The sequence below is a fragment of the Strongylocentrotus purpuratus genome, unplaced genomic scaffold (assembly GCF_000002235.5).
Source record: "Strongylocentrotus purpuratus isolate Spur 01 unplaced genomic scaffold, Spur_5.0 spur5_scaffold_6, whole genome shotgun sequence".
Classification (NCBI taxonomy): domain Eukaryota; kingdom Metazoa; phylum Echinodermata; class Echinoidea; order Camarodonta; family Strongylocentrotidae; genus Strongylocentrotus; species Strongylocentrotus purpuratus.
Genome location: NW_022145612.1, coordinates 57,028,512 through 57,100,600, shown reverse-complemented (window position 1 = coordinate 57,100,600; position 72,089 = coordinate 57,028,512). Strand labels below are relative to the sequence as shown.

Here is a 72,089-nt window from a genome sequence, read left to right as displayed (position 1 = left end):
AAGTTCATTAAGTAATATGCTTTTGTATTGAACCAATTCCCCTTCTGGCTTACAACAGATTATTTTGCCTTTAAAATCTGTCTTAGAGTGTGTGGTATACACAATGTATTCACCTGTATATAGACATGCAATTGAAGCATCTTGAGAATTGTATGTTTCACCCTAACCACTATTTCTAATCTAAACATCCTTTTCTATTCATTAATTGCTCAATATATTTTGAGATAATCATTGTGATTTCATGGCTTTTCTCCCTTCTTCCTACCTTCTTTCTCTTCCCCTGTGCCAGTCTTATTCTTTATCCATTTTACATGCATCTATTTCTCTCCCTCCTTCCCCTCATTAACCTCTCTCAGTCTCACACTAATTGTTTTCTCTCCCCTCTCTGCCCCCCCCCCCCCCCCACTCTTCCTCTCCCTTTCTCTCTCTCTCTCTCTCTCTCTCTCTCTCTCTCTCTCTCTCTCTCTCTCCTCTCTACCTATCTGTATGCAATTCATACACAATGAACATGGATTAGATGTTGTTACCCTATGTAAAAAAAAATGTAATTATTATGTTTTTGTTTGTAATGTGAATTACGAAACAAAAGCATTCTTTCTTAACAAAAAATATACATATTGAAATTGAAACATTCATTAAGGAATTAATAGCTACAGTAACTGTGATTTGAACTCATTAGTATTACAGTGAGGAATGTACCATCAATTTTCTTTTACAAATCTTTTGATGACTTATGATTATTTCGAATGTCACCATTATCTTTCAAGGGATGTGAGGGTTTTTTATTTATTCTATTCAGATGAAACTTGTTGGATTCTATAACCCTTGTTTTCATTTAAGTGTAACCATTGTCTTTTTTCTGTATTTATTTTCAGCTTACTACCCCTCGGTTTCCTGTCGTCATCAAGATAGGCCATGCACACGCAGGAATGGGAAAGGTATTTTACTTGCTTTGTATTACAATTGGAGTTCTGATAATAATCAAAAGTAAATTCTAACACAATTATCACCTACTGATTAAATGTATAACATTTAGATCTTGTCAAATTATTTTGAAAGAAAATGTATGATTGTTGAGTATAGTGACCATTGAAGGTGGGTCTATGTCCTGACCATCTTCAGTAGATGTGCATTCCCAGTTAAGTAAGTTAGAGAGAGAGGGGAGAGGGGGAGGGGTGGTATAGGGACTAGAAAGTGAAAGAGAAAATAATTGAAGATTGAATGGAGAGCAGGTAAAAGACAGAAAGAGAGATAGTGTTTTTAGAGATGTTTTCAAATAGATTGGATCTACTTTGGGGCTTGTTATTAGATAACTTCAACATGTTGGGCTCCCAGGATTATTATCAATAGATGGAAAGAGAGAGGGGAGAGACAGACAGAGAGAGAGAGAGAGAGAGAAAGAAAGAGAGAGAGAGATAAAGAAAGAAAGAGAGGGAGAGAGAGAGAGAAAGAGAGAGAGAGAGAGAGAGAGAGAGAGAGAGAGGGTGCAATGGAGGCTGAGGGGAGAAAGCAGAACAATAAGAACAAGAACAGGAATGAAGATAAAGAAATAAAGAGAAGAGAGATGATAATAATAATGATATTGGTTCTTGTATAGCGCATATCACATTTAAACGTTTCTATGTGCTTCCTAATTTGGTAAAATACTCCGGCTTTAGCCTAGCTGCTATTGCTGCATTCTAGCATTTCAAGGAATTAATTCCTGCCAGGTACCCATTTAACTCACCTAGGTTGAGTGTGGCACATGTAGATTAATATCTTACCAAAGGACATTAGTGCTGCGTCAGGACTTGAACTGCGGACGTTGTGATCCACAGTCAGGTGACATATCCACTTGACCACGACACTTCTAGGGAGGGAGAAGGCAAAAGAAAATGATTTTGAGAGAGGGAGAGAGAGAGAGAGAGAGAGAGAGAGATGGGCTCAGTCTTCCGCAGAGGGTGGTTTTGAGATCAGTAGAGGCTTCCTTTGGGTGACTCTGAAGGATTGATATTGTCACATCTCATTCCCATAAAGGATTAAGTGGGGTTTTGAAGATAACAAATATATAGATATATATGTTTGTTCTTAGTACAATAAAACAGACTTTTCACCTATATGGGTGTTCTTATAACGTGTATGAAGGAAGAAGCAGTACTTTAATAGGATGACATACATTTTTAGCACAGTCTTCCTATTTGTAAATTAGATTCCTGTAATTAGTAAAAATGATACTCTGAATTCAAATTTCATACGTCTATTTCTATTTCTATTATGTGAGGAAATTTTTGACATGTTTTAGCTGTACTCTGCCCTAATTTCCCAATCATTTTCAGCTCTAAAGACTACTCATGACTACACATGAAACCATAAATGTTGCAGCCACACTCTGTGCCTCATCTTACTGACTAAGAATAACTTCATGATACTGAGTTGTGAAACTCGAATGTCAAACTGTTACCATGGAAACTCCCCACAGTACCAAATCCATGATAAATTCTGGTCAGATCCAATTTCCTGGATGGGTTTGAAGCAGCTATTGAAAGTGACATAGTAACAGCAGCATCTTCAACTCAGGATGATCAGTTTGAACAAAATATCTGCAGAATGATCATTGTCCCATGATTATGGCCCACTTTCTTTGAGGGGCTTTCCTCAGACATCATACTTTAAAACATCGCAGAGACTCTGGAAGATATAAGTTGCGGTACAGCCAGCCAGTACCACCTCCTCCCATTTTGAACCCATTATTTTGAATCTGTTATTATTTAAAGTGTATAGGGGGGTGTTGTTGGGATTTATATGTTCAGAGTTGTGCCCCCCTCTCTCTCTTTCTTTACAAAATCTTTGATATAAAGAAAGCTACTTGAAACACGTCTAACTTTATATCTCTTTGGCCTTCTCAATCACAATGATGAGTAGAAGAAACAAGTAGACATAAGGAACATAGTTATCATTATAAGTGATATGTCATTGGCCTTGTAGAGAAAAATTCAATGGGTTTCAGAGAACGCCACTAAAACTTTCTCATAAGTAAGAGGTGGAGTTGGGAGTTATTGGGCTAAGGTTTTCTTTTAACCTCTTGATAGATAGATCCTTACACTGTTATATAATTCTCTAAGTGTCTGCACCTTGTGGTTATTATTATTATTGTCATTATTGTTTGAAATATAGCAATGTGTGAAAAACAGATATTTAACTTTGATGACATTAATGTTTATGAATTGTGTCTTATGATTTCCTTCTTGGCTTCAGGTTAAGGTAGATAATCATCAAGACTTCCAAGACATTGGCAGTGTCATCGCCATCACCAACTGTTACGCCACTACAGAATCATTCCTGGACGCCCAATATGACATCAGAGTGCAGAAAATTGGCAACACCTACAAGGCTTTCAAGTAAGTCTGGTCTGCTAATTAGATTGATTATCTTCTCTTCTGACTATTGTGTTTGTCATGTATTCATAAGAGGTGAACGTATAGTCACACGGGCATGTACCCCATCATTAAAGAGGGTGGGGGCCATGGAAGGATGCCCTTCCCACATCCCCCCTAATATGTAACCTTGTACATTTTTATTTCATCCATAGAATAAAAAAGATGCCACCCTCCCCTTCACAATGCCAGCACCTCCTCTATGATTTGATCAACCCACACTTTGCCAATGCTGCTATGAATTCCTTCTTAACTATCTCTATTTGGTATATGATATTATATCAACAATTATATTGCTTTCAATAAAACTATCTCTGGTTCTAGGCAGAAAAGGATTATTCTTATATATTTTTTTGTTTTTTTGAGGGGGGGGGGGAGAAATTATAGAAACTACACTTATTTCAGATCATCCCTTCAGCCATGTTGGGAAGTTACCCTAACTGGCAATCTGAACAGAATAAAATTATACAAAATATTATGAAAGGGTTTTAATAATATAGTGGATCATTTTGATGCGAGAAGCCAAATTCGAAACAGGAGAATGTGACAAATAGATGAGGTAGTGTTTCATCCCACCATCCATATTATACATTATGTGGTATTTGATATTATAAAATGGGTTCAAGAATGTAGCCAATGAGAAGCGTCAAATAAATCGGGTAAGCGTGCATTATTTTTACTATATGCACGGTACCATCTGCATGGGGTGCATTTTGGCGATAACAACCATAGATGAAGGTAGCTGGAGACATCTTATTATATGGCCTTGCTACGTAAGATTGTTGACCCATTTTATAGAACAAATAATACACGGGTTATCGCTCGTGAGGTTATGGCGATGCAGTGCTATTCGGGTATTCATAATGGCACAAAATACACTCGGCTATGCCTCATGAGTATCATTGCACCATAGTGAATACCCTCATGCGCTGCATCGACCATGACGCACTCACATTTGTGTTTTATTTGTATATCAATAACTTCATTTTAATTCAAGAAACCTATATAAATCATTGACACTAGCGCTAGTGGTTTTTTTAATGCAAATTTTCTATATAATTTGACATTTTCAACAAATGAAAATCAAATTAACAACAGAATATTGAAGATGCAAATTACACTCATTTTTTAAAGTAGAAACTAAAATTCAATAACCAAGAAAGGCATAGTGTTGCCTTTATCTTGTGTGTAATCAGCATTCTTGTCTTGTTAAAGAGATGTTAGTATTTCAAACACATTTGTTAAAAACTTTAGATCTGTAACCCCCTGGCTCCAATAGTTAAAAGAAAACTTTGCCCAAGGCCTCATTTGTAATTAAGCACACAATACGTGACACCCCCAGAATGCTTAAACAAGATGTGACAAGGTATTTAGATCGTTGATGAAAACAAATTTGAGGCAATTAGACTTTCCTGTGCATCGTTTAAAAACTCTTCTAATGGACATGATTTCTGGAAAAGCTAGGGATGGTTAACAAGATGTTCAGAATAAACAAGGTCATCCTTAGGTTAAGAATGTCCGATCTTGTAATTTTGGGATAAACCACTTTCCTGTTCTTCATACAAATACTTCCAAGGTTTCTGCTAATCCAAATTAAGGATTGTCCATCTTGCCAACAACACTTTCCTCTTTAGAAATGCATATTTTATTTTGGTATGACATCTTGCCACAATTTGTATCTATTGCAATCTGATCTTGATAACAATTTGTTAGGGGTTATCACTTAATCTTAGAAAAGAAGGTTTACATTTTGAGTAGGTGGTAAGTGTCGGGATGCATTTATCCAAAGCTAATTTGTAACAAATTGACTGTCTGATTGATATTATCCAGTTATGGCTTTATAATGGTTAGCCAGAGTTGGAGAAGAAAGTGCAAGATGTTTATGTTAAGCATTAAAGGAAGTTTTCCGATTCAATTTACCATCTCTGTGATAAATCTGTTGATTTTACAATGCTCTCATTTGAAGGAAATCATATCAAATCTTTACTTTCTACTTCCACTGTTCTTTTGGGATATAATAACACATTACACATCCTTCAGGTCAAAGTTTAATTGATTTATGGAAGGTGACATGTTTAAAGATAAACTCCAGTACTGGTAAAAAAATAAAAAATAATTCTCACATAATCAAACGAAACTTACACTGAATGTTCAAGATTACAAATAAATGACATGTGCCAAACAATTTTGGAAGAAAATGTATACTGGCTGAGTAATGAGCATAGAAAGGCAAGGAAATCAAGGTAGTACTCGCCCCGACACCATGTGTGTTGTCCCATATATAGCTTTCTATGTGAGTACTTGTTACTTTACCAAGACTTGGTCAAATTTATTATGATTTTGATGACTCCAGAACCTTGCAGTGCACACCAATACTTACATGCTACATGATCAACTGTTTCTGATCCTTTCCACACCTTTTCTTTCACAATGCAATCGCATTACCAGTACTAAAGTTTATCTTTAATAGTGCTACGTTGATATATATATATATATATGATGGAAAATGACTAGTGAATTAGTGATTTAGTGCCCATACTTCACCTGCATGATACTATATGTACGTATATCACATATAGCACAAACTACACGATTATCTTCCTGAAATCTCTCCACCCCTCTGCCAACCCCCAACCCCTCCCCCACCCCCTCCTCCCACCCATGCGGGGATAAGAGTACAGCCTGGATTGCGTGCTGGGAACAAATCGACGATAAGCAAACAGGAAAGAGAGTTAAGAGATTGACCAAATGAAGGATGACACTGTTTGTATCTACTCACTAAATTTGATTTGCTCTTGAGCTATGTGTCATCTGAATGTCCGAGGAAAAGGGTGATGATAACCTCACGGGACTGGTCTGCAAAAAGAGTTGTTATGTTCCTTTACTTCTCATTGGTTATGATGGCTCTTAACACCATACATATGTGGACATTTGAACCTCATTTAACCTATAGGTGATCTCACCTATATCTCATTTTGTAAAAGAATGCCATATCAATACAATCACAAAAAATGCTATGAAATCATGCTAAGGACAACTTTAGTACCTTAACTTATTGCCTATAGCTATTATAATTGGATATGTAACATTTCATTGTCATTTTCACACATTTCAATAGTGATGCACAAGGCGATCAGAATTGCATTAGGTTTATTTTGTGAAAGTTTTTGCGATCATATTCTTATCAAGTTGTTTTGATTGGTGATGTGAAGTAGAAGGAATAAGGATATAAGATTATGCAATGTTGTAATAATTAAGGACAGTGTGAAAACCTTTTGGATGTCAATGTCTAGAAATTGATTATTCAAAGACTGGTACATTTTGGGGTTATAATTTGATATATGTAAAGGTCCACTTTGGTCCAAGTCACAGACAGCAAATCATTGTTTATTCAGATTACCTCTGTAACAAACAGCATTATTTAGTTTAATGATTAGCAGTATATAATATATTAAAGCAAGATAAGGAATAAATTATGTTTTTTATAAATTGGAAAGTAAAAGTGTTTAATTCATTCTACAATTGAAATGGAACAAATATGACATGTGCTTTGGTTAGTCTGCTGCCAGTTATAGAATTGAACACATTGTAATTATGAAAATATAGCACATTTTTCGGAAAAGAAGAGAATATTATGACAATTTGTGTTCTTCTTTTAGCCATCAGAGACTTTTTGTTAAGGTAATTTAACCAAGACAGCTAACAAAATTAACAATAGGTGCTAATATGCTTAAATTTTTGCATTTTAACACGACTTCAAAGTCTCAATTCAGAATTTAAAGAAGTGCAATTTTTTTAATTGCTTTCATGCAAGAGGCCCCTTCTCTAAAATATATGTGAATGTCATTCAAGACAAGTCATGGGTCTTATTTGATAGACTAATTTCCTCTTTGAGTTTTCTCCCCAAGAAAGAGAGTGAGGGGGGCAGGAGGGGGGAATTTTTGGCAACCCTGGGCGGCCATTGATGCGGTTTAGTAGTAAATTACAGGAACTCTTGGAGGTTCGCGGTCATGATCAGAAGACCAAAATAAGAACGTAGGTTGCGTCTTATGAAAAGTCAGGTGGTTGCCTATCAGGGCACAAAATGAACAACGGTGTGACTCTGTGCTCTCGTAGCAGATGATAACAGTATATGAGCAAACAGTTTTTAATCATAGCAAAATTAACTGTTCTCTGTGCTGCATTTCTTGTTATGGTTGTTTTAATTTTTTTTTCTGAAGAATTGTTTGACCGTAATTATGTTTATGAGCCTATCTTGCAGGATAATATAAAATAAAATGTACATTAAATCATAATCTGAAGTTCTTCTTATAATTTTGTTTAAATCCCATGTTTAAGTAACTTATGAATTCTTGTCAAATGAGAGTAGGCTGTGAGATAATGTTGTTAAATGTTGTGTTTACACATTTCAAAAGGTAATGCATGACTCATGAGGCTACTGAAGTTACCTCAGGTTTATTTTTTGAAAGTTTTTGCAAGTGTCTTCAAAGTAGCTTGTCTTATAGTATCTCTGAACCAAGGTAGCTGTCAGTTACAAAGATTGAGTTAACTTGTTATTAATCTTCTGCAGGATTCATCATTTGATGAATTTTCAAATCCGCAAATTCCGCAAAAAAAGTTATGTTTTCTTCAATGAGCATAGCCCAATGAGAATGTTGCTAATAAACACTGGGGGGGAAAATTGATGGAACAAAAACTGACGACATCTATGACATCTACTGTTAAGGTTTTATGAGTCAAACTTTCTCTGAGAATAGCAGCTGTGATTAATTATGTACCCACCCCCCCCCCCTCCTTCTTCCACCCCTCCTCTCATCCCTGGGGTTTGTCCCAGGCCTGTTCCCCCAAAAACACAAGGATGAGCTAATGACATAGTGACATTGTGCTCTAGTCTAGAATCAGGACGTTTTTGTATCATCTTCTTCTAATAATTTAATGATTAGATAAGTGACATATATTTGTGGTAACACATTTTCCTAAATTATCAAGAAATGTAACCTAAATTTAAAGTAGTCGGTGTTTATTCCAATTTCTTATTTTCAGGACTATCATTATTTTGTAGTTTCCTCCATCTGATGAAATTTTATGACTTTTTTTAGAAACCAGAAATCAATTATGCTCTTGAAGGAGACTAGCAGTCAAAGATCTGATAGCTCTTCTTTTCCCAGGGGCCAAAAGAGTTGTTTCTCTCTGGAAAGTTTGATTCCTTGTAATGTTTTGAAGAAAAAGAAGATTTAAAAGCTTAAAAGGGAAATTTTATGCATTGTGTGTCATTGGAAAAGGGGTGGTTTTGGTACTGCCCTGGAAGTAGCCCTTGTCATATATTTTTTCCTGAAAATTATTATTTGAAGTTTTTGTTCTGTCAGGTTTGAATTAGGTCTCATTGTCACATGATATGGCAGTGATATCTAACCTCTATAATCAGACCTTTTGCAGCTTTGTGCACAAGATCAAAACTGGAACTTGCGGTGATACCAGTAGATTTGGTCATATATGTTACTATGGAGAATTCAATTTAGAATTCCCTTTTGACCAATGATTTAAGAGGCTAAAACCTTACGGAAAGGTTATAATTTTTCATAAACATTTTTGTTTTCCTTACTTTGTAAACTTTATTAATTTTTCTGGCTTCTCTCATGATCTTGTGAAAATGTTAAAAAGTATGTTTAAAGTAGTCTGCACCTACGAACTCATTCCATGCCATATGCTGGAACCCCCCCCCCCCCCTCCCCCAAGTAAACTATTGAAGGCTCATTTAGCTCATTTTATGATTGTTGTTCAAAACTTGTTGGCATAGTTCAGGTTATTATCCATGGATAATTAAAAAAAAACTTTAGCAAAATTGTGTGAAATAAACTCAATATGTTTAGTTTTCAAAGTGAGAAAGAGTCTGTCTCTTCCATGAGATTAGATTAACAAGTCGATAATGCCTAAACATAAAGACTAGATCCTGTTTTGTAGTCAGCTGTAGTTTAGTATCAGGGGGTGTGAGGAGGGGTTCATTGTGGGTCCAATCTCCAGGTCCGTCCCTCCTTAAAACCTTCAACATATCTAAAGGAGCTGAAGATTTAGAAGGGTTAAAACCAGGGCAGGTACAATTCAGCATCTTCAGGTCAAACCGGATTTTTTAATGTTGATGCAATGATAATATCTGGGCCCATCTTTTAAAAATATCATGTGCATGTCTTTTATTGTTGCTCCTGTAGTGCTTGCTTCTCTCTCTCTCTCTCTCTCTCTCTCTCTCTCTCTCTCTCTCTCTCTCTCTCTCTCTCTCTCTCTCTCTTCTCCCTCTAACTTTCTCTTTCTCTATCTCCCCCCCTCTCTCTCTCTCTCTCTCTCTCTCTCTCTCTCTCTCTTTCTCTCTCTTTCCCTGTTAGTCCCTCCTTTCTCTTTTGCTGTCTATTTCACCACCTTTATGTTTTTTATACATCCGTTTTCTCCTCTCCGTCAATCTGATATTGTTTTTATTATTTTGTCTTTGACTCATGCACAGTTTAAACTTAGTACAGTAATTTTTTTTTTCCGACTCTTGCACCACGGGCAAACCTGTCTTTTAAAACCAATGTGGGAATGTAGATTACTTTGTATTTATAAGGAACCATGTGCATATAGCTCCTCACTACCAACATGTTAATATCTACATCAGACAGCGAAGATGAGAACCAAACTCATAGACACACAAAACCTACAAAACAATATGCTCTTATGATTTAAACAGAGCAAAAGAAAAATCACAATTCTGGTTTTACCTGAGTATAGTTTGAGCTACTGAAGAAAAGTTTGTGGGGAGTTTCCCATTTACCTGAGGGACATGTGGGACAATGTGGGCACTAATGGGTGCTGACTGAGACCCATCTACAGGTGTCTAGGGGTACACAGGTACACCCGTTATAATTCAATTAGGAAAGTTCTCTCATCACTTTCTCAAGCTTTTCTCTCTCTCTACCGTTATCTTGAAAAAGTTCTTATCTCTCTGCACTTTGCTCAGTTTATATTCTGGTTGAGGTTTTTTTTTTCTTGCTAGAGTTGAATGATAACTGCAATGTAAACAAACTTATTTTCAAGACATTTTCTGATCTATTCAAAAAAAAATCTGCCCTTTCAGTCCCTTTCTCTATATGCATATTTGTTCTCTCTGCAGTAATAGACTACTATAAATAAGATTATTTGTGTGCAAGAAATTTTCATAGATTTTTGGTCCAGATTTGCAAACATTTTATGTATGCAGTGAACTATTGGAATCTCAACACACAACTTTTGCACTTTGCAATATATAGTATCCTTTATCAATAAATTGAATGAAAAAATAGTACAAAGAGATTTTGTAACACCTGACCATTATTTGTAATGACCATCTTATTGTACTTTGACATGACACGGTCAAGTTAAAGATATATGAACTCATATGGTATTGCAAGACACCAGACAAGTTTTGGTTATGGCAATCTTTTTTTTCTTCTTCATAGTACATTCTGACAGAGACATTGTTACACTGATGTGTACTGAATTTTCCTATTGTTCCTGTGGGCAATGGGTTACATAATATCTACTCTGTTTTTGATTTTTCAAAGAAAGACAGGCTTTTGTGGCCAGAGATAAGATTTGGGGGTGCCTTTTACTTCAAGATTCTCTGACAAGGAAAGGGTAGCACTTGTTTAAGACACCATTGGTGTCTTAATTGCTATGGGGGAGGGGCACATTCAAGGAGCCATTTTTACTGATCTATATGACAGGTTAGCATTTTTGAGGGGTGGGGAGGGGGGAAGGGTCACATGCATCTCATGCCCACCCCTGGATCTCTTACTGAGGTGACTTTGATAGAAATGATGATGTCAATGATCAGCATCTAGAATATTCTGGAATTCCCAGGGCTTTCCAAATTATCTTCTTCTTTTTCTCATCAACTTGGCACCGATCTGGGGTAAAAGCAACCTGTAATCTACCTCAAACGTGGCAAACTTGAAATGTAGTTATGTTGCTGTGGCAACAATAAAAACATCAATTTAGAGAAGTTCACTGGACTTTTTTTTCTTCCCTTTTCTTTCGTTTTACCCAATACTTATCATGTGGCTTTAAATTAGGCCTTTAAAAAAAGGTGTTGTTTTGCCCTTGAGGTGTCAGCATCTGGGTCTGTCAGTCAATTTTTTGTATATTTATATATATATATATATATATATATATATATATATATATATATATATATATATACATACATGCCAACTGTTCAGATTAAAGAGGAACATTCCTCTTTTTGGGAGAAGATAATTATCATTTTAATGCAGGTGTTCCTCTTCCTGTACAAATTTGTCTGTAGTATTGAATAGGAGAGTTAGGATTGTTCCTCTTTTTTTTTTTTAAATAGCATAATTTGTACAGATTTCTGATTTTCAAATGTTGGCATGTATGTGTATATATATATATATATATATATATATATATTTTTTTTTTTTTTTTTTTTTTTTTTCCCCTCTTTGGGCTGATATTTTCAGTTTTGAATGCTCTCATACATATTTTTAATTTATCAAACATTTTTTTCTCTAAAAATCAGTAAAAAGAAAATATTGATAAAAAGCAGACCATAGATGTAAGATTTTGGGGTCGGTCGCAAAGGGCAGTTTTTGAAATTAAGAGCTTAATTTCTTGATTGATTTCTTCTTCTTCTTTTGTTGTTGTTGCATGAAATGATTGGACGTAAAGAACAAATTTTACTACCTTGAGATTTCTTTTCTATTCATTTCCATCCATCAATGCATTTTAATACACATGGATTTTTTTCTTCTCAAAAGTTTACCATTTCAAGAAGACTTTCAAACAGCTTACGTCTAATTGGATTTAGACTTAAAATAAGTTAACTAAAACCTTTGATGAGAGTGAATTTCGACTATCGAATACCAGTTCTGTTACATATTAAAGTTTGTTAAAAAGGGTAAAAAATTTATTGCTTTTTGAGAATAGAGTATTATTCAATGCAAAAAAGTTATATCCAGGTAATAAATGCTAACAAATTTGTATCAAATATTGACTAACAGTCATGGATGTCTGGAAAAGTATCTGCTATTTGTATATTGGCCATTTGAAATTGACTGTAAGCTTACTAGCTTGCCCTGATGTATTATGAGGTTCTAACATTGATGTGACCAGCTGTCTGAGCTAGGCTTGGTTTGCCTCTGGCTAATAATCACCCTTGGGCCATGAAGAACAGAGATCAGATTATAAAAGACCAATTTGTGGGTAGTGAAACTGACAACCTCACTGTCATTTTAAATAATCTTTAATGGGAATGGGGATGGATAAGGGTTAAATAAAATATAGGGGAGAAATTGATTACGTACCTCCTTTTTTCATGATGATAATAAAGATATTCAAGAATATAGTTTTTTTTAATTTTTTTTTAAGGGACTTGGTAACATTGTTCAGATGAGAGAAATGGTTCCAAAGTAGTTACATCAATGCTAGATGTACAATTAATGATAATCTGAAAGTTTGAGTGAAAACAGACCATTATTAATGCTAAAAATTGGGTATTAACTGATCTGATCAATTCCTTATCTCTCCCAACTATATTAATACAATCTAATTACATTTTAGATGAATGTAAATCATCACAAAGCTATGAATTGGCTCTTTATACCATTCCAGCCATTTAAGTGTTGAAAGATTTTTTTAAAGCCTGTCTTATGTCTTCTTTTCAAGGAAAAATGGTTGGGAAAATTCAAAAATGGTTTGGAGAATTTAATGTAAATCACTGTTAAAGGGTGTTGCACAGTGACGCCTTCAAAGAAAACCATAAATATCTTTGTTGTTTGAGAATTTTCTCAGGATTTTTGCCTGTTATAGGGTGATTACAGTAGAAGGAATATAATAAATAGCATTTTATACAAAAATTACACATTTTTGTGATCAACATTCAACAATGTTACCGAGTCACTTTAAGTGTCTCAATTACTTAACCTAGATGCAGTCTTAGAATATATACTGAACCAAGCACTTGATAGGGTGCGAGTCATACAAACTTTTATTTGTTTATGTTGTGGAAAGTATTATAAATATTCAAAGGTGATATTGATATTTTGATATCAGAGTTACCACCCTTTTTCAAATACCTTTAAAATTACATCTCATATTTATCAAGAATCTTTTTTGAAGAGATTTTTCAGTCTTGTAAAAATATTAATTTGTTCTTCTATATTTACAGTTATGCCATTGAAATAGATCACATTTCTGAGGCCATTTCTGATGTTCATAATGAAAACATCAATATGACTTCTATTGTTCTTTACTGCTTTCATCTCTTCAATACATATGATTATGTAAACTTAATATATTACTTTCATATTGTAACATTTCACACAATTACATACATCCCTTCTCAATTTTGAATGATGGAGTTTTTAGTAACAGGATGATAATGAATTATTTTGCTTTTTTACATCTTTTTTTTCAGGAGGACTTCAATTTCTGGGAACTGGAAAGCCAACACAGGGTCTGCTGTAGTGGAGGAGATGCCCATGAACGGCAGGTAAGACTGACCGGGGGTCCCATATTTGCTCTAGCGAGTTTCTTTTCTTTCTTTGATCGCATTTGCTCTGCGCTTATTTCATCAAAGATATAGAGTCAGGGTTATTATTGGACTTTACAGTAGGTTGGTTTAAAGCCCCCCTGCACTACTCGTAGCTTCTTGCACCCTCTTTATAACAAAGAATGCCTAATTGGTGACCATTGGTCCCCATGATCCTCTTTTTCTTATGTTATTTGAGAGCTGAGTTGATGAGATAACCACTTGTCCAGTGACCTTGCAGGGAGGTCTAATCCCTCCTTTACACTAGTACAGATGGCCTTTAAGGTTAAAGTTTAGAATTTAGTTAGCTCAATATGCGATGGACCGGTTTATTAACATATTTCAATTTATGTATGTTTCTCTAATGAACCCCTGCTTACAAACCATTTCTTTCACCAACTCTGCACAATGACATCTCTAAAGATGGAATCCACTTTGCATACTGTAGGTGTTATGTCAGACAACCCTCTGGAAAGCTTTTTAGTTGTCAAGAGGACTTTCATTGAAAGGGTGTGCATTTAAATTTACTGTATTGTAGTATGTATGTGTGGTAGATCTTCCCCTTTCCTTCAGATATGACATAAGATATATATCCAGGGGTTGAAACAATTGGATAGTCTGGGCCCTGAGGGAAATGTTGTTCAGCAAAAAAGTAGGACAGGTAGAATATAGAGTACCGGTAGAGGTCAAGTGTGACTCAGAGGCAGGTGGTGGACAGGGGGGTTACAAAGAGGAGGGGGGTTAATGAAGGGGAGGGGTGGGTGTAGGATTGACCTTCACAGCGAGGCCCTACTTTTTGTTTCATTTGTGTCCAGGTTTCTTTTCACTCGCTAATCTAAAGTTACATGTAGGTCCTATGTCACTGGTTACTAATCCTGATGATACTCACGTTCAATCCCACTGATTTTTTTGGGCCAACCATAAGAATTTAGAATTTAGAATTCTAATTATATAACACCAGCCAAGATGTAACCAGTTTCCTCCATCAAGACAATCTACAGCCAGGATATCCAACCATCATAGTAGACAGATAGCCCATGAGACTCACAAAATCAGTCCAATGAAATGTCGGTCTCCTGAACTTTCAAGTAAGACCGACATTGGTGGCATGGGCTTAATTCAGTCTGAGAGTGACTATCTTGTCAAAAGATAGCCCATAAGACCTGCAAGATCAACATTTTCAGTTTCTTGGTCGATGTTCCTTGGCCCTTCATCTCATAGGCTTTAGCCATTTGCAGCCACCCATGCTCAAAGATGATGGTTGCTAACTCAATAAGAAAAATATGAATTTTTTTTTATAAACATGTCTCATTTAGATACTGTTGACTCGTTCAACTACCCCCTCCATTGTTCTCATAAGCTGCAGTATATTTGGATTATCATTCAACCTCAACCAGAACTAGGTGTATTTGATTTGATCTAATATACATTTTATTAACAATTTTGACGTTGGCATTATATGTATAAATTGTTCCTAGAATAGCTATGGCTTATCTGCCCACCCCATCCTTTCCAAAAATCATAGGTCTGCCAGTCTAATTTATCTAATTTGTATTGCTGAAATGTTTAAGTTTCTCTATTTTTGTGGAGAAAGAAAAAAGAATTGTTCAGGTTATATGCCTGTAACTTACCAGTAAAAGGGGAGGGTGAAAATACAGGTTATTTTTGTTATTGAATAAATATCATGTGAGCTCTAATTTGAGAGGGGATTAGCCAATTTAGCTTACTTTCACAAGCATAACTGTTTTCATTTAAAATCTAGACTGTCTTCCTTCGAACAGTGATCACAATTGTTGTTTATAATTGTCTACGTCTGACATACTAGATGATTTCATTGTGTTGTATCATGATCATATTTCACATGATCAGTGTGTCTTTGAGGGTTTGTTTTTTCACCAATCAAAGCGAGTTGCCCTCCTAAATATAGACCATGGCACTAGACGTCCTAATTTGCACCCTGTTTAGTCATAGATAGGGTTGCTGCAATGCACTGCTTTTTTACCCATAGTTTTTGGGGGCTTTTAATTTGTCATCAACTCTTTTGTCATGATTGTCTTGAGGGACAAGATGGGGGAAAATGGGCAATTTAATGTGCTTTATGAAATGCTTCAGATACCCTCCCCCCCCCCCCCCTCTCCCCTATCTCTTTCCCCTCTCCCTCTCTCTCGCCTCCCCTCTCTCTTTCCCTCTCTCTTTCTCCCTCCCTCTCTCTTTCTCCCCTCTCTCTCCCCTCTCTCTCCCCTTCTATCTCCCCTTCTATCTCTCTTTCTGAAATAAAATGTCTATATTCACACCTTTTTTTTTTCTCTTCCTTACCATTTCCTTCTGTGTATACTTTACTAAATGAAATTTATTCCCTCAAAGGTAATTTAGATCAATGTCATAGTGTCTCTCATCATCTCCCTTTCCAATCCCTTATCCAAGGTGCTATAACAAATATGGTTAGCTTGTGGTCCATGAGGCCTTCTCAAGATCAAAGCAAATGTAACATTCATGAAAATAAAGCATAGCCACCAATACATCATTGAATAGACAAACATTACTCGCTCCATTTAGGCCTTATGTTTTTTTTTAATGAATAATGTTCATTAAGTTGTTTGAATCATAGATTATGTATTGTGCATTTACCATAAGATCAAGACTAGCTACAAATCTACAGAGAGAGAAAGAAAGAGAGAGAGAGGGAGAAAGAGATCGAAGGAAAGAAAGGGAGAAAACGTCCTGCAAAAGACTACTTTCCAGCTTTCTGCTGCCTACTAATGGAAATAGGGCTAATGAGCCCAATTATCTTTCTCCCCTTCCTTCTCTCATTCTATCTGTTTTTCCTTCAATCCCTCCTTCCTTCATTCCCAGGTACTTGTCATCACCTCTTTGGCACAGTGCCAAGGGGGAATCATCCAGGTTCCTTTCAGATTTCCTGAACAGAAAAGAATGATCTAGTGAAAGCAATGTATACAGGCAGTGGAGAGGGCAACATTGGACGTGCCTGGGCATTTTTTGGCAAAACACCAATAGCCACTACTACAACTACTATACACTTTCTTGCATATTGTGGGATCAATTATAAAGTGGTCTCATAATCAGAAATTTTCCTTATAAATTGTCTCTCTCTCTCTCTTTCTCGCTTTTCCCCTCTATAGTCCCATCCATCTGCTACCACTCCGTAAAAATGATGCAATCTATCTATCTATCTAACTGTACGTTCCCCCTGACATCTTTTAACATAACTCAAGGAATAAGTTTGTTCAAATTAATTAATGTATGCATTATTTCCTTATGCATATTTAGGGTGGTTACTCAATGCACACGCAGGTCATAACCATTGTGCAATCATGCATTTCATGTACTAGGGGGACAGGAAAAAAGTTGCAACTTTGTAATCATACACAAACAAGAAGTACACATTGTTTCTGGTTTATTTGAACAATTATTTTTGTTTACACCATGTTCTTACAGTAGTCCAATATAATTTGTTTGAATTGTTCTGTATGACCATTGACCTACTATCAAAGTAGGACAAAAGGGCCTATTGGACTTGTAGACTATGAAGAAGCCCTAGGTCCGACTGTATAGGTCTTGCCACAGAGGGCAGCATAGCAATCAAACATGAATGCAACCAGTACATGCCATGTATAATATTGATCTGCTCAGGAAGTTGGGAGGGTGGGAACATTGTCTCTGATGAGTGCTTATGACTCATGATAAGTATCCATTTAGTTGAGGTTTTATTCATTTCCAAGAAAAGGTTCCGCTTAAAAATCTTGTTAACAGCCAAAGACGATGACGTGAATGCAGACGTGATATGTCAAGAACAGCCTCTCATCAAAATACTTTTGAAACATTTTTTGAACTCTGAAATGTTATCTCATTTCTTACTTCACAGCAGTATACTATGTCTAGGGTATAGCCTCTAAACAAACAAAAGATCTCTTTCTCCCTCTCTCTCTCTCTCTACACACACATTTATATTTCCTTTTTCTGAATAACTGAGATTAATATCATGTTTAATCTCAGTTATTCATATATATATATATATATATATATATATATATATATATATGGTTGCTGAGACCCCAAAGACCATTAACTCATATACTTACAATATGCATATAGTTAATGCCCTTTTGGATCTCAACTTAACTTAATGGGATCATTTTTGTGAAGAAATATCAATTTTATCCAACCAATTTCTTCAGCTTAAATTGACATTTGCTTTCTTTTGTATGTTTTTGATAATGCACCATGGCTTTCATAACTTCAGCATTTTGTTATTAAATGAATCTGCCCCAGTTATTATGCAATCCAACGCGTGCTCTACAGCCATGTAGTACATTTCAGTGAGGTCATAGTAAGACAAAAGATGTTTGTTGGCCAAGCAAACACCAAAGCAACAAGGGCCATGTCGCTCAAGTTTTAAAGCTTTGATATTGAGAGAGATTTGATCTTACCTCTCTATAAGGAGAGTAAAATAGAGCAAAGATAAATGAATTAATATTTGCCATTTTATTTTTTATTTTCAGGTTCAAGTTGTGGATAGACGAGGCTGCAGAGTTGTTTGGAGGAATGGATATTGTCACAGTGGAAGCTATACATACTAAGGATGGCAAGGATTTTATCATTGAGGTGAGGGCGTGAGGATAAGGAGAAGAAGGTCAGGAGGAGGATAGTGATGATGATGAAAATGATGGTGGTGGTGATGATGATTATGATGATAATAGTAAGGATGGTATTATGGTAGTCATGAAGGTGCTGTTAAAAAATTGTAAGGAAGATGATTATGAAAAGGGGGAGTAAGAGAATGTAAGATTGATAATGATGATGAGGTGATGATAATGATTAATAAAGACGCTGATTATGATGCTGATCATGTTGTATAAATGATTATGTAAATATAGCAGGACATAACTGACTGGTTTTTATTGATGTATTTCTTTTGTTTCAGGTGAATGATTCTTCCATGTGTCTAATGGGTGAGAAACAAGAAGATGATAGGAAAGCAATAGCAGAGCTTGTTATTCAGAAGATGCATGCTGTTATCATCAAAAACACCATCAGGTCAGTATCATTCAAGATATGTAGTGTCAGCGTACATGTACATTGAACAATGCATGTAATAATATGTAATAATATTCATTTCTTGTAACATGCAAATTAAAAACATCAATGAAAAACAGCACTCATGCTGATAAGGGTGCTCCAAATTACAAGTGGTAAAATATATAAATAAATGAAATACAGGCATCCACGTACTACACCTGTGACGATTGTGGTAAAGGCAGATTAATGTCTTGCAAAAAGATGTTAGTGCCATGGCAGGAAATGAATCCTGTACAAATTATTATGCTCATGTTGACACTATTTAACCTATTAAGAACACTGAGAGTGGTTCCAGGCAGATTACAAGGCTTCCATACTAAACATGGACAATTATGATATCTTGTTATCTGTCTGAGAGGTGTTGGGTTTCAAATCTCTGCCAATAATTGCAATCATATTGTGAATTTGTATAATAGTAACCCTAATTCTAAAGCCTTGGTAGATCTAAAGGAGAGTTTTTTCTGATGGAGAAGAAGAACAGTAAAAGCTCAGAACTTTCACATGAGATGTTAGCTATGGTAAACATTTCTAGGTATGATTTTGCTGAATACTCTTCATACAATATTCAACAGAAATCAAACTTACAATTATTATCTCTTTACCACCACTTTTTCTCTCTCTCTCTCTCTCTCTCTCTCTTTCTTTCTTTCCACCACCACAGTACAAAAGTAAGTTCCTCCTCATTGCTGAGCACCAGCCCAGCTCCAAGCATCTCTCGTTCTGCACCCCACTCCCCATCTGCTACCTCCCCCCAGACCACTCCCTTCAGGCCCTCCAACAACCACACCCCAAACAGCGTCAGGTCCTTGGGCGCCGCCAGCACAACATCCACATCCAACGCAACAGCTGGAGGGTCTCAGGCGTCATCGTCGGCCAGGGCGACGCCCACAGAAGACGAAGATACCTTTAAGAACCTCAAGAAAACCTTTGCAAGCATCTTTGGTGATTTGTGATTACTTTAATACTATTTCATTTGAACTCCAAGGAATCATTAGGCTAAGTTTGAATTGTCTCTTTTCATTGTATACACATTCTCTGTTCATTTCTTTTTACATGATTTCATCGCTTGAGAGCATAAAGGGCGTTCACTCAAAGACTTTTAATTTCCTTCTGGCTCTTGACAGACAATGTTCCAGTAGTTCAGAGGAAAAGAGTGGCACATTAACAGTTACGTTGTAACAAAACGACCACATCTGGCTAATTGATGATCGTATTTCTTTTGCATTGGATAGCTAGCTATGGTAATGAAGCACCAGAAACAGCAATTATAGAGAGATCATCTGTTCAGAGCTGAAAGGGTGCTATCTCTCTCCGTATACATGACTTAATGCCCTTCTGGCTCTCAACAAATGAAATGTAGATTCTCCAGATGAAATTTTGTTGGTTAAAAAGCTCCAGTTTGGGTAGCACTGTAATTCACTATATACATAGTACTACTTATAAAACAGGATTTTGATTTAGTCAGATTTTAGTTGCAGGAGCAGAGAATGGAAGTATTGACAATTCTGGAAGAAAATTATGAAATGCATACATTTTCTTCCACTTTCTAGAAGACAGTTCATATCAAAGACGCTTGCAATTTGTTTCTTCAGGTTCAAATATATGTTTGTTTGTAATTATGATCTCAAAGGTACTCCTGATATCATTGGTTTAATCTTTTCAATTCAAATAGAATGTTTGTTTATTTGTTGTGTCTTGTCTGAAATAAACTGTATATAAGAAATACATAACCTACTGGTACTTTTAGTTAATTACTGCATTGTGCAATAATAATAATAATCCATTACATCTGTTTCTCTATAGTAAATGAAGTAATTTATTCTCGTTTCAACATGAAATATTTAGAGTACTTTCATATATGTCTGTAAGTATTGATATCTTCTGTCTGACTGACTGACTGTGCCAAATGATACAAGTTGTAATGGGTGTTGGATGTTTGGCCATACGTGAATTGATACATTTCCTTGTGACTTGTTCAAAGATTTTTTTGCTTCTTTTTATTTGTATAAAGGAAAGAACACACAATGTAGGTTTAAGATGCAGGTTCTCTGTTGTTTAGAGGAGAAGGGATTGAGAAAATATTATTGATTAAAGTATAATATGAAAATATCATGTCTTTCTTTTAATTCGACGGACCACTGAGATGATCTTTTTTCTTTCAATAACCATTTCCTCTAAGAAACGTTTTGAATGGTAGTTTACCACTGAACCAGTACCATTTGATTAATGTAGTTGTATTTGATGGGATCTTGAAAATTACAAACAAATCGTCTTCTGATAACCAGAAGCATGACATCATATATTGTAATAAATAGTCAGCAATGGCCTATTTTCTTGAAAGTGACCAAACTTAAACTTGGCTCAACTTTCTCCTCTTTTTTGTGGAAGGCTTACTGTAACCTCTAAATGCCATATAAACTATTGTAAAAATGTTACAGAATAAGGAATCATTTCAATTTTGGTACCCCCCAAAAAGGGAATTTGGAGATTTTGTTGTACTGTCATTGCAGAGTGGTGGTAATTTATACAGGTTAAGAGGTTGACATGTGGTGTTTCCTAAATCAATTGACTAAATCTACACACTTGTGCAGGGTTTTAATATGGCTGTCAGTTAAGGCAGGTTTTTCTAAATTTGAATATGGGCTCTCTGTATTGCTCTCCACAGACAAAATCTTATAAATTAAATGTTTAGATGTGAATTAACAGGTGATTATATAGTGAAAATTAGAAATTGTTGTCTTTAAAAATTACGTTTTTAACTGCTAATTTTTTTGACAGCCAATAATCTTTGGATCTATTTCATGATTCAAAGTCAATGTAAGGGCATTCTTAGAAACAAGAATGTGCATTTATGTAAGATATTTCTCATGTCTTTGTAAAATTTGTACACGGTATACCTTTATATAATAATACATTCCTGAGTCAAATCTTCCATCTTTCATTTTGTCACAAGTCAATATTGTAAATAGGCCCCTCTGCACCTTTCTCTTCCTTACAAAAATATAATAATTTACGAACATTTGCTCAATGTATATCAAAAACCCAGTGCTATAGCTGGTATATATAGCTTCAGTGCATTAAGGTGAACATAGATATACTTATTGCATCATAAAGTGTAAAGTTACCATTTTTGTTGAATACTTCCTTTGTATACATTTCTAGCTAGAGTTCAGATGTAGAGACAATGCAAATATGCAAGGTAAAGATGCTTATCGCAATGTAGCCAATTTGAGGAGGGTATGTTATGACCCTCAGTACACCAAAAGTGAGTTATTAGAATGACCCTTCAATAGAATCCTCAATTGGACTTTTGTTTTTTATCATAAAAGATTCACTTTGATCAAATATGGGACATATCTGTTATTTTTTTTCTTTATTTTTATCATTTTTTTTTTTTATTATTATTATTATTATTATTTTTTTTTTTTGGGGGGGGGGGGGAGGCGTCCTGCTGCAAACTAAGCTTTTTTTCTTACAAGAATTTCTTAACTGTTCACAAGATCCACTTGCAAAATGTTATACATACTATAAATAAGTGTACTATGGACACGTTTCATATTGATCTGTAATGCTGCCATCTTTTCACAAGAATACAAGTATTAACAATATTGCTGTTTCACCAATTGTTCACACATTCAAATGCAATAATCCCATTTGAATAATGTCCATTCATTATGAAATATTCTACGATTCACACTTCTTTTCTCATTATGATAAATCAAATCCGGCAAAGTTTGTGCTTAGAGAATGTTGTTAATATCTCTGTAAATGACTACATGTTATTTTTTTAGACATTAAAATGAGAAATGATATATGTTTGTTAATATTGTATCATAGTAAAGTAATGGTCTACTTTAAAGCTTTAATACCACTTCATGCGGACACACTTTTCTATTTCTAATATCAGGTATAGAATAGTGTATAAGATGTTTACTTATGTTACTCCCTACAAACTAACAGACAACCCTACTCTAATGTAAAAATAAAATCTGACATGTGTCCTTTTTAATATGTTAAATTGACCATGTTGTATCTCTCTCTCTCTCTCTAATGGTAATAATATGTGATTATATATTCTTCGTATAAATTAATTATCTATTATAATGTACTAATACATGTATAAGTGATTAATAAAATGTTTAGAATTGGTATTGTATCAAAAAGTGTATTTTCATTTTTATGATGTCTGTGTCTTGTTCAAATATATTTCATTCAGTATTGAAAGAAGTAATATTTTTCCTTTACCTTCTTCCATGTTACCAAACTGGTGCATCGATCATGAAGATCAGCGTTTTGATTATTTTACATAACACCTTTCTGGTGTACAAGTGCAACTATTTATTTCATTTCATTTCATTTCCCATAAACACAAAGGAGTATAACAATAACTAATAATACAAGAAAACAAGAGAGAAAAGTGTAATCTTACTTAATTTGCTGAGTTATAGGCTTTTAAATTCTTTTCAGTTCCATGCATGTGTAACCAACCAAAAGTTTTTGGATATTTTGATATGTGATGTTGTTCAGAAGAGTGAAATGTTCTTGTAGTTATTTTGATATTTAGACAATTATATTATTTTTAATTCATTTAAGGTATTAATGAGGGTCAAATTAGACAGTCAGTTATTACAAGTCTACAAATAACTGTGAGAGATACATGCAAATTGTACTTATGATCCTTTGGTTTCTTAACTCAAAAACCCCACATTAATAATGGTGACATGTTCATCATTACGATATCCTACACTAAATGTATAGAGAGAGGGCAGCATTCCTTAATGAGAATCAGAGCCATCTATACACAGAGTTTGGCCAACTTAGTTTCACTGGGTCACAACATGGTGTATATTCTTTTGTTTTGTGCTTGCCAACAAAGCAGTAGTCGCCATATTATGTCCAATTTGAACCGGGTTGGCCAAACTCTGTGTATCGATGGCTCTGATGAGGATGTAATCCAAAGTAAATGCATATTTACTAGTCATTGGCCTAGTGCCTATAGTTTTTAGTTTTTAATGGTAATTTTATGTTACAGACTAATTTATTTATTTTTTGATATTTTTATCCACTTAAAAAAAGGAATACATGGCATTTTTCAATGTTAAATTAAAATAATAATCCAGGCAATGTTCTTATAATATTAACATACTGATTTCAAGAAGATTATGTAAATAATCTGCTTTAAATGTTGATGTATTGAAATTATAGAAAGGAATGAGAGCATGTATAATTATATGATCTGAGAAAAGCAGGTGGAAAGACAGATAGTGAAAAAGAATTGAAAGAGAAAAACAGAGGGGAGAAGGGGCTACCTCAAGGAAAGAGAGAGTGAGGAGGGAGAAGAAAGGGGAGGAGGAGAAAAGAAAGAGAAGGGAGGGTAAAGGAAAGGAGAAATAGAGGGTGAAGAGAGAAAGGATGGTAAAGGAAGGGAGAAATGGAGAGTGATGTATCAGAGAAAAGGAGGATGAAAAAGAAAAGAAATGAAATATGGGGGTACTGTTAGAGCTTTGTAAGTTGAATTTTTTGTTTAAACAGATCCTACTTAAAGCTTAAAGGGGAAACCACCCTGATATAAAATTGTTTTTGAATAAAAACAAAATTGAATTAGACATGTCAAAGAAAGTTTGAGGAAAAGCAAATAAATATGAGAAAAGTATTGAAATTAAAAGTTGTAATCCATCAAATGTAAATCCATAACTCCATGATGTATCTTTTGAGCATCTTTGATTTTGCTTTGCACTGAAATTTGATAAATTTCCATTTTCTTGATTGTTCATGAAGGGTTAGATATTTTTGGGGGAAGTGTTTGTTTACAAACATAAAAGTGCAATTATTCTATTTGCATATAATATGTATAAATTTATTTAAAAATTAGAGAAATTGAAAACATATTCTGTTTTAGTAATGAACCAATAAGAGATGTTCTCCAAAGGTACATAATGGAGTGGTCAATTTGTGTTTGGTCAATTACAACTTCTGCTTCTATTAAAATCAACTTAATACCAGGTTTGACTTCTTCTTTAAAAAAATATTATGGTTACGTACACACTTTCAAATAACAATACAAATACCAAAATTAGATTTTTGTTTCTTATTGTAGGGCTTTAAAAGGGCTTTAATCTGATACCAACTAAATGTATTGGGGCAGTTGTGTGATTGCCGTCATGCAATTGATCTGACATAAGCCCAATTCCAAGCAGTTAATGCCTGCCAACTGGAAGGAATGAAAATCCAAAGGTTTTTTAATTGTTCATATATGATTATCCATCACCTCAGTGAAAAATATTGGCCATTTTCAAATCATAACTTTTAACCATGAATACAATTTACACAATACCCACTTTTTTCAAATCAGGCCATAGCCATATGTTAGATGGCCTTCATAGCACAACACAAAAGATAACAGTTTAGGATATGTTTGATTTTGATATTTTTAAATGATTTTACTGCAGATAGCTCTTCTTGTTGATCTATGTTTCGGTGCTGATTCCAGGATTCTCGAGCCAGGGGCTTTACCACGAATAAACTGTGACAAGAAAAAAAAATGACCTTCAGATTTTGTTGGTACATATTTTCAATCAAGAGTCTCTGACAAGCCAAAACAGGATGGGGGGGGGGGGGAGCTGTCAGTTTATCAAGTAACTTTTGTGGGCTTAAATTGTCAGCAGGGTGGGGGCACATTAAAAAAGTAGATACCCCAACCCTATTCCACTGCTTGTTTTATTGAAAATACAACATGGCATATAGTGGGGGCAGTGTGATGAAGAACTCCAATATCAAACATGTTGGTAAAACTTGAAGGGGTTTAACAAAAACGAGACTTCCATGAATTCCATCATAACTTCCACTGACCTGTAGGCATTACAAAATATTGCTTTAGGAGATCCAAGCAGTCATGAGAAGTCCCATGTTTTTTTGCTCTCTCTCTCTCTCTCTCTCTCTATTGCTCTCTTGTCTCTTGCTCTCTCCGTCTCTCTTGCTTTCTCAGTTTCTCTCCTGCTCTCTACATATATCTATCTCTCTCCATCTCTCTTGCTTTCTCTATCTCTCTCCATCTCTCTTGCTTTCTCTATCTCTCTCCATCTCTCTTGCTTTCTCTATCTCTCTCCATCTCTTTTGCTTTATATATCTCTCTCCATCTCTCTTGCTTTCTCTATCTCTCTCCATCTCTCTTGCTTTCTCTATCTCTCTCCATCTCTCTTGCTTTCTCTATCTCTCTCCATCTCTCTTGCTTTCTCTATCTCTCTCCATCTCTCTTGCTTTCTCTATCTCTCTCCATCTCTCTTGCTTTCTCTATCTCTCTCCATCTCTCTTGCTTTCTCTATCTCTCTCCATCTCTCTTGCTTTATATATCTCTCTCCATCTCTCTTGCTTTCTCTATCTCTCTCCATCTCTCTTGCTTTCTCTATCTCTCTCCATCTCTCTTGCTTTCTCTATCTCTCTCCATCTCTCTTGCTTTCTCTATCTCTCTCCATCTCTCTTGCTTTCTCTATCTCTCTCCATCTCTCTTGCTTTCTCTATCTCTCTCCATCTCTCTTGCTTTCTCTATCTCTCTCCATCTCTCTTGCTTTATATATCTCTCTCCATCTCTCTTGCTTTCTCTATCTCTCTCCATCTCTCTTGCTTTCTCTATCTCTCTCCATCTCTCTTGCTTTCTCTATCTCTCTCCATCTCTCTTGCTTTCTCTATCTCTCTCCATCTCTCTTGCTTTCTCTATCTCTCTCCATCTCTCTTGCTTTCTCTATCTCTCTCCATCTCTCTTGCTTTCTCTATCTCTCTCCATCTCTCTTGCTTTATATATCTCTCTCCATCTCTCTTGCTTTCTCTATCTCTCTCCATCTCTCTTGCTTTCTCTATCTCTCTCCATCTCTCTTGCTTTCTCTATCTCTCTCCATCTCTCTTGCTTTCTCTATCTCTCTCCATCTCTCTTGCTTTATATATCTCTCTCCATCTCTCTTGCTTTCTCTATCTCTCTCCATCTCTCTTGCTTTCTCTATCTCTCTCCATCTCTCTTGCTTTCTCTATCTCTCTCCATCTCTCTTGCTTTCTCTATCTCTCTCCATCTCTCTTGCTTTCTCTATCTCTCTCCATCTCTCTTGCTTTCTCTATCTCTCTCCATCTCTCTTGCTTTCTCTATCTCTCTCCATCTCTCTTGCTTTATATATCTCTCTCCATCTCTCTTGCTTTCTCTATCTCTCTCCATCTCTCTTGCTTTATATATCTCTCTCCATCTCTCTTGCTTTATATATCTCTCTCTCTCTCTCTCTCTCTCTCTCTCTCTCTCTCTCTCTCTCTCCTACTCTCTCATGCTCTCTATTTATAATCTGGACATGAAGCTACCCTCCATTTTTTGACCTCCCATCAATAAAAGTTCTTTATAAAAGTGTGCACAGTTACAACTAAACAAATCAAATTCATGTAAAGCATTTTAATAGTTTAAGTACATTTTATCATACTTGACATTTCCCATAGTCCTCTTTACCAGCATTAAATCTACAACATTCAAGTAAAAAATATATAGCAATCAATCATATAGTAGCTTCTTTGAATGTAGTACAAATAAATATACACAACTAAATCATATTGCACATAATACATCAATTAACCATTTCATGTCGCTTAGATAAATATCAAGTCTGGATTAACATAGCGCTCACAAGGAGAAACAAAAAGCAAAGCATAAAGTTCAAAGCCATGCTCATCATTTCCTCTTTATTATTCTTTTTCTTTTCTTTTTCCCTTCTTTGGTGTGTATTACTGAAATTGTCATCTTTATTAATGAAGAACACAACAAAATATCAGTTTAAATTTCTACTTTATGGATAAAAAATAAAGATACATAAGTATGCATACAAAACCATTTTGCATCTTGAACATTTCCAGGTGGTCCAATTTGAATAGAATATTATAATAAACATAAACATAAACATGAGATGCCTGTAAATAACTGTTTTGCGAAACATAGGCTTCCATACAGTATAACGCCGTACTGGGACATAAACATACTTAACCTTCTAAAATATATAAAACAATGTCATACTCACACATTTGTTATAAACCCACACTCACCATTCGTTTATACATAACATGGTTTATATTTTGCATAGGCAATATCTTTTTAAAAGGCAGTTTACATCATCATTTGGATATGTTGAACAGACTGCTCAGAAACATTAGAAACATCAATTATCTAAGTTCATTTCAAATGTAACAAAGTGTGCAGTAGAAATACTTAGAATATGATATAAAATTGTGTGACTCATCACCATCATAATCAATTCAAAGGTTACCAAGAAGTGACATCACAGTGAGGACATAATTGATTAAACATGAACGTCCGATTGTCTATACTAAAACTCAGGGTTCTCTTAAATGTAAGTTAAGGTATTGATAGATTTTACCAGACAGCTTCACTTGAATTTAAGGAAATTGTATTTGCTTCAAACTAACATTTTTAATCCAGTGTATTGGATTAAAGTTGGATTGGTCTGAATGGAACCAGGGCACTCTCTTATAAAACTTCCAATTAAATTCAATACCAACTATCCTTCACAAATCTTGAAACCTGCTGCGACTGATATCGTCTTGCAATCAGTCGCAAATCTCTGTCCTATAAAGATCAAAATCAACTTGCGATCAAGTGTATTTATTGTGCAACACCGATTGAGCCAAATCACGTGGCCGGCGATGCAATTTGTTGTCAGCCCGCATTCCATGTAGTTTGCTAACCCGTTTGCTGTAAACTTGGCGTAGGTTAGTACCTTCTTAAACTTGTCTATATTTTGATAGTGATTTTGTGATGTACTAAAATGGGGATATCTTCAGTGAAAATGTAATGTTGGCATATGATCGACTGAAGTTGAAAGCAGAAAGTGAACTTTTTTTCCTTTGTTTCTTAAATTGTGTATATATATACAGAAAATGTATTGGCATTCGCAGACCTTATACTGTATGAACTCTGTGTCATAACCCAGGAGCTGCGGGGAGCTGCGGGGTGCTGCTAATCTTTTGATAGCTCGCAGAAATATCATGCGCTGATTTGTTGTACTTTTTTCTCATCTTTCTGTGGAGTGCGGAGAGAGCACAGTAAAAAAAAAGAAATGCAAATGTGTATGTCATTCCCCTTCTCACAAACAGCAACACTTGTAAACTTTTCCCCATACCTTTAAGCCCCTAGTTTCACTGTTGTATTCTTGCATTTATCCTTACTAAAGTATTATGTCTCTTTTGTATCCTTGCCTGACTGCACATGAGTGTATTTAACATTGCCTTGTATAAAATGTATTTAGTTGTTGATGAGCCTTCGGGTGAAACAGACTGTACAACACTAACTAATAAAGTTGAACCTTTCCAACCTCTATATCTATATATGTATTAATATCATTCATATTTGGCCTATATAATTCAGAACGTTAAAGCAAAAGGTACCAATTATCTCTTAGATTTCATGAACGACCACCAAAAAGCCACGACCTCCATACTACCATATCTTCAGTCAAGATTGAATGGCTAGTCTCCAAATGGAGAGGAGTGCAAGAGATGGTAGCAAGGAGTAGTGTAAAGAAAGCCAGGGAGCCGTCAGTGGGAATGGAGGCCACAAGCGAAGTCAACACATAGCAAAGATACTGTTAGTTAATAAGTTTGCTATTTACGCTTATCAAACTGGAAAAATGTTGAGAAAATATTTCTGTGAATTGATATGTAAAATGTTCGCATACCCGACAAGGGGATTTTGGCATTTCTACTATCATTGTGTTGTTTTCCCTACCACCTAGCAGGCCAACTAAAACATTAACCACTCTGCGTACTACCCACCAGCACCTCCAATGCCACCTTGGCGATTTGACGTTCCACTCCATCACAAGCCAAACTTTAGAGATGTCATGGGCATGCAGCACCATCTTCATGAGCAAAATCAGCAGCTCTGGCGAAATTCCCAGCCAGGTTCATGCCACAGTTACCACCAGCTCGGTGATGGGAGGGTCCTGATCGGAGCTGAGGGGAACACCTTCACCATGGACCAGCTGGACTATGATGATGTGCATCAGGGATGTTCAAGTCCAAAATCCCTTGCCATCAAGCTCCTCACCAAGGTGTTCACGAGGGAGGAGCTTGCAAGGAGTAGATTGCAAGGAGCATGCGACAGAAGCCAGCATTCCAGGCAATTGTTGCCCAAGTCGGCCTGCTATTTTGAATGCCACTATGGGGAATTATCAATATGGACCGCACGCATGTGCGTGCGTTGGATGGCTTTCCATACTCGATCGCATGTACATGCATGCGCCCCTATATAAGCAGGTTTCATCCCGCCGCCATTGCAGAAAACCAGAGAACAGACACCAAGTATAGAGCTACAGCATCGAAGAATCATCACAGCAAGGAGCATCAACGGACAACCACCAAGGACTCTGGATTCTCCATACAGTGACGGCTATCGGTGAGTAGCACTTTACTTTATTGGCGCTGCGTTACTCTTTCCTGTGCTATTTAATCTACGAATTATCGTTGATATTGGTATTATTGGGTGACTTTATTATTGAATTTGTCTAACTAAGTTTGTAGTTGACAGGTGGTGCAGGCTGTATTTTTATTTGTACAGTGTTATCACGGACAAGTTCGTGGACCCGCCGGGCTAGTAACAGGTTAGTATTATTGCTTGTTATTTCTGCTTTTAATTATTGTAGGTCGTATTTTTAGGTGTTTTTTTTCCGTGGAGTAGTGGTTTAAAGACAGTTTTCTTTCGACTTCTCTGTCCCTTCCCAACAGTGGCCTGACCAGGTGATGATGTTCCTTCGCCTCCTACGTTAGGGCACCCAGGGGAGGGTCCTCATCTTGCACTTACGAGGGGGGGCACACGCAGACACAAACTATGCGGTGCACAGGTTGAGCCGGAGGCTACTCACAAGACAATGCTCCCCCCTTCAGCGGATCAATCTACACTGTTTTAACTCAGATGAAGTTCAGGTGAAAGCCTGGGCCATAGCCTTCCCCCATTGCTATTTTGGCTTTACGGGGTTGACCCAGCATTTCACTGCATCACAGGTCAGGGGGTTACGGGCGGTTGCAGCAGATCGTGTGGTCTTGGAGACCGATTCTCCCTATCTCCCCCCTCATCCAGGAATGGGTGATAATTCACCAGACTTCCTGGGTGATGTGGGGGCGATAGTCGCAGATCTGCGGGGGCTGCTCCTAGCCGACCTGATGAGACAGACTGTAATAAATGGGCAAGCGCTGTATGGCATGTTTGGCTAGGTAAGCTCATTTATTTCCCTTTTTTCCGCAGCTTTTCCTTTCCCACTAGGGGGGATTAGGTTCGAGTATCTCGGATCCCTCTCTAGATTTGGGATTGGGATTGGGATATCTGCGGATAAATGATTTGGGATATAAATGAATAATATAAGTTAGTTAAGTTAAATAAGCAAGTCAGTAAATCCTGAAAAGAGCTATATAAGAACTAGCTATTATTGCTTTATTATTGATTTATATATTAAGTTAGTTATGTTAAAATAAGCAAGTCAGTAAGTCCTGAAGAGAGCTATATAAGAACTAGCTATTATTGCTTAATTATTGATTAATATATCAATACATTATACATGAATACATAATACAAGTAGTATTGAGTAATATTGATACATTAGACATATAGATAATGTAAAAGGTATAATACAAGTATAGTATTGTTTAATTCATGGATCTGAGATGCATGGCCCTACGTGCTATCAAGATCTATGATCTATATTCCTTTTTCCCAACAGACTGTAATGTTACAAAATCAGTTAGGAAAATGAAAAGTGGAATTTTGATTTCCAATCATAAATGTCTGGATAGTTAAATGCAGACAGGCGATCTGTTTGTGAAAGTTATGTGATCTTTTAGTGCTGTAGAGGTTTATGATTGCGTTTTGTTAATGGGACCCTTTAATCTGGAACATGATAAATATATAGTATAATTTAGTCTATTTAGTTGGGAGAAATATGGGGAATTATCAATATGGACCGCACGCATGTGCGTGTGTTGGATGGCTTTCCATACTCGATCGCACGTACATGCGTGCGCCCCTATATAAGCAGGTTTCATCCCGCCGCCATTGCAGAAAACCAGAGAACAGACACCAAGTATAGAGCTACAGCATCGAAGAATCATCACAGCAAGGAGCATCAACGGACAACCACCAAGGACTCTGGATTCTCCATACAGTGACGGCTATCGGTGAGAAGCACTTTACTTTACCACCTTGGCGATCCGATGTTGCACCCATCAGCAGCCGATCTTTGGAGATGTCATGGGCATGCTGCACCATCTTCATCAGCGGCTCTAACATCTCTACCAACAGTATAACCAGCTCGCTTTTCTCTTTAGTTTCCTGCTCCCCAATTCTCCTTTACTTCTTCCTTCCCTTTCTGTGCTTTACTTTTGCCTGGTATTCATTAATTTCTTCTCATATCCACATGTTCCTAATGTTTTTTTATGCAGTACAATACCTTTTGTATGATCTTGAATTATTGTTTGTTAATGGCATGTAGAGAGATTTGTTGACTTGACCTGATGTTGGTTCTATAAGGGGGTATACACAGTTAAAAAGATTTCTTTCATAGCCTTAGGGACAATGATTGTGTCGACTCCTTGTGGGTAATTAATGAAAGCCGTATGCCATGCGCCGGTCCGACCAAGAAGATCATTGGTACTGTCCGTTGCTGTGGTTCAAGAGCATCATGTGTAACTCTTACACATCGCGTCATTCAAACTCTCTGTCTGCTTGTATGCAGAGGAGTTTGGCAACAGGGCTGCATGGAGGAACCAGGACCTAGATGAGAAGAACGTTTATAAATAGCAACAGAGCAAGGCTATACCAAGCAAACAGAGGGCGATGAGTGGCTAAGCAAGATGGCCAGAGCTTGAAGAGAAGGAGACAACCCCTGACCAATGTTCATGAAAAATAAAAATCTCATCTTGTTCAAAAAATTTCTGAAAACAGATGTACCATGTTATGTTAGTCAAAATAACTAACAAAAATCTTTGTTTTCAATGTGGTACATTGTACCTCTTTCCATAAAATAAAAATAAAATTCATGATGACATCTTTATCTGAGGACATTTCCAATGTTTTTGTTTTATTCTTTCTTTTTCTTTCTTATTGCTTTCCTTCTTGAAAGGACCAGCACAGCCAAGATTTTACAATCTTAAATGTCAGTCCGCACTTGAGATTCTTATTAAGTTGTGTTTTCTTCCAATCATTACCATTTTTTAAAACTTTTCTAATCACATATTATTGTATTGTTTTTGTTTTGTTTGATAATCGGATGATATGAATTGATTGATTTGAAAATGTAATTAATGGTGGGAAAGACTGGATACCATTGGCATTAACAAAGAGCACACATTCTTGTAGAGTAAACTGTTGGAAGTAAATATATTATATTTTGATCACAAAACATTGTTACTCAGTGCCTTCAATTGTTCATTATTATTTCAGGCAGGTCAAACAGAATCAAGCACAAACGAGGGACATGTCCAAGCACTTGGAGAGGCAACACAATCTCCATGGGGAAGAGCGGTGGAAGTTAGTTAATATGCAAGACAAGAGGAAAGTAAGTTATACTGCTATTATGTTTCATGTGATCAGCTTTGTACATGTATGTGGTGGTCTCTTGAGCAGGTTAGGTTCTACAAATATGTTATGGAATAAAATATCTGTAACTGTATCCACTTGAAAAGAATGACAATACAGAATATTTTGTGGCTTAATGTATGATTTTCAATCTAAAAGGAGTATATCCTGGAAACCGGGTCACTTTATGTTTTGCAAAGCGCAAGAGCATGTTTAGTATGGAGGTCTTATTATTTGATTGAATTTAAATGAAATAAAATTTCTGGCACTCCTTGTTTAAAGAGAGAATTAATTTGCCCTTTTAAAAATAACGATTTCCTTTTCTGTTATTGCAATTTAATAATTTAATATAAAGAAGGCAGGTATGGAAAGGGAATTGTACAAGAAGATATACATGTATAAACAAAAAAATATTTGATTTATTTTCTTTTGTGTGAAGAGTTCCAGTCCAAAGAAGGACAACAACATCCACCAGGAAGGGAGCAGATTGCAACCTGTGCTCCGCAAGGAAGTTGACGAAAATCACTGATCACATGAAGAGGAAGCATCCTGATGAATATCAGGCACAGCGCAAACAAAGTAAACATGTTTCCTCCACAATGTTTTGTGGTACATCTACGTATACCGAAACAAGGCCCTGACCCTAAACCATGATCAGTAGAAGAAATGCTCTTATCTAAGTGAACTTCCTAATCCAACTGGAAAAAGGAAAAATACTGCTATTGCTGGATGCCTGACGATGGTTCCCTTATGATTCAGTGTGATGGGTGCGACGAATGGTTCCATGGTGAGTGTGTTGGTGTTTCCCCTGTAGAGGGAATGAGCATTGATAAGTATTTCTGTCCTTTTTGTAAGTGTAGGTAACCCATTTTCGTTCTTCTTTGCATTTATGGACCCTGATGCCATGGAAGAGAGTTTGGAAGAGAGTTTGGAGGTCCACGCCTGGCGGGGCCTTTGAAGGCGAAGGCGAAGGAGAAGTAGCCAAGACCCCAGATCCTTTAAGGATGAGAATGGGGCCACCCCGACCCCCAGGGCACCGTAAGCGTACTTGGCTACGCAAGCTAAAGAAGATTGAAAAGCAAGCTCCGAGCTGGGACGAGGGATTCATCTCAGCTGCTGGAGGAGTCTCCCTTGCCCCAGCCGGAGCCAGAGGGGTTCCAATGAGAGGTGTTCTCACTATGGAGGGCAGGGGAAAGGGAATTGGCGCTCTATTTAGGAGCCCACCCACTCCAGGGGGTAGTGGAAGTGGGATTGTTAAGAGGCTTTGTTAATCACGTTAAACATCCAGTTAACCTATTTTTACATTAAGTAGAAGAACGGATTCTTTCGCCAGCCTTTTTCAACCAGAACCTGAATTTAGATTTTCTTTTAAACAGAGTGATTTTGGCGTTGTGCTGAAAGCAAAACGAGTCACCCCATCTCTAATCAAACGGCTAAAGGGGATATAAGACCCGAGTGATTAACCAGGAAAATTTTTGTTGTATTATTTGATTAAAGCTACCAATTTTTGTGATCAATATATATATATTATTCATATTCATAAAGGGTACTTTGGAAGCAACCGGACATGGTCCAAAACCACCAAAAACTACTACTGGAAGGGCATGACAGCAGACATCAACTAATATGTCACCACATGCCAGCTCTGCCAGCAGTCTGGCTTGGGTCACACAATTAAACAGAAGTCTCCCCTACCCTCAATCCCAGTAACATGTGTCAAGGATCAAGATTATTTCATCATTCAAGATTTTCGTCTTCAATTATGCAGAGGATCATGGGAACCGAGAGGCTGGAAGGAGGTTTGATGTCTCGGAGTCCAACATTCGACGATGGCGCTCTGCGCAGCCAAGACTGGAGGAGATGCCCAAGACCAAAGCTTTGACAGTGTTTTATTCAAGTTTATCTGTGCAGGGAACAAAGGTATCAAGGCAAAGATAGGAGAGATGTCTCGCACAGAAGAGTTTCCGACAGGGAAGACAGCGAAGTGACCCGAACTGGAGGCGACCCACATGGCGTCTTGTCATCTCGAGGTTGAAGGCGAGAGAAGCCGGCATTGCTGACTTTAAAGCAAGTGCTTCATGGGCTTACTGCTTTCATGGGCCGCCACGGGTTATCCGTTCACCGTCGGAAGCACATCGCTCAGCATTGGGCCAGTGGCAATCAACTGAATCTTCAACAATTGTTTGTATAATGCTCATGATTTCAAAGTCGTAACAATGATGACATTATAATATACACTTTCTCACAGGTTTAACTACAAACCGCTGCACAATACTGTGCGTCGCTTAAGGTTTTGTCAGTGGCTGCTTCAAAGACCTGCCCGCTTCCTGGATGACTTCCTCATTGGAGATGAGTCCGGCTTTGCCTTGAATGCCCAAGTGAATACCCACAACCTGAAGGCATATCGAGAGCAAGGACACCCTCCGACGAGTTTCACTATGAACGTAGTAATAGCAGATCTAAGGTGACTTTGTTTCAAACCCAGACAAGAAAAGTTCTGGCTACGATGATATCAATAATGTTATCCTTAAAGCCATTATTCCATTGTTAGTAGTCATAGATCCCCTGGTTCATATATTTAATTTGTCTTTGTTACACAGGCAAATTCCCAACTCTATATGAAAATCGCCAAAGTTATTCCTTTATTTAAAAAAGGGGGAAAACTAAATGTAAACAACTATCGACCGATCGCCTTGTTATCTTCTTTCTCAAAGATCTTGGAGAAAATCATATATATTAGAACAGTTGCCTTCCTAAAATATAATGTGTTCTCTAATTTTCAATTTGGTTTTAGGGAAAAGCATAGTACCGTTCCTGCTTTATTATCTTTTGGGGAGAAAATAGCTCATGCTATTGACAAATCCTCTCATATGGTTGGTATTTTCCTGGACTTTTCCAAGGCCTTTGACATAATAAAACCATGATGTATTATCATTATTACTATGTCCGTTTTGCAGCTAACACCAACTTCTGTAGAACTTTGCAGGAGTTATGAATATGTTCCATGACTTTGTGATGTGTACCAGCTCATCAACCAGCATGATAAATCAAGGCTTCGACATAGCACCGCTCATCAGAGAGCTGAGCGAAATGGCAGGAGATCCCAACAGCACCCAAGGAACCAGGAGAAGAACCATCACTAGGTGACAAAGCAATGGACGTTAGTTCAAGAAGCGAACCCGACGACGGAGAGCCTGACATCATCACCATATCACAAACAAGGTTTCTTGCGCAGGAGGCCCATCTAGACAGGATGGAAGCAGAACTACGTGGCCTGCGTAGGTGGAAGGAGAACTTTACACAGACAGCACCAACCGTGGCGCACACAGAAACAGATAACATAGGCACGCTCGTGACCGAAGAAGGACGTGTTGAGCTAATCGACGAGGCGAAGTCCCAGGTGCTAAGATTCGCCCCCTGTCATCGAGAAGTCTCAAGGCGCCTAACGGGTATGCTATTCCTCGAGCGCGAGCGAGTGGGCAGCAATGTCACGGGGAGGAAAGGATCTGCAATGGCCCTGCTACTCATCAAGGCCATCAAGGAGGCCGTCTTTGATATCTGCCCATCAGAAGGGGGAAACAATGCAGCAATATGGAAGGAATGCGTGACAGCAATTAACTCACAGAATAGAACAGACGATGGCGACACGACAAGCAGTAAACATTTTGTTTTTGTTTTAAAAAAGAACTGGTTGCATTGGTATTTTTATTGAACAATATTGATTTCGCGAGCTACAAAGGTTTTTTTCAAGCATAAGTGATCTGGAAACTAATATGCCGATGCTCCTTTCATTACGATGATACATATCATTATCCATGGTACTATTATTTTAACCATTAATTTGTATTTAAATTTGCTTTCAGTGCTTGATTTGTTGTCTTAGATTTTTTTATGGGAAAGGCCTTTGCGTTTTGTATGAAATGAAGTACAGGTGAATATAATGGTTATATGCTATAGGCCATGCTATAGTGAATGCTTGAGTGAATACGCCCTCGGTAAGGGCGGTGATTTTTTGTCATGGCCGGAATGCTGAAATTATGCATCCTAGAGTATGGTATTTCTTCCAATACTTTCTATTCTATCGAGTATCTATCGAGTGGATCGTGAACAAGTGGAGGGGGGTGAAGGAGACCGTTGACCGGAGTAGAGAGAAACGCCTCGGAAATCTTGCTGTTGGAATGGAGGTGCTGTTCTCTTGCAAGCGCTGCCATCATAAATCCAAGATTCAATCGCTGAGTAAGTATCTCTTGCTTTTTTTTTTCTCTCTCTCTAAAACAAAAATGAAACTTTTATAGTCCGAAGGCAGCGACCAGTGATCCGTCAACCAAAGACGCCAAAGAGGCAGGCACCTGTCAGTATTTTGTCTCTGTGTATTTCAAAATTTGGTCTTTAATGACCTTTATCCGCTCATATATTCTCAGACTGCAACTATGAACTGGCATATTCCAGTGCAGCCTGCAGGAGTGTTGACAAAGCAGAACTGAAGTGCTGCAAGATCTCACTTAATTGAAGTTTGAACGTTGATGAAGTGGTGTAGGCTAAAGGCGGTTTCTTATCTTCATATCCTGGATTTTAACTGTAAGTTTGATGCATAGACTACGACTAGATCTAATGTTAGGTCACAAGGGGGATTTCAACGTACAAGGTGCATATATTTGATTCATTTCGCCAACACGGGATTACCTCTGACATTTTTACCTGGTACCAAAGCTGGACTTGGTGTGTATGGATAGAGCATCATTGGTTTTGTCTTTAAAATTTGGCTCATATGCACTTTGAATTGTGATTGGTACAGGTAACCATTTTTTCCACAAATGCAAAGATTTAAATTTCTTTAATCTATGGTCTAATTTTGATGAAAAATTTGTTTGGTTTGTTTAATTATGTATATTTCTTAATAAACTGGTGGGAGCTTGGCCTCTTAGTCTTACTGGTATCGTGGCCTTCTTAGGCTTTACCCTTTTACTCCATCTCTATATTCTATTATATGTTCGCAAGAAATTAAGCTAATAATTATACTTATTATTCATGACCGTATCTGCAGGTGTTTTGCCGGTGTCAATCCGTCAACAGGCTCAAGGGCAAGGAATTGTCCAAGAGGCAGCATCAATCCAAAGGCCCGTCATTTACCAACAATCTTACAGTAGGTCTTATTTAGCCATTTTATGTCCAGTCAGACAGGGATGCCAACCTTTCAGAGCACAAATCCGTAATCATAAGGCTAAAAATCCGTAATTTGGAGACAAAATCCGTAATTTTCTGCGCGACGCAAATTTTTCTGCACGCTGGCAAGCGCAGCTCCCGCAGCCAAGCGCGATAGCACAACAAGTTAAATAAAAGTAACATAGTCTACCTGTTCATTAGTTGGTGTTACACGATGCATTTCCATTTCTTACTGTATTCTTCTTTAAAAGTCTGTAACTTCTTGCCACGCTTCTTAGTTGTGGAAGACATGATGATTGATATCTAAATCCAACCAACATGAGTTCAGATTGTCGACGAAAATCGACGAACGCTGTGACAGCCTGTGAGAAATCCGACAGTGTACACGGCGCTAGCGTAGCGAGGCCTGGCGCTGGGCATGGGCGGGCGGTAGCGGCGCGGCCAAGAGAGGTATTTCACCCGGCCCCCGCTCGCGAAGCACATGTTGTATGCACATGTATGCACTGAAAGGGGTGTGCTAGATAACAAATTGTCCAATCGGAAGCCCTGTGGGATTTCTATGCATGGATTCAAGGATGGCTGCGCTGCAATAGTCAAAAGTACTAAACCTTAAACGTGCTAAACCTTAAAGTGCTAATTTTGAAAATCGGCAAAATCGGCAAAATCCGGAATTCATGGTATGAAAATCGTACCGCCCGTAATCGGCCGATTTCCCGTAGAAATTACGGGAAATCCGTACTAGTTGGCATCTCTGGTCAGAGAGTGAAATTCTTGGAGGACGCAAGGATGTGTAAACTGTAGAGCAGAGAAATGCTATTCTCTTAATCCGCATGTTAACACAAATAGGACAATACCCAGTGAAAAGACACCCAATCATGCTAAGATACATTCTTGAATGGTGAACAAAGGAAAATGAGATATACTAAATATAATCTATATTTTATAGTTGATTAATATATCTCTTTTTTAATCGATTCAAGACTTTAAAAGTATAGTCTAGATCTAGTTAAGATACATTCTTGAATGGTGAACAAAGGAAAATGAGATATACTAAATATAATCTATATTTTATAGTTGATTAATATATCTCTTTTTTAATCGATTCAAGACTTTAAAAGTATAGTCTAGATCTAGTTGAAATTAATATATTGCCCAAAATGCAGATAAGGTAATATTTACTATAAATATGAATCCAATAAGAGTAATATCATCTTAGATATACTACATCATGCAATGTAAGTCGATTATAACTTAGACCTAATGACATGCAATTCAAGATGGTGGTTGCTCGCCATGTATTCTCCATTTTGATTTTAGTATAAAACCTTGACTTATTAAAGTGCTCTCACTTAATCCATGTATTTTTCTTTACACATTGCTGCATTTTTAGTTATATGACCACGGTATATAAATGTATAGTGAGGTATTCCTAACTAAGAAAATAATATGTTTTTTTTTGTTTTTTTGTTATTGAATTATTGACTTTATGATGTTCTCTTTTCTGTTTTGTTATTGTGTATTGTAGTTGTTTAACCCTGCATGAGATGCATCCAATGTAATTCAAATCTCGTAACAGGGTTTTATGTAACAACTTTATTACTATGTTATATGTACTTTCTTGAATAAAGATGAATAAACAACCGAGCCTTTTTGAGTAAATGGTATATCATGTTGGAATTAATATGATGTTAGAACAAGAAAAGAATTTATAAATCCTCTATGATAAAAAAATAATCAGTTTGTATTAAATAATGTAAACTTTTGTGTTTTGTTTGATTTTTAAAACTTAGTTGATATAGATCTACACATCTTTTTGTTCATATTCTTTTGTCAAGAAACAACCAAGAAAAAGGCAGCTGAATTACAGGAAGGAGCAGCTCCAAATTGTTGAATTTGTAAAAAGAAGGAACCTCGACCTTTTCGGAAAGGCGGGATACTGTGGAGCGAAGGTACAGTAAAGTGTTTTTAGAGTATTTTTTTGTATAAATGACAAGAACATGTGCATCATAAATTCATGGAGGCTGTTGAAAAGAATTTTAGCCTTGAAAATTATTTAGTAAGAAATGAGGTCTCATTTATGCACAATCTTTTGACACAGTGCACTTCTACCCAAGACCTATTCTTTTATAAAGAATTAATTTATCCATTGATATTCAGGTAATCCAACATTCACTCCTGCAACAATTGCTCCAATCAAAACCCTGTAGTTTATGGTTTGAATTCTGACACTCATTCACTGGACGAATGGTATGTCAAGCATATAAATCCACATATATTCTATCTCAATATCATGTTCAAAACAGAAGCAACATGTCAGATAAAGCATGAAATGATTACTGTAATACTCTCCCGCCTTCATAATTCACTTCAGAACATAGACGATAATCAATTTATAGTTATCATCACCTCCAGAAACTACATTGAGTTGATAACACGCTTCTATTGATCTTTACATCAATTTACCCATGATCGATGCTTCTTGAAGGCGTGTCACGATAGCTCATGCCTTCCACCACCTTGTAATGATGCTTCCATCTCAACGTTGCCATGGAGATGCCTGCTCCTCATCACCTGAAGAAGGTTCTCATCCCACCTGCACCACCGGGGAATCGACCATCAGTCCTCCTCCCGGGCATCCCGGGGAATCCCCGAGGTGGCTGAGGGGCGTAAGGGTGTGGTCTCCCCGTCTCAAGGTCTACGAGTCCTCCACCGTGACCAGGTCTGAGGTTTGCATCTGGGTTGGGGAAGATGGGGTCGTGACGAGGGCCTGGGATAGGCTGGAAGACTGGAGTGGGATGAAATGAAGACAAAATGATGGACGATACAAGTAGTAACCAAGAAATCAAATGCTATTACATCTTATCATTCCCTTGAAAACATCACAATTGGGAATGTTCCTATACATCCACTGCCCTTTTATTTCTTCATATTTTGTTCATAATAATCCTTATATAATATATATATATATATATTCTTCCAAGAAATAATTTCACAAATTAACTCTCTACCCACTATAAAAAAAAACGTGGCCTACCACAATAAACTTTTTTCAACCGAACAAAATTGTTCTATATACTCAAAACATTTTAAAAGTCTCGTTTCAGTCTAAATCATAGAAAACAAGATTGTAGCGATTGGGAGGAACAAAACATTTGTTTGCAGTTTGACATTATATGGTCAAAATCAATTTCATTAGGGAGACAAAATTAGTATCATTAGTATTTCTCTTTCTAAGATACTTTTTTTTTCCTTGAACTTGTTATCCAGTCAAATCATTCCAGCAATTGAAGAAAGAGTCAAATTTTAGTAAAGATGAAAAATAAATTATTAGTTTTCTCATTCTTTACAAGTCACTTTTGAAGAATATCATAGCAGAAATGTCACCTAGCAAGGATTGCATTTTAAATAATAATAACAATACACTGAGTGATTTCAAGTTGGGTGTTAGTGTTAGTGTTTAGAGCAGTCAAGAGCTCTTAAATTGAGCGAAAGATTTGCTGATGAAATTAAGAGCCCGATACCGATATCAAAATCGATAGCTTAACACCAACTGTGACGTCACCACATACTAGATTTCACGACGATGATTTAAATATAGTACATAAAAACTGAAAATATCATGAAAAGTACAGAATAATTTACACCTATTTCTCTGGTCTTATAAATGAACTCATTTTACACAAAAGAATAATATAAATTACCCGTTTCACATATTTTTATTTGATCGTCAGACAATAAATTGGCGTCGTTCGTGCGTTGACTGTTGTGCGGTACAACACTAACACCGAACTGGAAATCAACATTTGTACGTAAAATATTAACACCAGCCACAAAGGTCAGTTCAGCAGACGACAATTTTGCAAAATCGATAACACTAGCTACCGGAAGTTGACGATATTCAGAGGTCAAAGCCTTAACACCAGCTGATTTTCATTTTGGTGTTTAGGCTGGTGTTAGTGTTTATTAAACACTAACACCAGCCTTAAACACCCAACTTGAAATCACTCACTATATCTATTAAGCGCTTAATGCCCTCATAAGAGTTTGGACCAAACTTCATGCCACATCACATGTATGTGTAGTCCCATATGTGCATTTCTGTATGCAGTGCATGTGGTTTTTATCAACATTGAGTCACTTATTTTCTCTTTGATCATTTGAAAACCTCTCGGTATATATCGATATATGAGTAAAACTTTTCTTGACAGTTTCTTCCACAATTGCATAACCAGAACTCAATTTTACCATTACCAAACCTTGGAAATGTTATTCTCAAGTTTGAACTCACTGTTAGATGTTAAGCTTACCTGAGGGTGGATAACCTGGAAGAGCACCACCTGAACGAAATGGGTCGATGTCATAGTCACCTCCTCTGTAAAAGATATAAGAAAGAGCAATATCCAATACTGATACAATATACTGGAAGCGAACTATGGTTGTAAAAATTAAAATAACAAAAACCAGAAATATTAGCTTTTTAAGTTCCCCGTCCAGCAATATTTACTCCAACGTTTCATAAAGAGTGATTGACACAGCCTTGGAACAGATTTATCACAAATGAAAAAAATAATTTCTTTTACATATCATAGTATCTCTATGAAGTTGATTCTACATCAAATTTTACTAAGTGGGCCATGAACAAGAAATTTAATTGAGTGTAACTTTGATGCTATGCATGTATTTCCCTTAGCTCTTGAAGACATATATGTAGAGGTTGAGATACGAGGTAAAAAGGCAAATGAGCATTAACTAATGGATAGCAATATAGCAAACATTTCTATATCATTAGGGAGTGGGGTATAGGTAGCGGCAAAGAGGCCTTCACCAAAGAAAAAACATACCAAAGAGGACAGTCAAGAAGCACATGCTTACCTGTAGCCAGGGGGATAGATGCCTGGTAGAGGGAGTGGTACTGGAGGTACAAAGGCAAAGGGGCGTCGACCAGGGGGGTAGAAAGAATTCTGGATGCGATTTCTGAGCTGTTCCCTCACCTTCTTCAAGCGATATCTCTCTTTGTACACCTGCAATTCAATGATAAATTGTATCAAGTGTTTGGAAGCTTTATGGGAGAGATATTTCATAGTGAAATCAGTAGTTGACAGCACAAGTAACATAAATTGAGTGGGGATCAGATTAAAGATCTATTTAAAGATCTTGTGAATTTGAACCCATTGCGATGTATAAATTGCATTGTATACTGTTGCATGTACAACAAGAAACATCTGGGTCAGATATAAACGAGAGACGGAGATAGAGAGAAAGAGAGACAGAGAGGAAGAGGAAGGAAAATTGAAGGAGAGAAAGGCTAGATGAGAAGTAAAGTTAATACATAGGATGAAATTAGACCCAAGCAGAATAATAATCTAAACCATTCATATAATTTTTCTCATATTCATTGAAGAAAACAAGGTAGTCTATGAAGTCTATGTCAATTTTCCTTCAAAAAAAATTCAAAGACCACTGTCTGAGATCTTTAGAATTACAAAACTCACTAGCATGGTATGTTACACCATGAGCAAAGACCCTTTCATAATTTTACTCAAATCTAATAGGATATAATATTGACTGTAAAGCATGTGATTCCAGAGTGTTTCACCCGTACTACCATCATGATCTAACCTTCACATACATTTTTCCAATTGCAGTGCCTGTCTGTGCCTTTGCCTCCAAAGTCTCTTAGCAGGAGCTGCCTCCAGAGGGAAGGGTCACTGATTAGACTATGGAAATGTTGACACGAGGTTGACATTGTGACCAGCTCAGGGAGATCCAGAAAACTTAAGATCTTCAGCTGTAAACCCAAAACACATTAAATTAAATCTATTTGTCCCACAAATAAAACAAGATTGATTTCTGAATAAAAGATGTTTATAATGTCAGTTTAATGTACTATTATTGTGGGGAAAAACACCTGATTTGCCTAGAAGTCTGGCAACCATTGGTTAAGATAGGACTAGAAATCGATTTTACAAAAAGGGGGCATAGTATTATAGAGTCAACTAGGTGTTTTTACGCATTTATGGTCCGGTTGAACAAATCTACAGAGAAGGGATGAATAAGAGTTTACTACATACTTGTATTTCTGGAAAGAGAGCTGGAAGGCCATGCAAAGGAGGAAGACCAAGTTCTGAAAGAACAGAAGAGGTGGTTCAGTTTCAAATCAATTTAATCATAAGGTTACTTTTTTAATAGAAATCTGCACATGAACATTAAAAATGTAATTCAGGCTGAGTGAAGAATCATTTTACTTGAGAAAGGCCACAAAAGTGGATGAAAGCTTGCCAACATGTACTTAGTTGGTAGAAGCATGTTACATTTTTTATGCTGAATACACTTCTCTGTATATATCACAAATTATCTGTATTTCATAGACAAAAGTAAGAAAAATAAATTGTAAAAAAATAAAGTTCAACTATCTCTAAAATGCTTGAAAAATGCAGAGCTCAAAGCAACAAATATATGTCTGAATACATAATTTCATGTATGGAAAAAAAATATGGCTCATTTGTGTTTATTTGCTATACTTTCCATAGCAAATGCAAGGAAGCACTAAAGGGTTTTATCAAGTCATCGTTAACGATGGACTGCCAATAGTAAGCTAAACAAGTGTAGTCCTTTTTGGGGGGCAATTGGCAGTTCTTGGCTCATATCACATTAGGGCTGCCATTATATAATACAATTCTCCTGAAGTTTCCCTAAAAATCATAGATCACAAAAGAATTGTTACAAATCACTGCGAATTATTGTAAAATGTTATCTTACCTGCTCTCATAGCAGCCAGCATAGGGTAAGCTATGGTGTCTTTGAAGTTCCTGGACAAATAGGCAAGACTGGTAAAGGAAACTTGAGACATACCATCCAAAAGCGAAGCATACATGGCTGGTTTTAGCTGCATAGTAGCATGAATGTTTTTCCCAATTAGACCTGCCGTATGGAGAGAATGTACAATAATGATAATAAATGTAACTTATATAGCGCCAAATCCACTCTGTGGAGTGCTCAAGGCGCATGTAAAAGTAATTAAGAATCAAACGGAAGCGTTTGCACATGATTTTAAAGGAATTGGAGCTATACACTTTGTGATGTCTTCAAGGAAGGCTATTCCATAAGATTAGGACGGGGCATTGTGGCGTACGCCTGTAATCCAGCTAACAATGGAAGTTATAAACTGATTCAGCCAAGGATGCAGGTTTGAAACTGAGTCACGTCTTTTGGATGGTGACGTTAAAAGTCGGTCCTCGGACGTGAATAATCATATCTGATTGATACACGTCTATAAAAACCCAATTACACACACACACACACATGCGTGAGCAACGGATGCTCCTGTGACTAATGCTCCATGGTCTGTCCTACAATAACCAATCTAATTTCAACCCTGGACCCAACCCTAACCATACTCTGAAAACTAAAACTAACCCTACCTTAAAACCCAATTACAGCCATAACGCTAAACCTTATCTTTGACTAAATAAAACCATAGTGATTGTTGCCAGAGCACATGTTAGGTCACCCACTGCAAACTAGTCTCTCAAAGAAAGTCACTGCATAAGTCCCATCCCCCTCACTGTCCCCCTCCCCACCTCTCCTTTATTACCATGAATTAGAAGCGCTTTTCCCATTGAAACACCAGCTAATGTACACTCCGCCCCTCTACACTCTGCATGTTGATATGGCAGCTTATATGATGTCCCTGTCTTCCAACCATGGGGCAAGGTGGATAATGGGTCTGGGTCAAGGACTTTGTTCTCTTCCACACTTGTCTCTGTGCCTTCCATGAGTGTAGATGATGGTTTATCTGTGCTGGAAGAACCTGTGGCTTGCTATTAACGGAGCAGAAGAGACACAGAAGTATGTCAGAGCTGTATCTCTGATACACTATAACATAAATGCTTTACCTGAGAGTTAAGGGAGTGTCCTTTCTACTTGGCTGCTAGTAGTGAAGTGACTTGGAAGCTCATAGCAGTGACATTGTTCCTATAGTGGCAATGGTATGCTATTCAGGTATCCATCTATTGTCACTGGCTGGTATGTGCATTACATTGGTATGTGCATAACACCTGGCATGTCTATTATGTTATTCTATATACATAACAGTCAGAAAGGCATTTGATACGATTTGCTCTAATGTTCTAAAAATCAATGAATTGGAGACATTCAACAGACTACGAGATAATTTTCATTTTACATTCTTGTTGTACAGGCTTCTATTACATGCTTTGAGGTGTAAATCAAAATCCAGGCAGGTCTGGTTAAAAATATTGAAGGATGACATATAAAAATAGAATTGCCTTGTTTAAAAGTATCTTAATGCAGGAAACTCTACAAGCAACTGTACAAAAAAGGACTGACATAACCCCCACTTTTAAATTATTATCTTTTTGCAAATCCCTTTTACTCCTTCTATTCTGATAAAAAAAAACATATTCGTAGCATATTGCTCTAGTGACACAATGAAGTACTTCATTGGTCATCTATAGCACAGACAAAATCTCAAGGCAACTTTTTTTATTACCTGGGCAGCAAAGCCAGTTTCAACCATGAGCACATGAAGCACTAGGCACAAGGCATCACCAGAGTTCTCTGGTTGGATCTCCTCACATAGCTCCTTCAAACGCAAGGGAATCTTGTCACCTTCTGCATCTCTGGAGGCAAAGACATGGATAGTACCAAAGAGAATTTCAAAGAGAAAGTGATTATGAAGGGTCCACATAATGTAGGGACTTACATGGAAATCAAAGAGGAAATATTCAAAGGCAAAAATAAATAAAAATTAAAAAAATCCCAAAATAAATGCAACCTCTTTGAATAACATATACATGCACATTCAAACATAAGGTTATGAACATTCTTAACCTAGTTCATAATACAAATTTGAGTTTTGCAGAATTAAACAATGAATTGGTATTTATTTGTGCATCAAGCATGGTGTCTAGAGTAAAATTTGTGCCCATTTACAGCACATTCAATATCAGTGTTTAATTTTTCCTTTCTTCCCTTACCTACAGAGCATGGGTTCCGAGATCTTTTCTCCCATTTCTGCTTCACTTTCAAGTTTAGCTAGTTGTTCCCTGGCTTCTTTTTCCTCTGTACTCATCTCATCCTCTGGATTGGCATGGTTACCATTCTCCTCTTCAGATACCGCACCCCTAGGCTCCGGTCTCCTCTCTGATGGGGTGCATTCACCGGTAGTGACAAGGCTCCCATTGATGCAGGCATATGGGCGTGGTGTCCCTCTTGGATTGGCTCCTGTACCGTTGCTAGACATCGCCCCATTCTGGTTGGATGTTGGGTCTAGTTCGCTTGGGACAAGTACTTTGATCAGGTCACCTGACACGATGCCAAAGGTCTCTAGAAGATCATCTGGGGATCCGTTGATTGGGTCCCTCCCATTCAGGCTCAGCTCAAAGCTTCCAGGCTCTAATCTGATACAGGAAAGACGCCAAAAATAAATCACAGAGAGATGTCAACTTATCATATAGCTGTAATAAAATAAAAGTAATCATCAATGTACAATGCTAGAATGTTGCGTTTCAAAAATTATGATAATCTGCTAACAGAAAACGAAATTACCTGCTCTAAATAGTAGCCTAAATCACATCCTTGTTATCTGTTGTAGGTTATAAACTACACTAGGATGGACTTGCCATTTAAATCCACTTCCTAATTCTAAATACATCTGTGTTTGCACTCCTCCACAATGCTTAAAGCACAGGTTGTATAAGATGTAGCCGAAACTTGACTGAATGAGTATGCATCATCAATGCAACAAGCCACAGCCCTTTACCAGTATGCTTAGAGAGATGGTCTAAGTATACGCCCAACTAAAAAATGTTCTGTTCAAATCATGGAAGAGCGCATAGATATATGCAAGCATCCGAACATTTCAATTACACATTTGAATGTGAGGATATTCACCCAGGCTTGTCAAGCTTTGGAGCACATCCTCTTAAAAAGTGTTCCATTGTGCCAATCAACAGCATTAAACAGGCAAAATGACTTAGAAGCACTGGTCTGTCTCATTCATGTACTTAAATGAGAGAATGATTAACTGGCCTATTCCATTCACCTGTTCATGCCATGTGATAGCTGAATTTGCATAAATCACCCATGGTATGCTAACAAGGCTCCTGCGTAATAGACCATTGATATTGACTGGAATTCTGAGAATACTCCCTTTTTATAATTCATTCAATGTCAAACATTGTAATCACCTGTTACAAGGTCATAGTGCAAATTGCACACATTGCATGTTGCTAGGTTGGTGAAATGAAAAGGCATTAACAAGAGAATATTGACAAAGGCAGCTACTGTCTATAGGAAGAAACAAAAGATACAAATTATGGTTTGAATGTAAATTTGTAATCTGTACTTTGCTATATCTTGTCTTTGTATTCTGTCTTGTGTATTTATTTATTTTTTGATTCTTATTTTGTGTTATTTTTTAACTGGATCTCTCGGTTTTGAATATGTTTTCACTAACAACAGTATACACATATAATACACATACGTTTGAGTGAAAACAAAATGGCCTTAATTCACAAAGCAAGGTTTGAGCTCAGACCAAGGTTTGAGCTCAAACCTCCTTTTGTTCCGCCAAACCTCCTTTTGTTATTTACAAACCTGGTTTGTAAATAACAAAAGGAGGTTTGGCGGAACAAAAGGAGGTTTGAGCTCAAACCTTGGTCTGAGCAGGAAGCTGTAATGAATGGAGACTCCGTCTCGAAAGAATTTCCCGAGGAAAATATATTCAAGATTAACTTGGCTTAACAAAAAGAAATGTAACCCTCTCCAGCCATCAAATCCATCTACAGCTGTCCTTATCAATGTACAGTTTCCCTCTAGTATTCCAAATATAACGAAATGTTACGCAACGCCGTCTGCTTCCCGAAGTTCTCTATTCACTCGGTCGTAAAAAATATGCAGGCATCGAGCTTTGAAGACATGCGTGGCACCGACAAATTAGGTCATGTTCAGTGAAGATGTATTTAGCTATAACATATAAAATACAAAATTCCCGACATATGACCAATGAAACTTCATTTTGGTTATCAAATGTTTTTTTCGTGCTGGGATAACTCTACTGAAGACGAAACCATTTCAACCAGCAAAATCGACCAAGGAAATCGTGAGTTGGAGCGAATGTAAGGTTTTCATCATCAGGATTTTCTCATCTAATTATTGACATTTTCCGAAAATTTCCGAAATTTGTATATAGCTAGGAAGGTAGTCCAAAGGTTTATCTCACTAAAGAACTAAATGAAATTGTGTTATATGTTTGCGCATTTGTTTGACGATGGTTAGAAGTTGTCAATTCATCACCACTTTTCACCCCAAGTACGGGCCGGCAACGCATAAGCCGCCGTGCTCGCTGGCCTGGACTGTTGGTGGAACGGGAGGACTTAGAGCCACTAGGGAGCTGTATGGTCTCGGAGAGGGATTAAGGGGATTACGGTAGGGGAAACAAAAGACGCGCGGTGCCACGGATGGCTTCAAAGGGACCTCTTGGACGGGATCTCCATTCATTACAGCTTCCTGGTCTGAGCTCAAACCTTGCTTTGTGAATTCGGGCCAATGTGTTTGATCCCACAAGAAAATGGCTGCCAGTGGATATTTCACAAGGGCAGGCATCACACCAGAAAAACTTCTTGTTAAAATACAGGAAGCACCCCCGGGGGGGGGGGGGGGGGGGGGGGGTCACTCGCAACATGACTCAAATCGCACAAAAACCACAAAAAAGGGTGCTTTTCAGGTTCACAGTTTTCAACATTTTCTTTGAATCCTTAAATTAAACAACCCTGCATAATAATTGATCAAATGCACCCGGCCATGAGCGAGGGAATTTACCTGGTATAATAATAACATCATCTAAATATAGGGACAGTAGCTAGGGCCATGGGGGATACATGCGTAATGTGTATAATAATAAATAATGCCATGCAAAGCATTATGGGTCATTCCATCGAGTTGGGTCAAAACAGCATTTTCACGCGTTTGAATGTTTAGAAGCGATCTACTAAAATTTAAATGTATTTTTAGAAAATTAAAAGTACGTTATATTTAAGAGTAATGTACAACAGAATTATTAAACATTAAAACTTGTTCGTCAAATTTTTTTTGGTGAGAATTTTACTACCAATGTTTCAGCGATTTTGAGGGTGACAGTTGTGACATAAAAACATGTCGTTTTCATGAAATTTTTTCTGAAGAAAAAAATCATCATACTGCAATGTTTCTTATTTAAAACATGTCACCTTTAATACCCCTACTAGACCCTATGCCTGAGAAGCTCAAGTGAAATTAGACCAAATTTTCTGTCTCTTTCGTTCGTTAGCCTGTGATTTGGGTAGGGTCGGCTCCTCTTTTTAGAGAAAGAAAAGGTCTATATGCGCTAATGTGTAGGTTAGGTGGGTAAATCAATGCACCAAACTTGGCAAAACTACCGGCCAAATTCCATATTTCACAGGATCCATATTCGGTGCATCTTATTTTGAAAATTAGGTAAAGGCTTAACTACTTCGGTTCCACTTACCAACTTGACTGAAATAATCTGTTTAATGGTTCATTTTTAGGAAATTAAGGGTCAAAATCGACATCCATGTTGAAAATCTTGCAGCTATATTTTAAACTCTTGCTGCGCATGACGTCATCTAAATCTCATCCTTTCTAGTCTACGCCGAAGGCAAAATGATTATAAAGGAAAAACTGTGTATGTTATTACCAACTCATAGCTCGTGATTATTTCAGTCAAGTTAGTAAGTGGAACTGAAGAAGTTAAGCCTTTAGATTCTACCTAATTTTCAAAATAAGATGCACCGGGCCGGATATGCATCCTGTGAAACATGGTATTTGGCAGGTAGTATTGCCAAGTTTGGTGCATTGATTTATCCACCTAACCTACATCTTAGTGCGTATGGATCTTTTCTGTCTCTAAAGAGAGGAGCCGACTCTACCCAAATCAGAGGCTAACAAACGAAAGAGACAGAAAATGCGGTCTAAAGTGAAATGTGCGAAAAAATTGGCAAGTTTATAGCCCATATTGAAAAAACACAATGACAACATTACAAATTAAGTCCTTTTCTCCTTATAATATACACTTCCTCACAGGATTCACAGCAAACTGCTGCAAGGTACAATTGCATACCGTACTTGGGGTGCGTTTTTAGGAAAAATACTCCAAAAAAGATAAGAAAATTGACACGAAACAGGTAAGACTAAGAAACATAACAACCTTTAAATCATGACCATTATTTGAGCAATTGATGAAGATTTAGTTGATGTTTGGTACGCTTTAGCAGGGTACCTCCACGCCGGAGTTACGAGTTAAAGTATGGATACAATTCTGAATTAGATCTAGATCTAGATCTAAAGTTAGGTCTAGATCTAGCACCATATTTTGTTGTCTATTTTTTCATTTTAAATAAAAGTGTGCAAAGGAATACATACAATTGCAATGAAATATATTGTAGGATTGGTGAAAGAAACAGGATATAACAATAAAAGAATTATTTACCAATTCTGAATTTTGCACCTTTATGTCACAATTTTTGACCCTACCCGATGGAATTCCCCATATCCGCTTTATAGGCTAGGCCTACAGACGCGGCGAATGCAACGACTGATTTTCGGTCGCTGTGGAGTCCCATTGCAATGTGTGTGAACTTGGTCTATTTTTTGTCTTGCACCATGCAGTAAGAATCAAAGTTAAACATACCTAAGAGCATTAGCAACGGTAGAAGAAAGTTGCCTAAGCGTCTTTTCCTGTGCTTCTTCATCGCCAACGTCAATCCTTTCAGTTCTCTGACCACATCTTATCCGCAATTTCATATTTATCGTGCGAAAATACCTGATTTGTGACTCAAAGTTCGAGCGCAGCTAGTGAATGTTGTTGTTGCGTTTTTTTTTGAGTTATTGGCGATTAGTCAGTGATTTGACTATTGTCGCCAAATTACTTTACGGCACGTGTTATTTCTCTCAATTTTGGATTTTTTTAAAAATACATTTATTTCGTTTTATATTTATCTATCTTTTAAGATAGTATCGTAAAATAATATCGTAAGCAAAACATTCATGGGCTTTGTTAGTGTTTCTTAACAGTACGTGCAGATTATATCACATAGAGGGGTCTACACACCATACATAAATATGTATATAAGATAGCACCTACACAAGCTTCTATATTCAGTAATCTTATCATACCTTTTATCATTGTTGTTACTTTTTCTTATTTAATTTTCTTAATACATTATGTTATTATATTTTTAATGTACTGAGTGTAATTTAACATATTTATAATATCGTATTATGTTTTACTGTTCTTATTTTATTTTCTTATTACATTATGATTGTTATTATATTTTTAATGTACTGAGTGTAATTTAGCATATTATAATATTGTATAATGTTTTACTATTCTTATTTTATTTTCTTATTACATTATGTTATTATATTTTTAATGTACTGGGTGTAATTTAACATATTTATAATATTGTATTATGTTTTACTGTTCTTATTTTATTTTCTTATTACATTATGTTATTATATTTTTAATGTACTGAATGTAATTTAGCATATTTATAATATTGTATTATATTTTACTGTTCATCAAGGGAGGTATTACTTCCTGATAGGGAACCGTTTCGTTCTGAGAAAGAACCGTACAATAGCTTTTTGTATACTGGACTCACTCTTTTTTAAGTATTCCATAATTTTTTCAGGTTGGAATTCGTTAATTTCTGTTAGAAACATAGCCCTTTCTATAATATAGTTAGGGCAATGTACTAAAAAATGTTTTACAGTCTCTATTTCACTGGGGCATCTATTACAGAAACCAGTAGCATGAATTCCCAATCTGAGGAGATCCTGGTTAAGTCCAAGGACTCCAAAGCGGAGTCGATGTATTATTGTTGAATGTTGTCTCTCTAATGAGCATATATATGGTTTATTAACATCTTTTTGATATGTTTTCAAATACGAGTTGGTTTTGTTCCACCTTTCTTGCCAAAGGAGTTTGGAACTTGTAGTAATTAAGCTTTTCATTTCTGACATATTTAGGTTATTATTGACTTCTATTTTCTTTACTAATGCGGCCTTTGCGTGGAAATCCGCCATCTCGTTCCCTTTTATTCCACAATGTCCAGGTATCCACTCTACATATATATCAACTCCTTTATTCTTTAAGTGAGTAGTCATGGTGAGAATTTCCAGAATAAAAGATTCGTCCTTCTGTTGTTGTAATGCAATAAGTGCACTCAGTGAATCACTAAAAATAACAACCCCCACATAAATGTCTAATTCATCTACCCATCTGAGAGCAAGAATGATGGCAGCCAATTCAGCCCTGTACGAAGAGGTGAAATTTGCTAACCTTTTGCTCCGATGTACAGAATAGTAAGGGACGTAAAAAGCAGCTGCAGAGGTCCCTCTTTCAGGTACTTTTGATCCATCGGTGTATATATGTAATTGAGTCGCCCATTTAGTATGTATGATTTCCAGGCTGCTTTGTTTTTGTTGTGTAGGATGATCTGTTTTCTTTATTCGAGTACTTAATTCCGTTGACACTGCCGGAGGGTAGAATAACCATGGTGGAAATGGGGAGTAGGTTATCGTTTCTATACGTTTTCCCAGCTTGCTTTGTATTCTATATCCAAAAGGTTTGTTTACGTTTTTCCCCTTCAAGTATTCAAAATGCCAACATGGTTCAATGTTTTTTAACAACGGATGATTCGCCCATCTTTCGATGTTTTGTCTATATTTACTTGAAAGCATTTGTCTTCTTATATCCAAAGGCATTTCCCCCATTTCCACCTGTAGTGATTCTAAGGAGGTTAATGGCAGCCCACCTGCGCATATCCTCAGTGCTTGGTATTGGACAGAGTCAATGGCTTTTTTGGTGGTAGCAGCTGCACTGTCATACGCCTCACATCCGTAATCAAAAAGAGACCTTATAATTCTCGCTACCCCAAATAGCGATTCTGCCGAGATCCGGGGAAAATCCTGAAAACGCGCATTGCATTATGGGATAGCTTTTCGACATTACAGCTTCCTGTGCAGGCGTTCGTGATCACAACCCTCTCTTTCACGGTAGAGTTTAACGGCCTTTTGTGCTAAAGTCACTAATTCTGCCCGAAGCTTTCCATTGCATATTATAATCTGTACAAATTACACTGATTGGCATCGATTTTAGCGTGCGTGAAAACTCTGCACAGCGAACACAGGCGCTAGCGCCAGCGGGATGGGACTCTATAACGGAAGTTGTAGTGACGACCCGAGAGAGTGAAAATTACCTCGTCTCGCGAATTTCGAGATTTTCGTACCTATTTAGGGTAGCGAGAATTGCTCTGTACACCATGATAAGTGATTTCGAGGAACTTCCCCAGTTTGTTCCAGTTAGACATCTTAAGTGAAGGAAATCTATGGTATCTTTGACTTTAATTTTCTTCGCAAAGTCATTCATTGTGGCAATTTTTTTGCCAAAATATTGATACAAATACAAGAATTCGGAATTCCAAGCTTGATTTACATTTTTCTTGCCACAAAGATAAACAAAACCCGCTGGAAATTTCCCTTACATATGTTGTTTTAATTTCCCTGTTTTTTCTGTATGGATTACCCTTCTTATATATCTATTATTATCACTAGGGATCTATTTATTATTATCATCCTCATCATTAGACCGAATTTTCCGTCTCTTACGTTCGTTAGCCTCTTATTGGGATAGGGTCGGCTCTCTCTAGAGCCGACCCTACCCCAATAAGAGGCTAACGAACGAAAGAGACGGAAAATTCGGTCTACCACATCTGATTCATCTGATTTATGAGATATGAAAAGGTACAATTTCTTTAACAGCGTTGAATCTCGACTGATTGTTTTGAGAAAATAAATGTGAAAGCAAATTTGATCTTAATTAGCTGCAACCAGTATTTTGTGCTATACTGGGTTCAACGCCCCACGGGGGGGGGGGGGGGCATCAACAAAAACGGGGCACTTTCTGGAGATAAGGGGCACCTGCCTCGTACATATATATATATATATATATATATATATATACATGGGTGTCGATCCGTAACTGATACCTATTCATCAGGGGGGGATGATCTATTCATTCATCCCCCCCGATGAATAGGTATTACGTAAGTATCGACACCCATGTATATATATATATATATATATATAGGCTATATCCAAATTCCTAAAGGAAAACCAAAAATCGAAAATTCACCTTTTTAAGACGTTTTTAATGTCATATACCCCTACACCGCGATTACACTATCAGGGAATATTTCATTTGTTTCTTTTCTTGGTTCAAGATACTTTGAAGTTAGTGTAATCATTGGCGGATCCAGAAGGGCCAGGAGGCCCGGCCCCCCCCCCCCCTTGAGAAAAAAAAATCATGTGATTTTTACCTTTTGGGGGGTTGGCCCCCCCCCCCCCCTGGCGCTCAAGGGGGGGGATGCAAATTTTAAAATTTTGGAGTACCAAAAAAAAAAATGTGCTTACTACCCCCCCCCCCCCCCCCCCCACTGAGCAACTTTTCGGCCGGCGCGATTTTCAAATTTTCGGGAGCAAAAAAAAAAAAAAGAAAGTTGGGCCCCCTCCCCTAAGAAATCCTGGATATGCGTCTGAGTGTAATAGTCTAAAATTTATATTTAATTGCGAGGGAGCGAACAAAAACTTAACAAAGAGGGGGGAAAGATGAAAGGCTGAGCGAACATTTAGTAAGTAACAATTGGCCTAAAGTTTTTTGGGGAATTAAAAAAAGTTGTTCTTAGTCGCTTTTAATTTGCGGCACATCGTATCGATAAAGGAAAAAGGGGTCACTTATCAGAAAGGAAAAAAGAGAAAAGGAACACGTGTCAATTTTGTTTTAAAGAGGGCAATTATCAGTGGTGGAAAAGGGGCATTTATCAAAGAAAAATGGGCACCTATCAGATTTTCATAGGGGCATTTATCAGAGGTGAAAGAAGGTATTGACGAAAGGGGAAGGGGCTCTTACACTTATCTAGTAAGGAAAAGAGGCACTTGTTAGAAAGGAAAAGAGGCGCGTGTATCAAAGTAAAACGGGCCACCTAAAAAGGGGTACACAACAGAGGTGAAAATGGAAAAGGGACACTAATTGCAAAGGAAACGAGGTACTAGAAGAAAGATCAGGGGCACCTTTCAGATAGGCCTATTATTAAGGGCATAATCTTAGAGCTAAAATAAAGGGGCATTAACGAAAAGTGGTAATGGCTCTTATTTTTTTTTAAATGGGGGTTCCTAAATTCTAATCTCAAGGAAAATGGATACTTATGAAAAAGGAAAAGGAGGGTATACGTGGCACTTCTTACAAAGAAAAAAAGGGAACTTGTTTAAAGTAAATATGGCACCTCTCAGATTTGAATAGGAGCAATTATTAGAGGTAAAGGGGGCACTTATCAGAGGTGGTACTGGGCACTTATAAGAATTTGGAACGGGCACCTAATAGATAGAAAAGGGGGCAATTTTGATGGGGTACTTGAACAAGTGGAGGGGACACTAGTCCCAAGATAATATGTACAGAGCACAACCCACTGTGGTATGCAGGGCATGTACACAAACACAAGTTCGTGCATTTACCCCCTTTTAACTCGACCCTGGTAAAGTATAGGCCAACCATGGATCGAATCCAGCGTGAGCTACGCAAGAGCTCCACATGGCCTGAGCGAGCTGCAACAGGTGTGTTGTCCCATCTGATTGGTTGACATGTTTCTGGTAAGTAAGACTTTGCTCTGTGATTGGTAAACCCACATAGGAACAGAAAAATGGAGGGGAACCCTTGCGAACACGGGCACAACACAGGACTCGGCACGAAACGACCAAGGTCTTTCATGTATGAAGAAGTACAGTAAGTCTATTTTTACCTCCGGAAACCCATACTAGCTACGTGATAATGTGAAATGTAATATAGATATCACCTAACTTTAATGGGCATCCATACCCATGCGTGAAGAGTGATGTAGGCTAAGTATACCATTCTTTCCCGCACCCGACGAACCTAGCGGACTCTTCCTAATCATAACCCCGATCTTTGTGGGCTAGCTAGCCTACCTTGTTAAATTTGAGTCCGAAAAGAAATTGGGCTAAGCTTTATATAGCCCAGGACTATTAATTGGACTAAGACCCCCTTTTAGCCCCATCTATATAAAGTCACTGGCGTACTGATGGGGGGGGGGGGGGACCATGGGTGTCAATCCTTACGTAATACCTATTGTTCAGGGGGGGATGAATGAATAGATCACCCCCCCCGAACAATAGGTATCAATTACAGATCTACGCCCATGGGGGGGGGGGGCAATGCCCCCCTCCCCCTCCAAATAAGATTCAAACATGGTTTATTTCTGATTCGATACCATGTGATTTACAGATGTTGCTGAAATTACACTATTTTCCCTTTTTTTTCTTCATCTGCCCCTCCCCCCCCCCAAGTTGGTCTGTGATTCAGAGGAGATGTGTATGTATCATGTATGGATTACATAATATTTAAATATTGTGTAAAATTCACCATTTTTTACATCAGAGCATCATTTATTCATACTGTTTGTTTCAATATTTGTCATCTTTCTGAGCTGAACATCCTTCTATGATTTATATAAGTTTTTATATTAATAACAAGCAGAAGGTAGCTACATTCTGCACAATGTACTTTACATTCTTTAGGATACACTGTTAACTAATAATTATGGATCTTATGCAACCATGGCAACCCTTAGCCTCATGTTATGCACAACAGGTGTTTTTCATAGAGCCATTAGTCACTGCAACGTAGGAGCTTGATTGAAAGTAAGAAGGATGAAAGAAGAAATTTTAGGTCAGTTACTAACACAAGTTAAAAAGAGAATGTAGATGCCATGTTTCAAGTTTAAACTGAGTACTTTGGCCACTTGTTTTTAAAGGTACAATTTAAAGGGGACCAGTCACCAAAAATGATTTTGCTGTAAGATCTGGTTTTCTTGTCAGTAGGATTTATGATATCAGCTTCAAATATTAATCTTTGACTTGCCTTGATTAACTTTTCCCTTTATTCTCTTTTCCCTTTATTCTCTTTGATAAATTATGCTCTTTGATTCTTAATTTATCTATTGAATATATCAATCTTTTGGGATGATCCTATGTCTTCAAAGATAAATCTGTCTTCAAATGGTTCAAAAGGCGTCTTGGAAATTAAGCTCAAGCAATGAAATAGTGTTATGAATAAAGAAAAAAAGTCTTTGACTCTTTACTTTAATATTAGTGTTTGTGTGTATTTTTGTATTTTTTCTTTCTTGTTTCTTTCTTTTTTTTGCATTTCCACTTCCCTATGTAATAACACAATTCATGAAAGGAGTAGATGTCCCTACAAATTGGATGGAAATTTTTGTTGAGGAACATCGAATTGTACCTTTAATCTGAGATTAAAAGAGGGATTTGAATACCTCCTAGATTACCTGTACAGCTATGGCACCTCTCCGATCAAGGTAAAATGTTGGAGTTGCTATGGTATATAATCACAGAAGAAACAAACTTTTGTGTCTTTTTGTTGCCAGTGCCAAATTTATTGGTAATAGTCATCAACATATTACAGATCATTATACTTTGTGAAGGTTGCATTAATATTAATGAAGTTATTTTGAACTTTTATAAATATTTTTAAAATAAAAGAACATTTTAATGACTCAATGAATAGAAATGTATGAATCTGATTCTTTTATACATAGATGTGAATGAACTACATAATTTGGTATAAAACGTCTCGCTCAATAAATGCCATTTACGATGTAAGAAATACGATCCAATTATTCTTAATTACTTAACCCCCCCCCCCCCCACTATTTCCATTGTTCTTCTGTCAGCCTGTAATATCCCTATATATACTGTTTTGAAGAAAATTCATGAAAAAAACATACCAGTAATCTTACAACACACTGAATACTTTGGTTTGATTATTGCATTATAGCAAGCCATGTGCCAACCTACTGCTAGAACTATACATTTATTACCATAATATACCAAAAATGAAAAGCAGTAACATCAATAGGGCAAGTCCACTCCAAAAATAACTTTCTTGTAATAGAAGCAGAAAAATCGGACAAACCGATCAAAAAAAGTTTGAGCAAAATCGGATAACTAATAAGAAAGTTATGAATGTTTAATGACATGAACATTTTTGAAAATCACAAGACAAATTGGCAACTCGCTCTTGAGTCTGTGACGTCATTGCCACACTATCCACTAATTGTTTTCTTTATATTGATAATTTGAATGTCCAATTTCCCCCCTAAGAATCTTATTTCCTCACACCAGCATCCACTGCAGTTATATTGATAGTAATATGCATGCTTTTGTGTGGATGCACTAATATAGATTTGTTTTTCTTCAATTAAATCATGAAAAATTTGAATTTTGGTAGACTATTTATATAAGAATCAATAATTATGAATATGTAATATTCAGAAAATAGTATTGATTCTTCAAAGTTCTGAACAGATTTTGTGAAATGTCATGCACGCAATATGATACAAATCATATAACCTGGGCAAAGGCATAGGAAAATCAAATTTTGGTGGATAAAAAGGGAAATTAATAGACACAAATATATAAAGCAATTGAGGACATGACGTCACAAACTGATAACCAAATTGGCAACTTGTATAGTGATTTCCATTGTTCCATACTTTTTCATACTTTTTCAAAAATTTATAACTTCCTTATTAGTTATCTGATTTTACTCAAAGTTTTTTGATTAGTTTGTCTGATTTTTCTGCTTTCATTGAATCATTGTATCATAAAATCATTGTTTATCATTGTGCAATCCTTGTGACTTTGTGCAATATTTCCATACAGGCTACATTAAAATGGAATAATCAAACAACAGTAAAGTAAAACCAAACTAGTACCAGTTTTTCTGTACGTAATTTAAGTACCTAGCCTCTTTCAAATTACCTCTTAAAAACTTAGCACCTTCATAGCCCTGTATTAGCACATCTCTCTATCTCTACAAATTGAGAGGAAGGAAATGATTTAAAAGACAGTTAATCATCTAATGAGCAGTGTATAATCCTCTCCCGTTTCACCCAAGATACAGAGAAATGCATAACTCTTCTTTGATAGGAAAACACGTAGAACTGATGTTTCAGAGCTCAGATAAGGTCTTTTCTTGCTATCATAAGATTTGAGCCCTGCCTCCTCATGTTTCCACTGTAGATCTGAGTTTGTATGCATGTCTCTGGTTGCACTCATCGAGGAAGTGCAAATGCGTCGACAGCGTTGGGGTGTACAGGTGACTCACAGTACTCCGCGCATCAGGAAGTATGTCTCAATGCAGCGGTCCTACTTGCAATTTGCCCCTCTCACACCACCCACACACACACACACACACACACGAGCGATTGTACACTGTTGGGTATTAGCTGTGATACTCTGTGTGTGCTCTATAAGGAAGGGGGCAACGTTGTATTGTTTGCTTCCTCAATGTACTGCCGAACCCTTCCCGAAACTCTGCAAAAAAAAATTGCGTACACTAGCTACGGCTCACCATATGATGAACACTTGACTGGAATATTGGAGTCACTAGTTACTTTCCGCAACGAACCGTGAAAACTGCATAACTTTATTAGTTTGAGGAGAGTGCGTGAGCTGCTTTTGTTTAGAAAGTTGAAGTGAATTGTATGCTGGAATATGTAAGGTTCAGTTACTTGAATGGGCTGGACTACATCTTATCCAGAGGTTTTATATTCTAGGAATAACATCAATCATCGTACTTGACTTTCCGGAGAAATCACAAACAGTGACACATGGTGAGATTTGCTTGTTTCTGTTACTAATTGAAACTAAATAAATTGACATGCTTAAAAGATACGGTAAGCATAATATGTTTAGTTGTTATTATCCAATATATGCATGGAAATTAGAAGTATATTTGTTTCTATGACTTTCCAGGAACCTTTCTTAGGAAAAAAAGTGTAGAGAATGCAAAAGGAGATATCTCCATGTTTAGTAGAATTGCAATCTAACAAAATGCTTTTATTCAAATTTGTGGGTTCATTGATTTTACAGTTAACTTCTACTTAACGATCACATCATAAAATTAGTTGCCATTTTATTTTCCTTTAGGTATTTCAATGATTTGCCTAGATTCTTTTATAACTGTTCAAGATTAAAAACTCAAAGCTTTATATTCCAATGTGAACATTAGACGTACTTAGTTACTGAAAATGAATAACAAACATATCTGCACGGTATACTTCAGCTTTAATGTAAACAAAATAATAATGATATGCAGAGGGACTAAAAAGCTAGGCATGTATAGCACTGGCCCCCAAAAAGATTGATGTCTATGATGTAATATATGTACTTGAATAAAAATATACAATATGACTGTTTCTATGAATTCTAAACATGTTGAAGGATAAGAAGGATGTTTTCAATTATATATTATCTTTGACATTTGAAAGCTTTTAAAAATCACACCAATCACAAAGAAGCATTTTTGTTTAATTGCAGTTTTCATAGACCATTTTGTTATTGTTTTCTATGTCACATGAAGCAATGTTTGTGTAACAGGTTCAAGTAGGTAGCTTCACTTAATTTCTACAGTATTATAACTTTATTATTGTTTACACTGTTTCACACAAGTACGGTAGCCTTTTTAAAAGATGGGCTTTCTGAATTGGAGCCTGAGCACAAAATGATGAAAGCTGGTTCGAATGATATAAATTAAAGCACAATAAGTATTGTATCACTGTCAGGCAGCATCCAACAATGCTCATTGTATGAGATACCAAGGGTTCATGTATAGAGATAAATAGCTGAATTATGAAATCTGATTTTCTAAAATTTTCACTGTACCCAAATCATAAATAAAATGAGTATACTCTGGTTCTTTTGATGAGCATGCCTACCTGAAGAATTTTTTTTTAATGAATGCAACTGCATGAACAATGTTTAAGGCAAAACAAAAGTGTAATGTATTAATGCAAAAACTGTTTGGTAGATTTTGCATCAGTAAAGTAAATGCTGGTCTGAAGCTGGAGAAATATCATCTGTTGAGAGCAGGAAAGATATAAACCCTGAGTTTAAAATTATATGACTTAATTACCTTCTGGCTCTGAGCAAATAAAGAATCAGAATGGGTCATAGAAGGGATAGAGTGCATAGAGACAATGAAAATAGAAGTTAAGAAAAACAAACCAGAGTCCCATGTAATATTGCTGACCTGAAATAGCTGTTCCCCTTTATGCTCCCCTGATCTTTAGGAATCACTTGATTTGGACACTTATATGGGATATCTTTTCATCTACATGTAACTCATCATGATGGTTTTCTGGCTATATGCTGACAGCCAGGAGGGCTTTCACTCATATCTTTTCTTAATGCCGGTTTAACACCCTTCTGGCTCTCAGCTAACAATGTTTGAGTAGGAAGTCAGTGACAGGTTGTCTCCATGTAGAAACAACAGATTCTATCAAAGATTTCACACAAGTGTTTTGATATTTTTTTTCTCCAGGGAATTAATAACTTTGTTTGAAAGATATTTTACACGTGTAGAGGTTTTTCTCTGTTATTATCTTACCCTTTCTTCCCCTCTCTCTCTCTCTCTCTCTCTCTCTCTCTCTCTCTATCCCTCTCTCTCTCTCTTTCTCTCTTTCTCTCTTTCTCTCTCTCCCTCAAAATCCTTTTCTCAAATCTAAGGCAGTTCTTTTTCACTTAAATCCATTTTCCATGTATGGTGATTAATAAGAAAATTATATTTCATTGCTGTAGACCACTACCAGTACTATAGCTTATATATTTCAGCAATTGTTATAATCAAATATTAAACCAGACATGAATGTAGTATGCTGGGTCAGTGACTTCATTAATATTATTTTTTCTTGAAGGAGGGGGTGGATTCCATTGATCATATACAAAATATGTGGTTTTATACAAAATGTTATTTATGTTGATGCTTTATTTTATCTCTGAATCATGGTTAACTTTGGTACAGGCATCGATTACCTCTGCTCAAAGCCAGAAAGATGTGCTGACACATAGACATAGAGGTAACACTCTTGTGGAACATAGCAGACAAAATAGAGATATCTTTGTCTCATTCTTGTTGGATCTGCTGCATAATTTTTGTTTGTAAGGAGGGTTGTAAATTCCTCACTCTAAAGCCAAGATAGTTGATAATACTAAAAGCAAGAGCAGACAAGGAAGTTGCATTCTGAATCTGTCCCATGCTTACCTCATAACTTCCTTGTAACCCAACTGGGGATTTTTATTGTTTCCCCCCACCTCACATCCCAGTAACAGTCAGTTGGTTTTCTTGCCTGCATTTAGACTACCCAAATTCATGTATAGCAGTGTAAGTTATATTAATATGTTTATCTCTCCATTGTTTTGTATTTCAGTAAAATATGGAGAAATAGAGTTCACAGTTGCTTATAATCAATGTCTTGCTATTTAAGTAAAATGAAAGGAAATATGCCATAAAGTATTTTGTAGCTAACAAGCCCATACCTGACTTTTAATATAAATTGTTCTATAATTTAGTTTCAAGATGATATTCAATGTCAATGCTATGCACTTTATTGTATGAGTAGTGTTTAGGGAGGAAAAGGGAAAGTTTTTTAAATATAAATGTAAGACCTGATGGACAGTATGGTTGATTTGGTAACTTCCCATTTTGTAATTATATAAAAACACAGTATCACTCTCACAGATGCATACTCAGAGACCTTTCTAGACAAATTTAGGGTTTTTATAAAATGCCAAAAGTTAGATTGCTACTACGTATTAAATGCTAAAGTGGAAAATATGTTGTTCAAAGTGTGTGGATAATTTGTGGCTGTTTCTCTATGTTTTTTAGTGGGAAAGATGTATAGTGATCTGCGAACTAGAAGGGGAACAGATATTTTCAGCTTGATATATTTAGCTTTGTGTGTACATGGATCTACAAAGAAACTATCTCCTGGAATCGTTTTGTTCTACAAATTTACCCCCCCCCCCCCCCCAAAAAAAAAAAAAAAACAAACAAAAAAAAAAAAAAAAAAAAAAAAAAAAAAAAACAAAACAAAAAAAAACAAAAAAAAACAAAGGCATCATCCTCAAAAGATGGTGTACAGGCTTGCTTAATTATTTTGTGCACATGTACTTATATTATATTATATCATTAGTCTTTATATTGAATGATACACAGTACAGGCAGCTAGTGGACTGACTTAAATGTTTTTAAACAATATACTATAGTTTATTACAATAATCTGTAGCACTTTTATATGCAGTGGTTCTTCTTGGCTATACTTCTTGGCTATACATTTAAGTCAGGCTATCTGTAGCCTTCCGTTTAGGGTTTATTAACCTTCAGCTCTCTTATAACAGGAGGCTGCAGATGACATCCTAACATGACAGATTTAATTCTGCACTGTCATCATTCGACCTCTACTCTTCTTCTCAACTTTCATCTTCCCTTTTTCATACCATCTATTTTTCTTTTTTTTTGTTACACTGCTGCTCACTCATCATGTATTGTAATGGTCAGTTTTATTGAAGGATAAGACAGTCTAGTCTTAGAGGCCACCTCTCTATAAAGTAAAATATAATAAAGGTGTTGTGTAAATTGTCTGGAAACGCTACTCATCAACACCAGCTGCTTTTATCTTTCTGCCTTTATTTGCCTTAATAGACAGGTTTGACTGTAAGTTAATTTTACTCATGATAGGCATTAAAACAAAGATCAAGTTAATATATTCCATAATATAAGAGGGAAAGAAAAAAAAAGAGACTATTTAAGGGACAGACTATATCAGACAGTTTTGTGATATAAAGTGTATTCACTATTACATCTTGGGTTTATTAATAGTTCATTCATGTCACTTTTGATCAGTAACATCTCGCAACTGTAGCAAAAATTTGAAGAATTGTCTACCAGACAGATATTACCTTTGATGTACTTGCACAGGTGTTCTAATTTAATTCAAACTACATTGACAAACCTTACTTTGAGCACTAGTACATCTGAAAATAGGTATTTTCAAAGAAACCATGCATCAACCTGAATATATTTTTGTATAAAAATAAATCCCGACATATATTGAGATTTTGAAATCTATCAAATTGAATACGGGTCATCACTGAAATAAGGTTAAACCACTTCAAAATTGACAAAGGTGTAATGTTCATGAAGTTTTGGGTTAACAGTATGCTAAATTATCAGTTGGATTTTGTATTTTAAAAAACCCACTTTATTTGAATGAATGAATATTTTAACTATATGTTGCACTGTGACACAGCTATACTTAAAAATTTTGCTTGGAATTTGTTAAGCACTTTGAGTTTGGATTCATGCACAATCCAACCATTTTGTAAAAACTTAAAAATATCAGAAAATTAGCAAAATAGATGGTCAAACACAAGTAATAATTTAGAATGTGGTTTGAAACACAGTAAAGTGATATATTTGGCAATTGTTGTCTGTGTGTATACTGGTCATCTCATAATTCAAAGAATAATCTTGACACTATTTTTGATTATTTACATTTGCAATAGAAACCTTCCCAAATGTAATGATATCAGGGTCATGCATCTCTAGCTCTACTAAGATGCCAATACTAGCACACGAATTTCAATCAACATCAGTACAGAATTAATTCATATTGTAATACTGTCCTTATACCTGTAAATAATTAGTTAAAGCATTATTAGTTGGTGAATAAGAGTTAGTTACTTCTGGGGAATACATGTCCTACCAATACCTATGCCCAATTACAAGGGAAATAGCCTATTTAATTCGAACTCAATTTGATGATTATCTGTTGCATTTAATGAATTATTTCCTTCTTCCAAGGCGTGCTTTATTTAAAGAACAGTTTGGAAATTAACAGACTGCATGACACGTATCACATTAAGCACTTTTAACAAATTTGTTTAATTTAATTACTTGTTTCCAAGATGGGCACAGTGTATTCCCCCTAATTTTGTTGTTATTACACCACAAACAAACTCTTTAATGCATAAAGTAAAGAATATGAAAATGTTTTATTACTCAATTTCATGGAAGATGCCTTCTATGATTGGTTCAGAAAAATGCATAGAATTATACATGTGCATACTTGGTATGATAAATTATAAACAAACAAGTTTCAATGGGAAGTTTCGTTTCACAGTTGTTTCATTAAGTCAATACTTTTTAAAGTGGAATATCTGACATGAGTTTCAATCATAATTAATGGGTAGTATGGAGTTGGAAAGAGAAGCTTACAAAGTAAACCTAATGAGGTGTTTGATTGCAGTATTACATGTAAGGACACACAAAACTGAATTATGCATACATATATCTGTATGTATGGAATACAAACAAATACTAAACAATGTATCACCAAGAAACAAGATGTCCTAAAACTTTAAGTTTTTGGACAGTCACTCTGTCATGACTATACTTTTAGTCCAATTTATGATTTTGAGGAGGGGTTTCTATGCTCCTGAGATTTATTTTGGTGAAGAGCAGGAAATGCCCTTCGGAAATCAGAAGTTCCCCTTGATGGGGGCCAGACGCTTGCCCGGCGACCACCGTGGCTTGATGTTATGATGAATTTCATCCTTCTTCACCAGCTGGATCATACCATACTTTTGAGAAGGCATAGGTTGATTAAAGGCACAAGATGGCTGGTCAAGAAAAGCCCCAAGTCATCTTGAGAATTAGGGGCCATGGGGGGGGGGGGGTATGCACGATATAAGAATAGTGATAACAAATGGAGGATTGAAGTTCTTGGAACAATTTTTTTCTTTCTTTTTTGGATGTAGTTCATAATTTATATTGTCAAACTAGGAGAAATACTTGTAATTTTATCTAACTTGGCACGTCATGCAGGTTTTCCCTTTATTTGTCCATGTCATGCGTGTATGGTAATGCTGTAGTCATGAGCTTGGTTTTGTTTGTATTTGCCCATGAAATATACTTGTGAATGAACATAATATCCATGGATGAAAAACATTAATTCTTTCAAAACACTCAGTGTTAATGATAATGTTGAAAGTATCATTCCCACATGGAAAACTATATATTCATATCACAGACATCAAACACTGGTGTACCGTGTAGTGGAAGTCATTTTAAAATGGGTAGGCATAGTTGTACCGCATCAATAAATATGTGTCATGGCCTAATATAAGAGATTAAAAAGTCAGCCTGTTTGAGATATTAAGTTGCCAATTTAGGACAGGAGATATATCAAAGGGTTATTTTGGTCTCAAGATTAACTGTTTCAAGACTGACCCTGTCTTATACTGTGACGTATCTTGTAAAGTCCCCTCCCATTTCCCCTGTACTAAAAATCTTCACAAACAAAACAAAATTGTATTTTCCCTTCAGAAAATGTTCATTCATACGTCCGCTTTAAATATGATCAACCCTTTATGAAACAAATCTATTCCATCATCAATAACTAAGAAAATTAAAGTTTTTTAAATTTTCTGTACAGAGCAAATTGGAGAGGAGCTCTGAAACTTACATTATAAATTGGATACTAGGGAAAACTGTATGGCATACATAAATAGGTGTTATGACCTAATTTAAGAGATTAAAAAGGTCAGCCTATAGAGATATTAAGTTGCCAATTTAGTGCAGAGGGATATATCAGGCAAGAATATTATGAAGTGTTATTAAACTATTCCTGTCTTGTACTAGGATGTGCAATATTGAATTGAAAAATATTTTTTAAGTGCCACACCCCTTCATCCCTAATGCCAGTGCTCCATGAATAGCTGGAAATCATACTGTACCCCCCTAGTCTGGGAATTATATTTTCTCTTCATTAGTGAACGTTATACAGATGATTATTGTCATCATGACTTTATCAGAATAATACTCTCTTCTGTAATTGTCTTGGGACCGGTGGGATTACAAAGATATTGGATTTTTATTGGATCTTTAATGAGACAGAAACTCAAAACAGTAGTTGAAAGTGAAACTTTTCCTTAATGTTTTAATGTGCATGCATTTGTTTCCTGAATATTGTGTTTTTAGAACATTATTTTTCATTCAATGTGTGATTTAGGCCTCTCAGCTGCTGGAATGCCGGGGTTTTATGTTTTCTTCCAAGTTGATCTTTAATTGAGATACCTTACCTGGGACTGTGCATGTTTGCTGGTCAGATATTTCCTGGTTCATTTTTGTACAGGGCTAGTGGCAGGCAATGCCTTTAATCATAAAAAGATTGTATTAGTACTGCACTGCAGCAAGATGAAAGACTTGAGATTCAGGCAAGAATAATAAAAATGGATGGCTTCAAGAAATGGACAGACTACTATTTGTGACTCCATCCCTTTGTTTAGGTAGAGAACAGGAATGGTGGAGTAGAAGAGACAGTTGGGAGAATGCTCTTTGTTTATGAGACATTTAGTAATCATAAAAAAAATTATCAATTATAAGGGTCATATTTCTTTGAAGAATCTGTTCTCAGCGAATCAAGTACACTATTTTAAGCAGCTTTAATTTAAATTTGTTTTTTATTAGAAAAAGGTTATCAAAAAGGGTCCTGGTCTACTTCTTTAAAAATAGCAACATTTTATGATCTTACAGCATATGATCATGGTCAAATTATCCAACTCTTTCATGAACAGAAACCTAAAATAAGGTCATAGCTTTCTTGGAACATTACACATACCGGTATGCCAAAGTTATCATCAAGGTTTGATTAATAGTTATTTTCACTTTATAAGTAGCCTTGTAAATTAGGGTTAAACGTGAAATCACTCTAGTGCTTATAGTTTGTACTGTGTTGATAAGGGTTCTATTGTGGTACTTGCATGGATGTCTTTTTGAACAGTTTTATGGTTATACAAAACAAATTATAAAGAGTTTTGATTGATTGAAATCAATTGAAACTCAACTGGAGTGCTTATCGTAATGCTTAATCATAATAAATTAACTGTTGAGAGCCAGAAGAATATTAACTCTGTGTTAAATGTTGTTAGTTCATGCCCTGCTGGCTGTAAGCAGACAAATTTATCAATTTTAATCATCATTGTAAAAGGAATTTAATCTATTACATTCCTTTTTGAGAACGAACCCAGAACCATGCAGGTTTGAAAAAGCATGAAATATTCAAAATGTTGTCCTTACGTATTTTATCTCATGAGAGCCAAAAGGGCGTTTGTAAACTGATACGAGTTAATGCCTTTCTGGCTCTTGGCAGACGATCATCAGTATTGTCCTCCTTACTTCATTTGTGATGGAGTCCTCAGATATTTTCAACTATAGGTGTATAAACAGAACAAAAAATATACCACTGCCTCAAAGGAATATTGTGTTCCTTTTCAGGAATGCAGGCTTAGCAGAGAAAACGTCTATGCATATTCTTATTCAACTTTTAGATATAGTTACACTCTTTATTTTTAGCCAGGCATGTACAATTGTTTGGTTCATCTTGAAGAAAGGAGAAAAAAAAGGGGGGGGGGTAGTTAGGCAAGAGTTGTATGACAGTATGGTAGTATATTATGTTTGAAAACTCAGATATTTACATTTGAAGTTGTTAATGGTTATCACATGGGGAAATGCATCCCACTTGACTGCAACTTCAGCAGTCATGTGGTCTAGTTATGTTGCTATTGTCTTGTCGGTAATAATTTCCTTGTTTGTAAAGGTTCAGGAATTTTCTCGGTTTTTATTGCATTATAATCTTGGTCATGGTATCTGTGTCACAAAAATTCTTGAGGACTTCATAAACTGTCAGTGTTTATCCTTTCAGGACTTATTTGTTTGCTGTTACTCTGTTGACATGAGTGGTATATGACATTTTTTTTTTTTTTTTAATGTTTGCAAACGTGACCACTTTGGAAAAAGTAACATTGTTTTTGTCCAGTTGAGTCATTTAAGGAATAGTTGAATGCCTTGGAGGTAAGATTTTTCACATCCATCACTCTATCTGTTTCCTGATAAATGTTAGGTTGAGATTGTTTATATCTATTCAACTGTTTATATGTAAATTCAGTAAAGTGATTATATTTGTTAGATAGTTTCTTAAGTAATACATGTTTTTGTTTTTAGTATCAATTTAGTACTTCTAAATATGCAAATGAAACATAACTCAGAGTTGAACTACTGTATATATACTTCAATGGTAGCCGTCAATACAGTAATTGATATTGAACATATAAACCGATGTGGATGTCTGTACATTAATGTGCAACTGTGAGGAAGAACAAATATTAGTATGTACTGTGCGCCATTGTTTTATTATTGATATGAGCATACACATGTAGCTTGAAAATAACATATTTAAAAACCTTTTGCACATAATTATGTACATTTGTATGTAATTCACATGTCTTTGAAATACATAATTGATGTGAATAAAACAAGTGTAGTCCTGTACATCAAGTGCTATCCAATATATATTTTCACCCACATCATATTCCATAAATCAAAGTATTTATTGGTCTATGACTTCATTTCCACGGTATAGGCCTACGATTGCTCTGACGCAATCTGCAGCATTGATTCACTTTTACGTTGACCTCGGGTTGCATCATGCAAGGTTTCCTTCCCCCTTCTGTGACTCGATAGGTGATTGCGTGAGCCAAATTCATTTGCTCTGACACACCCGTATGCGATTACATTTCATTCTCAAAACCTGTACAAATGAGGTCATCCAAGGGAGCAAATTGACTGTAATTAAAGAATTTTCAAGAGGTTGTGTAAACTCATATTTAACGGTTGTAGAGTTTGTGTGCTGCCCTAGGTCACATGCACAGCTAGAGGAAGCATTCATAAGTAATGATTTGTTAGGTTTATATTTCTGCACTGGGTTGTTTTTAATAATTATGTTCGTATGTTTTCTTCTTCTCCTTCTTCTTCTTTACTGTAAGTACAGGCTCGGCAACTGGTATCCTTGTATGTTTTGTTCATCATCTTTTTGTTTCTTATTGTATACATTACCACAACAATTTTTGAACCCACAAAGGCTCATTGTGTAAGACTTCAATATTTGTAATTGCAATATGATATCGTGAAGGAACATTTTTCCTCCTTGAAAACGGAGAAAACAGCTTTATGATGTTTGATGATTCATATACCCTTTATTCCTCTCAATGTTCAGCGTCCTTCAACTTCAGGAGACCACTAGTCTATTTCATGTTAGTCAAACCGTTGTTATATGAATAACATTATGGGGCATGTTTGTATTATATGCAATTAAGTGTTGCATGTGAAGCTCCATGCCAACATTTGTTCTAAAAACCAATCCATTCACAAGAACAATGAAATCAGTTCCTCCAAAAC

The 72,089-nt window shown here is 36.4% G+C and overlaps 2 protein-coding genes across 4 annotated transcripts in view; one reads left to right on the top strand and one right to left on the bottom strand.

Moving 5' to 3' along the window:
• LOC100889955 (synapsin) overlaps nucleotides 1-22,235 on the top strand; it is a 25,059-nt gene extending 2,824 nt beyond the window's left edge. For both annotated transcript variants that reach the window (XM_030973571.1, XM_030973572.1), the window contains exons 2-7: nucleotides 876-938; nucleotides 3,235-3,377; nucleotides 13,858-13,932; nucleotides 18,492-18,594; nucleotides 18,914-19,026; nucleotides 19,730-22,235. In XM_030973571.1, coding sequence (XP_030829431.1) covers nucleotides 876-938; nucleotides 3,235-3,377; nucleotides 13,858-13,932; nucleotides 18,492-18,594; nucleotides 18,914-19,026; nucleotides 19,730-20,021 — 789 coding nt within the window. In that variant the 3' untranslated portion in view covers nucleotides 20,022-22,235. The remainder of the gene's footprint in view (nucleotides 1-875; nucleotides 939-3,234; nucleotides 3,378-13,857; nucleotides 13,933-18,491; nucleotides 18,595-18,913; nucleotides 19,027-19,729) is intronic.
• An 18,060-nt stretch (nucleotides 22,236-40,295) lies between these two features.
• Nucleotides 40,296-52,715, bottom strand: LOC574542 (F-box only protein 7). 2 transcript variants are annotated; one of them, XM_774859.4, is made up of 10 exons: nucleotides 52,548-52,715; nucleotides 47,836-48,258; nucleotides 47,349-47,478; nucleotides 46,431-46,656; nucleotides 45,596-45,757; nucleotides 44,908-44,960; nucleotides 44,466-44,624; nucleotides 43,709-43,857; nucleotides 43,144-43,208; nucleotides 40,296-41,621 (listed from the first exon to the last, which is right to left on the bottom strand). In XM_774859.4, exons 1-10 carry the CDS (start codon nucleotides 52,658-52,660, stop codon nucleotides 41,404-41,406), a joined length of 1,698 nt encoding a protein of 565 aa, XP_779952.3. In that variant the 5' UTR covers nucleotides 52,661-52,715; the 3' UTR covers nucleotides 40,296-41,403. The 2 variants fall into 2 exon arrangements, with proteins under 2 accessions (XP_779952.3, XP_030856276.1); XM_031000416.1 differs by lacking the exon at nucleotides 52,548-52,715 and adding an exon at nucleotides 48,407-48,724.
• Nucleotides 52,716-72,089: the final 19,374 nt, after the last annotated feature.

Coding starts and splice junctions, on each gene's coding strand:
- LOC574542 (XM_774859.4), bottom strand. CDS start 52,660: ATGAAATTGCGGATAAGATGTGGTCAGAGAACTGAAAGGATTGACGTT. Junction 44,961..45,595: donor GCTGGCTGCTATGAGAGCAG/GTAAGATAACAT, acceptor CTGTTCTTTCAG/AACTTGGTCTTCCTCCTTTG. Junction 43,209..43,708: donor ATCTATCCCCCTGGCTACAG/GTAAGCATGTGC, acceptor TATCTTTTACAG/AGGAGGTGACTATGACATCG.